The 72,089-nt window shown below is 36.7% G+C and overlaps 3 protein-coding genes across 6 annotated transcripts; 1 reads left to right on the top strand and 2 right to left on the bottom strand.

The window, feature by feature from the left end:
- Positions 1–1,787: 1,787 nt before the first annotated feature.
- On the bottom strand, positions 1,788–20,500 carry LOC113226501 (serine/arginine repetitive matrix protein 1). 4 transcript variants are annotated; one of them, XM_026459148.1, is made up of 17 exons: positions 19,901–20,110; positions 15,735–15,832; positions 15,493–15,513; positions 15,228–15,348; positions 11,514–11,606; positions 11,163–11,312; positions 10,799–10,946; positions 9,930–10,036; positions 8,943–8,981; positions 6,817–6,934; positions 6,443–6,666; positions 5,607–5,759; positions 4,877–5,004; positions 4,259–4,368; positions 3,904–3,951; positions 3,806–3,859; positions 1,788–3,637 (listed from the first exon to the last, which is right to left on the bottom strand). In XM_026459148.1, the coding sequence occupies exons 2-15, from the start codon at positions 15,829–15,831 to the stop codon at positions 3,904–3,906; spliced, it is 1,557 nt and encodes a 518-aa protein (XP_026314933.1). In that variant the 5' UTR covers position 15,832; positions 19,901–20,110; the 3' UTR covers positions 1,788–3,637; positions 3,806–3,859. The 4 variants fall into 4 exon arrangements, with proteins under 4 accessions (XP_026314933.1, XP_026314950.1, XP_026314924.1 ...); XM_026459139.1 differs by lacking the exons at positions 3,806–3,859; positions 3,904–3,951 and adding an exon at positions 20,362–20,500 and having other exon boundaries at positions 1,793–2,710; positions 4,256–4,368; positions 19,901–20,024; XM_026459165.1 differs by lacking the exons at positions 3,806–3,859; positions 3,904–3,951; positions 8,943–8,981 and having other exon boundaries at positions 1,792–2,710; positions 4,256–4,368.
- A 12,149-nt stretch (positions 20,501–32,649) lies between these two features.
- LOC113228496 (phospholipid phosphatase 5-like) lies at positions 32,650–37,887 on the top strand. The gene is made up of 6 exons (XM_026461828.1): positions 32,650–32,829; positions 34,623–34,809; positions 35,431–35,500; positions 35,607–35,735; positions 37,063–37,230; positions 37,632–37,887. The coding sequence occupies exons 1-6, from the start codon at positions 32,753–32,755 to the stop codon at positions 37,820–37,822; spliced, it is 822 nt and encodes a 273-aa protein (XP_026317613.1). The 5' UTR covers positions 32,650–32,752; the 3' UTR covers positions 37,823–37,887.
- A 14,779-nt stretch (positions 37,888–52,666) lies between these two features.
- LOC113226604 (glycerol kinase-like) lies at positions 52,667–59,987 on the bottom strand. Its single transcript, XM_026459308.1, is given in 9 exon segments — positions 52,667–53,442; positions 53,445–53,703; positions 55,820–55,955; positions 56,599–56,768; positions 56,899–57,147; positions 57,406–57,557; positions 57,753–57,900; positions 58,039–58,212; positions 59,695–59,987. Coding segments are annotated over 9 exon segments (1,590 nt in total). The 5' UTR covers positions 59,938–59,987; the 3' UTR covers positions 52,667–53,383.
- Between the last annotated feature and the right edge of the window lie 12,102 nt (positions 59,988–72,089).

Raw genomic sequence — 72,089 nt, forward strand, 5'->3', positions numbered from 1 at the left:
CTTATCGAAAATCCATCAGCCGATTTTATGATCGACTGACGTCTAGTTAAGTAGAAAAAACATGATGAAGAATTTTTAACTAAGACATGCCTCCATGCCCTAGTGTATGTGGATTACGAAAAAGTCTTTGACACCCTAGAAATCTGGGCTGTTCTGGACTCCTTGCGGAGATATTAGATTGACTGCCGTTACAAAAGGATGTTTTACTATCCACACTGAAACAAGCTTATTCCGGCGGCACTATTCGCAAATCTCAAGAACCACAGCACGATTGGATTGCACTAAAAAAGTCGTGATTGTCGATATGTCAATTGTGTAAACGTACAAACTAGACAATAGCCAAAAACAGGTCGCGCGTCTTCCGGAGAATTCGCGCTCATTCTCGGGAATCCTGCAACGACTGTCGGCGACGAATCCGCTTCCGTACCATTCCGTTTCGCAGCAATATAAATTTGAGCCTTAAATATGAGAAAGTTCAGTTGTAAGGATATTTTTGGTATCGAAATTTATTACAGCGGCACTATTTGTTTGTCAATCTCGAGAACTCAGATCACACGTTCAATCTGATTGACGTCGGTTTTACTCGCAAAATTGTTGAGTTATTCGCTGTACGTTGTCCAAGATTGAAATAACTTCACTGATAGGTACCATATACAGAAACGTAGAAATCATATAACGAAAAATGTGTATGCGAGGCCAGCTTTCCAATTGTTTTTTGTGAGATCACTCAGGACTTCATACTCGCAAATATTATTTATGTTATCAGTAGAGCTCTTTGTGAAAGAATTTGTCCAGGGAAGTATTGCTACCTTACCTATTTCTGCCACCAAGTAGTAATGTCAACATTACTGTGTTTCCGGTTTTGAAGGGTAGGGGTGCTGGTGCATGGGACTTATCTACTTGTCTCAGGGTGACGGGCGCAGTAGCAGTACCCCTCAGATCTTTGCGATTTAAAGCTCTGAGTGGCACTGCAACTGTTATGGACGGGCGTGTAGCTTATCACCAGGCACACGTCATGCTCGTCCCGTCACTTGATATTATAAAAAAATTTAAAAAACATAATATTCCAGTGCGGACAATACGATATCATTGTAACTTTGACACGGCGAAGCGACTAAATATACTTTTAGAAGCACCACACTAGGGAAACCCTGTATCGCGGACACCGTAGACACACACATAGACAACCACAAACACACCACATTTAAAAAAAAAGACTAAGAAAAGTTCGTGAAATTATTGCACATCTATTTGCCTTGAAATCGGTTACCGGACAGCACGCGAAACCGTATTCATTCTCTAATTTACCCTTAGAGATGGAATATTTTCTACAAATTTAAAGGAACCAATAGTGAGGTACCCTCTTTCCAACAAAAAAAAGAATCATCAAAATCGGTTCACAAATGCCGGGAGTAATCACGGAACACACACAAAAAAAGTCAAATTGAGAATCTACTCCTTTTTTCAAGTCGGTTAATAAATGTGGGAAATACAAATATTTCTCCCGGCCTGGAAATCAAACCCGGGACCTCGGCGTGGCAGACCAGCATGGTAGTCGTTCGAACCACTGACAGACTAAATGACGACTTTGTACCAGACTACAAATTTTTTCACACATTCAAGTGCTCGATTATGGTCACGCAGGAATAAGCTACACAAATTAAAGCTAATAAAACAGAATTCTTGTCTATGATTGAATATTCATCATTCTCTCCATATATTTTTTTATTCAGCAGTAGAACTACAAGGGTAATGAACAATGAAAAAATATGATTTTCATAATAGATCATTTATTAATTTTCCACAAGACGACACATGATTAAAGGCCTGTTCAGATAAGCGATATTCGCTACTGCTGTGGGTTAGCGACAAATACCGCTCGGTATCTCGCCGGGCATTTATTTGTATGAAGTTCCGCGGCTAGAGCGAAACCGGAATATCGCGTCACACCGCCCAGGTAGGCGGTATCTTTTCGCTTTTGCTTTGCGAAACAGGTTTCGCCACACGCCACGGGGAGGCAAATTCATCCCTCTGCACAGCCCACAAATCAGTAGTTGACATAATAATAAATGGCATTGAATAAGGTTACGGCTTAGGTGTGAACTGTGGGAATACCGCGTACCCACTCGAGTATCGCTACTCACAACGGTAGCGAATAACGCGTAAATCTGACCAGGCCTTAAGATTTAAATTTACACAATTTTGTGCTTACTATCAAAATAAATAGGCTACGAGAATCGTGCAATATAAGTCTATAAGGAAATAATTTTAATTATGTATTTACAATGTACTTATTAACATTATATAGGTATATTATAAATAATTTTGATCAATATATTTGTTAGGTACGTCTATAATCAAGCACATGCAATTTCGGTGCGGAAAATAACTAGCGCTCCGCGAAGTACCTCCAGGGTACGGGAAGACGATAAAAAGAAGGTACGAAGTTGTAGTACTGACCTTTAGGTCACTATCACAACTTTGCACCTCTTATGCCTCTAAATTCTTGTTGAAGCGGACGAGTTTGCGTCCACATGAGAGGCCAATTTCCTGACATGCATGTTTTGCTCTGCAAGCGTATCTGTAGTGGAATATTCTATGGTATTTTTGCCAACAATCTATGTCACCCAACGGAACTCGTGTCCAATTATTAGGCAACATATTTAGATGCTCCTACGGAGTCGATACGCGTACAAAACAAAATGCGCGTCACACAAAAGAGGTGTTACTCTAACCGAATAAAGCGTACTCAGTGTACTCATTTACCTTACCGCTAAAAGTATACTTGCATTAATATTAAAATTCTACGTTAATTTAATGTATTTAAAGATATCAATTGCTAAATAATTTATCGGATACACTTTAACAAGTGTTCTCTCGGAAAAGCGAAATCCTATTTGCATTTATGCCTTAGAGTCTAAGGCTTGCAAACAGACAAATGTTTTATCAACCAACAAAAACCAAACAAGTTTGTGCCAATATCGTTTGTGCTCTCGTATTGATTATTTTAATATTTATAACAATTAAATACTCTATGGTATCTGCGATTTATTTTACTGTAATATCAATCTATTTTCTATGCAATGACAACTGTAATTTATACACAATTAAGATCTATTTCAAAACTGACAACTTAATACGGACCCCTCACCAATTTGCGGAATATTTTGCTGTATCTTCTACGGACATGTTCTCTGACTATAAATATCATTCAAATTAAGTCAAAATCTGTCACTAGCGCCTCCATTGTAGATTCCACATTGAACTAGTCAGCTTAAATACACAAGATGTAACAAAGATATATGCGCTACAAAAGGGTCTGCCAAAGAATTATTATTATGTTTACTTCACAAAAAAAATTTCCTACTTTCTAATCAAATAAATACAATAAATAGCTGCTATGCTTGCATATATACGTATTCGAAAAAATTGTTAGTGTCTTAGACACTTTCACATCACAAACTACTACATCATTCTGTTATAATTATAACCTTTATAAATTACAATGGTAATATATACGTTAAACATGCGTTTTAAAATTAGACACTGAACATAATTGTTAATTAGACAATGCGCATACAATAAATGTCTTTATCATCCGATTGACGTTTGAATATCTGGACTCCAATGCCAAAACCTGAAAAGAAAGAGAAAATATGGAAACATGAAAAAACAGGCAAATGTCGTCAAGGACGTGAACGATTTTCGAAGTGGTGGACTCAAGATGGCGGCCAATGTTGCTCCGATCATGAGCTCACAATGTACGTATGTGTCACTGAGATGTAAAATAATAACACCTACTTACAGTGCACAAACGCGTCGGTGCTTGGGTGCCACGACTTACAGACGTGGCGCCCCCGCGGCAAGGTCCACAGCCAGGACCGCCGCGGGGGCGGCGCCCCCTCAGCTACGTCTGTGGCGGCCTCCACGGCGACGACGCTCGCGCCTTACCTGGGAGGACGTTGAAAAACAAATCAAAGAAAGTGAAACAATCACACACAATCCCTAGCCTGAAACTTGTACACGTTTACTTGAATTTGTTTTCACGTCTAAATGCTCATGTAGCCTTCCGCCTACATGAGCATTATCTTCTTATAATGCTATGCAGTTATCTATACCACAGCAAACGTTGAAGGATCATAGTACAGCCTTTACAAAGAACTAATACAATAAATAGATGTATATAATTCATAAACAAAATTTGATCATTATTTTGATCATTATTTTGATCATAATAAAGTATTTAATAAATAGTTACGGAGCTCTGGTCAGCATCAGCCCATCTCTCATAGGCACGCTCACGCTTTAGCCACTCCTGGTACTTGTACCACCACTCTTCCCATTTCACGTAATCGCCTAAGGTTAAACCTGCAAACGGATGAGATTGAACACTTATTGCAAAAGGATATTCGATTCTACAATGTAGTGTAAGTGTATTAACAAGATTCGATATGGTCATCACACACGGAAGGTTTTTTTTTGTGTTAGTGAATCTATACAGTCGCAACAGTACTGTCGTTGAGCGGTGTGACTGAGGAACGCCTTGTCCCACTTGCACACATAAATCAGATTATGGTAAAAAATAGTTGATGGGATTTGTTTACATAAAATAATGTGTATGGATGTTTTATAAATGTTTACTCACACCATGCTTAATAGATGGCTATCAAATTCCCGTAACAAAACTCATGGTCTACAACTCTACAGTCACTCACTCAAAACAAATTTAGTGGGACATATGTATGCAGAATCTCCCATAATATACTGGACCTTGGATTGCAACCTGTGCTAATTCAATAGCCATTTTCCGTTAATGCAAGGCGACCCAAAGAAGTTCGCCAAGTTAAGACAGCGAACTTGAGACATTAAATCTTACCTCTTAGATACCCCCTCTTTTTATAATAGTCGTATCTGACTCTAACATCATCCCAAGACGGTAATCCGCCCGGTGCTACAGCCAGTAGTTCTTCTGGGTAACTGCCGACAGGTGCTGCTTCCAAACCGCTAGAACAAAACAAATGTTGTGTAGTTGACACTTAAAACAAAATAAGCTAATTACTAAAAATGTACTGCGTCCTGAAAACTACTTTAACAATGAATATCTAAACACTGGAACTTTTTTAAGTACAAGAGACTTATAATATATTTTCTTGTTGGGGTAGGTTTAAATTACTTGTGTATTCCCTAATATACAATAAAAATAATGGTATAACGTCTACACACCGAATATCAAGACAATAGTTGCATAAAGATTTAAAAAATACAAAGACAGAAATGCATTACTAAAAGTTTCTAAGAAAACCTTACGTTTTTTGGTTTGCGTACATATCTGGTGAATGCGCCTGTTTGCGAAAGGCGCAACAGGCGAACTTGACATCGTGGTGCCATTTGTTGGCGATACATATAGTAGCATGTATTTAACTGCACGCATGCAGCGCGTGTGCAGCGCACAAGCAGCACGTTCACGGCGCACTCGCCAGATCTGTACGCACCCTAAGCAGGAGTCGCAATCTATACATTACTAGATAATTATTACTTCATAGTAAAAAAATCTGAGTGTGGTCCGTTGGGTCATCGTACCAAATAGACTATAAAAAGCCACTCACGGGTACTCCATAGTCGGTGGCGATTCCCTCTCATTGCTGTCGATGTGTACATGCAGCGTCGCGTCACGTCGCGTTATGCGCATGTTCTCCAGACGGGCTGACCGGTCAGCTGACCACTGGGCCATCTTACCGAAGCGTTCGGAAAGGGTTAACCTGAGAACAAAGTAATTAAATATACAGGCTGTATATTTGAAAGTGGGACATACTTATAGAGTGCGTTATATTCCTGGTTTTGAACCCAAACAAACGTGTTGCGTGAGAGGATTATCTCAGCATTTTATACTGTGAGACAAAATGTGTTTGTGTTATACAAATTAAAACAAAATTTACTATGCCGTACTAGACTATGCATTGTGGAAAACGGTGGACATTTTGAACACTTGTTCCGTAACACGTAAGTGTAAATAAACTGTAGTGTTCTTATTAAATGATAACTACTTACTAAACCATACACTTATCTTTTTTAGTACGTAAAACATTTCGATGATAGTTCAACTAAAAATAATTAACATAAGCTAAAACGTAAGTGTGAAATCATTGTTATTGTTGCTGTCTCACTCGGCACTCGCTTGGTAGTATTCCCATTGCACTCGAAATCAAGCGTAAAGGGAAACGGTTTATTCCTATGTACACTTCAAAACACGTTTGTTGATTTATTTTTTGTTCTATCCCATATCCTAATTTTATTTTAGTTTATGTTAAGTTGTAACATGATTTACTATGACATGTATGAATATGTCTCACTTTCAAATATACAGCCTGTATAATCAGCAGTAAATCAGTGTTTTTTAAAATAAATGTCTAGATTCATTAAAAAAAAGTGTATCAACACTAACCTTTGTGGTGCCGGTTCTGAGCTCGTATCACTCTCACTATCACTGCCGCTATCGTTCAACGCCGCAGCAATGGCTCCAGGGGAGACACCCCTCTCCTCCCTGCGAGGCCTTGGAGGAGCAGATTGAGCGGGACGGCGCTCGCCCTCTCGTTTGATGTTGGTTGTAGGTATCGGTGCCGCGGGAGCACGGTTTGCAGCTATTTGGGAGCGTTGCCATTCCAAGACCTAGGTAAAAATTACTTTGTATTGCAAATATCTATCTACTTCAAGCGAAATTAATTGACCATCATTTGCACCATACGCAAATACTGGAGGTTTCAAACTAGCTCATGTGCAAACTTAAATGAAATCTATTCCTTAACATGAAAACCCTACCTTCTCTTCCCGTGACCGTTTGCTAGCTTCCCTGGCCTTCAATAACTCCCTTGTAGGTTGAACAGCACGCGTAGATGAAGGAGGCGGGAGGCGCTTGCTCGGCGCTACTGCTGGCGCTCTAATTAAAAAAAATGTTTCAAACGATATTCTAGTCCATAATTTCCCAAAATGATCCCTACCTGGGTGGCCCCAGTGGGCGCTAAAGACTCCTGTGGTGGCGGTAGGAGCCATTGCAGGAAGCAAAGATGCTGTCGTGAGGATGCTACCGCATTTGAAATAAAACCTGATTTAACTATATACTACACTAACCATATACAATTTTTTTCTTATTTTTATTATATTGCCTAATTGTGTGGTGAACCAAAAAGTTTGGTAACCTATGTTCTAGTCCATTGTCTAAGAACGGGGGATTTTGTACGTAATAAACAATAATTTAACTATTGCTTTATGATTTTTGGTTATTTATTAATCGTACTCCACACATAATACTAAGCAATATTAATTGAAAATCGTAAAAATGCAGGTCGCATAGCAAGTCGAGTGAACACCTGTCGTTTTATGAAACATTGAACAATTAAATAATATGTATATATATGTGGCTTACACTTCGAAGAATGGATGTATATTAAAAATATATTTATAAAAAACAATGCCTTTCCCGTTTTAAAACTATTCATCCGAATGCGAATACAACGGCAGGCGGCGTAAATATTTTTAAAGTGTTTAAGTTTTGTGAAAGGCGTTAAAGACAAGATCACAAGTATTCAGACGTGCATCTATCAAAACCTATTTCAAGCCCGAAGATTTCTCAATTTCTGAGACCCGTAAGCCTATAAGGGGAGGAAGCAGGAGCAGGAGCAGGAGTAGGAGCTATAAACTTGATCGCGAGTACCTCAATAGCAGGCGAAACGAAGCATTTCTACCCGCGTCAAAGATCACATAGCTAATGTCAAGCACCATCGCGTAAAAAAGTCAACAGTCTGCGAAGACGTTTTGGATAAACCTACACATTCAATTAAGTTAGACAAGCCCTAGGTTTTTGCGAAAGAAGTCCGTTTTCTAATCAGAACGCTGCGAAAGATCATTGAAATTAAAATAACATACTAATTTCTACAGGTAAGATAGTTTCTCCGTAGCACCAACTAGGGATCCAATATTTATTCTGATGTAAAATCTCAAGCAAACTGCAGTACTACTCAAGAATGTCTTTTTATTTCTAATTTTCTTTTAACTAATTAACTAATTTAATTTAGCAAAAGATTGTTTTTTTTTTAAATATTTTGAAACATGTAGTGTAAAGCGGAATGTTCAATTAAAGATAAGTTATTTAATAATAACTTTTGTAACTATAATTCAGAATAGAATGGTTTACATCAATATTAAACTGGTGATGACTTTACCATCTAAGTCAGTCGTGACCGTGGGGCCTGTTAAGAGCACGAAACGTGGCTTCCTTTGACAAAACAATTAATTATACGCGCCGAAAAAATTATTTACATTTTCAGTGTGGAGCAATCGCGAAAACCAAAAAATCGGATAATTTGATATTATACCAAACAAAACTACACCCTACTCGCAAACACTATAATTATAAAAATTCAGACACTCCAATTTTACAGTATTAATAATATTGGTTTGTTATGAAAACTGCACTAAAGGAAATTCGTTAAGACTTAGTCAAATAAGCGCAGTTCTATCGAACCTTCAAGTAAATGTCATAACCAATTAAAAGAAGAAAGAAATGCATGCATGCACAAGCAGCAAAATTCAAAATTGGTAGATAAATGTATTCAAATGTTTTTAAGGTTCTTCTGATAAAAAGAATAGTTAAAATATACGTTTGATATTAGTAGTTTATTTATGTTATCATACATACTACATGTTTCATACAGAAATAGGTACGAAATACATACCTCATGTTTTATACAGATACTCATTGTATTTTAATCAGTCGTTTTTTAAAATACCTTAATTCTCTCTTTTAACTCAGTAGAAATTTGTTTTTCTGATCACGGATATGTGTGTAACTCAATTTTCATAAAAATGTTAGTTGTGCCCTTTTTCGTTCCATGGGCAGAATAGGAATGTGTGTGTGCGTAGAGACATAAGTAATAGAAGTTGCTCACCCGGGTTTATTTGGTTTCGGCGGCGCAGGTGCCTTGGTACTGTTAGATAAGCATAAAAAGCATTTAGATTTATAGTTTACAACAAACAGTTTACTATATTTACAATGGAAGAATGGTTGCTTTCCAATTGTGAAGTTGACAGTTCGAATCCTATGCCTATGCGGCAGGCACCTCGGACTTTCATTTGCGAGTTACGTGCATTTGTGAATAGTTAGTAGGTAATACCTCTCACTAATGGAGAAGAAAAACATTTTGATGAAACCTGCATGTCGAAGGTTCCTGGGAAAACGTGTAAGTCCCCAACCCGCAATGGGCCTGGGTGACTATGATTTACACCATCTCCTAGAAGATCCGTGACCCGATTTAACGTGATGATGACAATATGTTAGTACAGGCACACTAACAACTTCAATAGTTTGTACTGTTTTGGTGAAATTACAGGCACATGGGACTTGAACTTATGTCTCAGGGTGACGGGCGCAGTGGCAGTGCCCCTCAAATCTTTGCGATTTAAAGCTCTAAGTGGCACTGCAACTGTTATGGACAAGCGTGTAGCTTACCTTCAGGCGCACGACTTGTTCGTCCCGTCACTTGATATTATAAAAAAGAAAAAATGCCTCTGCCTATTTCAGCCGCCAAGTAGTAATGTCAGCATTACTGTGTTCAGGTTTTGAAGGGTAAGGGAGCTGGTGAAGTTACAGTCGTAGGACTTGTCAATTTAGTCGTCTCAGGGTGCTGAGTGGTAGTGCCCCTCAGATCTTTGCGATTTAAAGCTCTGTTGTTATGAACAGACGTGTAGCTTACCATCAATAGCACGACTTGTTCATCCGGACACTTCATAAAATACTTATGGTCGAAATTTTATCGGAACAATCATAACAATATGGCCTGACGCCTGAACACCAGCTTTGGTATGACATAATTAACTTTACATATGTATCCAACAATGTAAAAGCAACCCCAATGCAAATGTTACAATGTACTCACCCCGGTTTCGGCTTGGGAGGCGGACGCGAAGGTTTCTTGTTCTTGGCAGAGCATACTGAGCATGACTCATCCGAACAACTGCTCAAAGAAGATCCGGTCGGCGACGACTGTCCAAGATCACAATATATAGTTTATAGGTTATAGTTTGTATTGTACTTGGTACTTGGTATTGTAATATAATATGGCATAATATAATTTAATGTACTCAATACAAATAGAATAAATAATGTAATAATAATATTGAAAATTCGATAATTTTGGCTACACTGTTGTATTAGGTTAGTCCTTAACTGCTAGCTTGTGTACGTAAAACACACGACTATAGTCCATTTTACAGAGGATGGGTACTGTGACATTTCAAATTATTATTTTATTTTATTTTTAACTAATCTCTCAACCAGCTTACAAAAAAAATTAGTAAATTTGTTATAATATATCAAAAACAAACAATATTTGTAGGAGTTGTAATTTTTATTATTATTTATGTTTATTCCCAATAGTTACATGTACTCAGTTCCATGTGGAACAATTGTAATCTTAACATGTCATAATTATTATCATTAGTTCCATGTAATTTTAAACTATTTTTACATATGACTTTTCTTTTAAGTAATAATTACAGAATATTAAGGGGATAGAAACAGAAATATTAAAAATAAAAATAAATTACCCGAACTCCTTGATCCGTTAAACGGAATATTTTTCCATAGATGTTGAGACCATAGGATCGATGAAACGAATCAACTATTCTTTATATATTCGTTAAGTGAGCGTCACCTCGCCACAATTTTATATTAAGAAGCGTTCGACACTACAAAAGTTTATCCCAACAGCTAAGACACTGTTCTGAGTACCTTGAATGACGTTACCTTCCTAGTAGGTGGCGAGGGAGGCCTGTTCGGCCTGGATGGCGGCGGCGGACGAGGGCGAACCCTAGCGCGTGGCGATTCGCGACGCGGGGGAGGAGAACGGGGCCGCGATGACCGACGCTGTACACTGCGTCCAACAGGACTGCGCCTGGAAGATATTGTTACATGTAACCCTAGGGAGCATTTCCTATTTCTAGTACTCTTTATGTCCACTTGCAACTTAAGTACATCCCAAACCAATGCTTAAATTGATGAAACACTCTTAACACAATGTATTAACAGCATCTCTTGCATTGCAAGCATTGGTTTAGGACGTAATTAAGAGTAGTGAAAGCAGACATCAGTCTTATAAATAAATACTAACCTAGGTGGGCTACGTCTAGGTCCCCCTTTATCCACACGACGTAGTGAGCGACTGCGAGAACGACGTAATACAGGAGAACGCGACCGACGGCCTATTGGTGACCGTGATCGACGACCGACAGGAGACCGAGACCGACGTGCAATTGGTGACCTATAATAAAAGAATAATGCTGGGTTAAAATTAATATAGTACGAAAAATAAACAATGACTTAAAATATTAACCCAAAGATGTAAATTGTATTTTTTTTTAATCCTGACAAAAACTGCTTGTCATGTACGAGAAATTAGGTTTTTTGGCTAAAAATATGACTTGAATGTTAATCTTGGGTATCAAATAAGATGCACTCATACCTGGATCGTCTTTGAGGCGGCGAGCGTGATCGCCGTGGTGATGCCGATCCTGCGCCGTCTACGTATAACTGCTTGTAGCCTGTGTGACGCCACCTGCAAAATGTTTATGAATTTAACTGACATAAGATGGGTCCTCATTGACGCCCGGATTTGCAGTAAGTGAGCGGGTGTATATATACGCCATTGGAACTTAGGGGGCCTTCAAATTAGTCGCTTGTAGAAGCGCTGCTGCTGCATTAAAAATCAACGAAAAAAAAACAAACTTCACGATCGTATCTAAGACCCTAGTAGCGAATGTACTATTATTATACATAGGGCGTACTATAAGTTTCCGGAACTGGCCACTTACATAAACAATATTTAAAAAGTAATTACAACATTTGAAAATGGAACTCTGGCTGTAGAATACAGTTTGTTTCATTTGACTGTCACTTGTTTTTACGTTGTGGCGTCATTTTAGGTATTGGTTGTCTATATCACCATGAACTTAATTTGTGAAAATTTTCGTAGTATGCTTTTCTACGACTTTAAGGGTCGTATTCTAGAACTCTGCTCCATGCTCAAGTCAGGATTTGAGTATGATTTAAAGCACTCGAAATCATACTCAAGTCCCTGCCATTAGAGTCGTATTTCCAGTGCCTGTGTGTGTGTTTCCAGTGCAATCCTGACTTGAGCATTGAGTAGAGTTCTAGAATACGACCCTAAGTGTAATTTAACAACTCAGCGGGGCTTCGCTCGGCTTTTAACTGCTTTTGGCGATGAAGCACCATACAAGACGACTATTTATAGCAGGTTTGCAGAATTCAAACGCGGTATCTCAGTGATGGTCGATCGTCCACTGCTGTGAACAAGAAAAACATCGATGCTGTGCGTCGTATGATTAAAACAGACAGGCATGTGACATACCATGAGATTCTGGCATCTTTAGGCATAGGCATGAGTCAAATACAATCAATTCTACACATTGGGTGTGAAAAAACTGTGCTCTCAGTGGATCCCACACAAATAGACTGAGGCTCAAAAAACGGATCGCTTCACTTAGTGCAATGCCATGTTTACCAGATTCAACGAAGGGGCATCAAATTTGGTGTGGGACAGTAACAGGTGACGAAACATGGATTTATAGTTACGATCCCGAAGCAGCAATCGAGCGTATGGGTCTTTCGAGATGAGCCGAAATCAACCAAAGTGGCGCGCGTGCAATGTGCCTCTAAACGAATGACTGCTTCTTTTTTAAATAAAACTGGACACGTTGGTACTGTTGCTTTGGGGAATCGTTGTACCGTGAATAGTGATTGGTACACGACCATTTGATTGCCGGAAGTTATTGACAAACTCCGTAAAAATAACCCTAAACGCCGTATCATCTTGCACCACGATAATGGCAGTTCTCACACGGCCAGACAGACAAATGAATTTTTGAAGGTACAACTTTGACCTTATGAGCCATCCTGACCTGGCACCTTGTGACTTTTATTTATTTAAGAACCAGTTACGCGGTCAACGATTTTCAGCACCTGAAGAGACTGTCGAAGAGTATGAAAAATATGTTGCAGAGATTGTCACGGAGGAGTGGCATGTTTTCAAAATTGGTTCTTTCTTATGAAAAAGTGCATTAACGCTAACGGAGAATATTTTGAGAAACAATAAATTCATTTCTGACCATTTATAGCATTTTTTTCTTATTCATTCCGTAAACTTATAGTGCGCCCCACGTATATACCGCGGTAGCTACGTAAATGAACACTGGAATAGCGCACAAGAAGTTCGTATTCGCATTGAACAGGCACGAAGTGCCTTCATGACAATGAAATAGATTTTGTGTTGTAGAAGGTTCAACCTTAAACTCTGCATGCGTCCGCTGTTATGTCTTCAGTATCATGCTGTTTCGTATGGAGCGCATTATGCTCAAAACTGGACTCCTTTGAGATGTGGTCCAGACGTATGCTTGGCATACCGTGGGTAAAAAAGAACACCAACGTTGAGATTCTTCGTCGAATGAGAAAAAAGTTGGAAATACTCAGAATTGTAAAGGAAAGGAAGCTGCAGTATTTTGGCCACGTACCTAATAAGGGGCAATAGATACCGGATTCTTCAACTAATAATGCAGAGAAATGTACAAAGAAAGCTTAGTCGAGGTAGCAGGAAAACTCTTGGTTGAAGAGACTGAGAGACTAGTTCCACCTTAGCACCCCTTCCCTCCTTCGTGCGGAAGCTTCAAAAATGAGAATAACCATAATGGTCGCCAGCCTTCGTAGAGAAGCGGTACACTATACTACAAATTTTCTTGGATGATCCCTGTGACACTTCACAAAATTCTACATAATATAACCTTGTAACGACGTCTACTAATTTACGTATTTTATAGACTATTTTTATAAGTCTCGTCTTAAGTGAATAACTTTTGTCTAAGCAAATACATAAAATTAAAGTAAAAGTAACACCATATTAGTGAGAAATGAGAAGAGAAACATTTTTTTTTTTCAAATATTTATTTATTTTTACGGCAACGTACAAAGGTTACTTCATTAGACTGCATTTACTAGAGATGAGGTATATCGATAAAAAGTTTTCGATAATTTAACGAATATATATATACAAAAGTCAGGGATAGTGAAAATCCGCGTATGTAGTATTGTAAAAGGCGCGTATATGTGCACCAAACCAAATTTCATAGGAGAGGAATTTAACGTTATTACTTTGTTATTTCAATGGCTCTGACTTTTATTTTTGCATAGTAAGCATTAATTTATGTTGTCTGTGGACTGATTACAATAGATTCCCCTAAATCACGCTAATTTGGTTGCTGATTATTGATTGTTCACCTATCGCTGGCGATGGCTATTGAATCGTAAACAGAGTGCATTTACATTTAATTTATTTCTTCTCCGGTACCTACTCCATAGAAATGTCGGATCGGATGTCAAAAATAAAATAAATATTATTTATATACAATTCATGGGAGTTCATTATTTTAAAAACACAATTGTTATGTTTTTTAAATCCGTAATATTATACAAGGTTGTATAAGAGAGAACCTTTGCTTCAAAAATCTATATATCGACTTTACCTCATCCCGATGAAAACGTCAAATGAAGTGTCACAGGGATCATCCTATAAAATTTATAGTATAAGAAGAAGAAGAGAAGCGCTGCAGTGGCGCGACTGTGGCGTCGCAACTGCGTTTCTAAATATTGCATGAAAATTACTAGTGGCGCTGCTGGAGCATCATTGTGGCACTTCTACAAGCGTCTAATTTGAGGGCGCACTTACTCCTGTGCTTTTTTATGATACTAACACTTTGCAGTTGGTCGATAATGGCCTTGACCCGTTTAAAAATTTAAGTAGCTGGCCTGAGGGCGTCCAAGTGGGCCTGGACCTCTGCTCAGGACGCTACTGGAGACTTAGCCAGAAGGGCGTGCTATAGGAGTGAGAAACTGCGCGAGTACACGCTGCACCTGTAAGTTGGTGGCTCTCGATAACCCTATTATAAGTGACGTACTACTACTACTTTTAGGCAGTGTGATGGGTACCTACCCGGGCAGACTTTGTTTTACTTCTATATAAAAAAGTTTCTCATCGTAATCTTTCAGACAAATATATTCTAATACACAGTAACCACTATGACCCCAGGGGATAGACCACCGAAGGCCCTGCTATCAGTAAAATAATTTGTAGTTGCAACAAGAAGTGATTAGTAAACAATATTTTTACCTGTTAGGATCCTTCTCTTCAACCTCTAACAGCTTCCTATCCCAGCTGCCTGGTGAGGCTTGACGAGCACGCTTCATTACATTATCGAGTTCTTTACGACGACCTGCTGGATTTGACGGATCTGAGAACAAAACTCAATTGTTAAAAGGTTATAATCTGACCAAGTGTAATAAAGTAAATTTTTAAAACTCATTATGTTCTGAGATTGTTCTACAAAAAATATGATGATACCAACATAGGAAAGTCAAGCCAGGAAAATACTTACTAGGACGTCTGATTTTGCCATCTGTAAAAGGAAATTCATTTCTAAACATTGTGTCTCATTTTTGTATGTAATTGCTTCAATAACACTAAACATTAGTATTGTCTCTAGCAATACTCTTAGAAAATATAAACCTATCAATCAGACTGCTCTTGCAAACTACTGAAGAGATATGGAGCATACTGTTACACAAAAGAGAAGTCACAACAACTTTGTGACAACTCTGTTTTGGCAACTATACTTACCAGTGATCCTAGAGTGCTGTGGATTTCGATCCATATGTAATCGATTTTTGGAGGCTGTCTCCGCAGCACGAGACACAGAACCGTTGCGACGCGACATCCTGTAAATATAATTAATAACATTTATTTATACAATATTAGCAAAGCGGAGATAAGAAATTTAGCTGAACAAAATCTACAAAAGCCATAACAGAACTACATTATGTTACATTGCTATGATACATTGTGACGATATGTAAAACTTAGTCATTTACAGATTAGAAAATGAAAATGTATAACGAAATATGTCTATGAGTACTAGTTAGTACTCATAGACACATCTTTAGATGTTTTTCTGGGCTATAAATTGAGAGGCTATTGGATTTTACCCGTTTTTGCTATCAAACGAGGAAAAAAATTGTTATCAATTGTCAAAATAAAACTTGTAGATTTCACAAATTAAACTGAGAAAAGTAAATTTTTTTTTGTTAAGAAACCATAATCAATGGAACAGACAAGTAAACAACTAAAATCACAAATTGTAGGAGCTTTAATTGAAACCAACTTTTCAAGCATCCAATCAGCACTAAAATGCTTAAGCAACAGAACAGAACAATAAGAATGACAAATGACACCCTATGGGCAGTGGTAGCGAAAGGGTGCTCTCAAAGAGGGGTACTATTTCCCTGAGCTGGTAACAGGCAACTATGGCAATACACTCTGCGACATTACACAAGTTGCACTCCAGATTGCGGAAAGATGGCGCAGAGCATATGAACTATCGGTAAACTCAACAAAGACACTAGTAATGTTTGCAAATAAAAGAATACCTAGAATACTTCCCAAGCTCTTCAGCACAGTCAGTTATCAGTCACCTTTTGGCAGTGTCATAGAATAGTATCTCTCACTCCAAACAACCCTATGGCTCAACACAACAATGGTAAGTCAGTTATAGTGCGAAATTATGGTTTATTTATATAAAATAGAAATATGTGTTTCACCTCAGCAGTCCGTCTCTGATAGAAAGTGACGATAACGTATACGATGGAGCAATGTGTGTGTGAATATCCACTCTCGCCTTGACAAGGGCCAAGTTGTAGCGTAATGCTACATGCGAATCCTTGGAATATCACACAACATATGAGTGGAACCCAAGCCTAGTTTCCTGGTGATAGAAAGGGGAAGGCGAAGTAAAATCATGCAATTCCATCGCACACTCTCTGTGAAATATCCTGCAGAATACAGATAAGTAGGTAACTTTACGGCAGTATTCAAGGCTGTGCAGATTTGCCTCTACTCAATCTGAGTCACCCATAAGCCTCTTGACACACTTTTGAACTGAATCCAAGATGATCAGTAGACTAGGTACTTAGTAGAACCATTCCATAAGCGGCAGCAGCACTCAATAAATGACTATACTAGTGCTTGGTACAGCTGACGCAATTGTACTGGTGTGTCGTAACACCTCATGTTGGAAAGGATATCAAATTTCTCAGCTGCATTTTTGGCCATGCATTCTATGTGTCTGCCGAAGTTCAAACTATATGATAGGTCCATTTCAAGTAGCTAGTCACGGTCAGGTATTGGTATGTATATATCACGAAAAGCTAGAGTCAGTCAGTTAAATTTCAAAAGATTTGCATTGCCCCAATCAAGGACTGCCCTAAGTGTTAAATTCTTCTCCACTGACCCTTGCATTTGTCAAGTTCCTATCTACAACTGTCCTGTCATCAGCATACCCTAAGGTACCTGGAATTAAAATATTCTTCATATACAGCAAATAGAGAGCTGTGGAGTGTACGGAACCCTGAGGAACTCTATCCAATCTTACGCCCAATGTTCAAATAGTAGCCATCTAAGACTACTCAAATGGAACACTCAATCAATAAATCTGGGATCCAATTGCAAAAGACACTGGAAAGAGGAGGAAAGAAGAAGAAAAGAAAAAGTGAAAAACAAGAGGGAAACTTGTTTAACAGGCTTGCATGCTGGACCCTATCAAAGGTTTTAAAAATGCCCAAAGACACAAATAGCGCTTTGCCTTGCTCTTCTATAGCCTTGCTCCTTATGTGAGAGCCATACGCAAGAAGATTATATTAGTATAGAATCTTCTTGCATATTATAATAAATAAATAAATAACGCACACACTCTACATAGCCCCACATTAGGGAAACCCTGGGTCGCGGGTGCCATGGACACACACATAGACAACCACAAATTACACCCAAACTCACGAGAAAAATAAATGAAGGCTATACAAATATTTCTCCTGGCCCGGGAATCAAACCCAGGACCTCTACATGGCTGTCGGCTACAGAGGTAGTTTATATATTACTATATATTATAATACAAAGTGGCAATCATTGAGAAGGTTATTGAGACGGTAGTTAAGTACACATTCCATAGTCTACTAAGGGTCGTATTCTAGAACTCTACTCAATGGTCAAGTCAGGATTTCAGTATGGTTTAAGTACTCGAAATCATACTCAAGTCCTTGCCATTAGCGCCGTATTTCCAGTGCTTGAAATCATACTCAAGTCTGCTCAAATCCTAACATGAGCATTGAGTAGAGTTCTGGAATACGACCCTAAGTACAGAAGTGACTGGTATAGGTTCTCAGCAGTTTCCTTTTTTTAGCACAGGTTACACATTTAAGCTTACACAACCTGGGCACTACACCAGTCTCAAGTGAAAGGCGATATAAGGGTGTGAAAACAGAATACAAATCTGCAGGAATTCCATCTGACCCGCCACCTAACTCACAGACAAACCAAGACAACAAATCAACTTACAAACCAAGTTAATTAGTAAGTATAAGTATTCAGACACAAAAGTAATAAAACACTATAGTACATTGAAGTAAATGTTACCCATGAAAAAGATAAAATATATGACTTGATAGACTTAGCATTCTTTAACACAAAAACTTGAACCATCAAGTTTAACATTAAACTAGCCAACCTAGTTGTAGATATAGCCATAGAAAAACTTAACATAAAGGAGATATAAATAGTTGTATAGAACTATTTGCAGATTACTTCTTGGTCATGGACGTTTCAATGAACACCTGCATAGAATGTACATGACCTCCCCATTGTGCGCTTACTGTAACTACTCCAACCAATCCTTGCACCATATATTTTTCAATTGTCCACATTTTTCTATCACTAGAGTAATCCTCCTCGATAACCTTCTTGATCTATACAAAACCTCTGAAAACATCCCGCTATCTTTACAAGATCTATTTCGTAAGAAGCACTATCGAAGACATTTAATTCTTGTAATGGAATACAAGAAAGAGACTGACTACTCTCAGTCTTGGCTGTAAGGTGCATTAGTGCCTTTACCTTTTGCAATGGAAAAAACAGTACCAAAATGAGGATTTAATCAAAATTACACCAATTATGCTAACATCCACCGGAGCCATAATACAAATATGTATATGTCAGTTTTCAACTCTTGGAACAATTACGGTCAAAAATGTACATCACCAAATAAAAAGCAGTCATACTAAATACATGAAGATTTACAGTCAGAAACATACATCACCTAACAAAAAGCAATTGTACATGCAGGGTACTCAAAAGTTTGACCTAGTTCCACATGAGCTCCTGTGATTGGAGAACACTCATGATATTGTATCCCTTTCAGAAGAAACTAAAGTGTAACAATTAATAAACAATGTCACAACAATAAAATATATTTATATATATGTATACAATGTTCTGATAATTGCTTCTTGCTGAATAATTTCTTGTTGTGCATTAAACCAAGATGGTAATCCTTTTATGTGTTGTACTTTAACATTTTATTGTTGCAAAGCAAAATCAATTCCTGTAAGCAATATATTGACTTTACTGAAAGTAAAAACCTTCGTAATGACATTTTACATACAATGAAATAATTAATCAGCACACACACACATAAATAATCCCCAAAATTCAAAATAGGTCAACCAAAAATAACCAGGTGGCTGTCGATCATCAAAACATTACATCAAACCTCTGGTTTTAATGTTCTGCTCAGTGTAATCAGGGCAAAGGCGATACTGATGCTTAATAATTATAGTGATACACAAAATTAGTGAAAATTCATTCTACATCTAAAAATACACTTACACAAAATGGCTGCCAATGCATTGATTATTTACCTGAGACTCACCTAGGAGGAAAACTATAGCAGAACTTACCTCTAGAGTTCCGAAACCAGACCGAACGGAGCTAGGGCTCCGTATCGCGCGCGAGACGGCTCTGCAACGGGAACGCGGCCCCGACGCGAACGGCACGGATTCGGCGCGATGCCCAGCGGCGCCGCTGTAAGACAACCGATTTATATCATCACGGTAGCGGCGCGCGAGCACGTGTACGACGAATATACGAATGCCAGGCGAAAGGCAAAACGCGAAACGGAAATTGCCCACGAAAATCGATCATGCAGCTTCGATAAGCCGCGCGCGAACCCGAAGGCCTCACGGGACAGGCCAAACGCGACTGTCGAACACCACTTCTACTCCCAAAACTCCTTGAAACATGAGAAATCCACTGATGAAACCAATGCAGGTCTTCAAATCCAGAAGCAACTGAGAGTATGTTACATGAACATCAAACATTATTACATCACCTTAATTAATCACAAAACAAAGTTACGAACCAGCAGTTAAACACCACAACTTTTCACTGATGTTCTAAGGCGATGATGATTTCGATATAATTCGTGACAATCCTAAAGATTATAACAAATAAAAGATATAATCCATTCTTTCACATTATACCCTAGCAGCCTCGGCCATCCATTTTGTTTTGCCCACAGACTACAATGAACTACGTTGTTTTACCCTTAGACTATCCATCCTCTAAGGTTTTACCTAAGAATGCCATAGACAATGACAAAATCATTTTTTTTTTCTTTTAAATTTGTGACCTGGCTACAGAGAATTCAAAACTCTTTGATATAAATTATGTGAGGGGTATAAAAGCAAAAACGCTTCAGTCACAAAACATGTAAATTGAGATATTTAAAGTTTTCTGCTGTGAGTTAAAAATTATAGTATTAATTAAAGTTTCTGTTACTGTTTTGTGTACAGGAACTTGAAATTAATATAAATATAACTAAACTCAATCAAATTTTCACTAGTTCCACAAAAAATCTGAAATATTCTAGGACTAAGGTGTCTTTGCATTTTAACTTCGGACTTAAGCAGGTTTGCTTTTAATAGACTTGGATCGAAGCGAGTATGCATCTCACTATTTCATTTGACAACTGTCAAAATATAACAATGGTGTTGGGTACTGATGGCAAATAAAATAAGGTTTTCAAAAAATATGAATTTATTAAAATACAACTATGCTTAATTTACTTTTATACTATGTTATAATTTTAAATTGTAATATTGGAATCAGCTGGTGGTGGATCACAAGAAGCGTCATCTTCTTGGACTACGTCATCATTTGAGTTTAAAACATTTTTATAATATTCTAGTTCACGATTACTTTCCCACTGCGATCCATAATGTTTCTCTAATAACTTTCTCACATCATCGATTTTTTCTTTTTTAATCATGACATTGTTTTTTGGCACCGGCAGTGGAAAAACATCTTTAAAAGATTTACCTCTTTTCAATACAGATTTATATTGTGTAAAGTCTGATGTGTAGTGGAGTTCTCCTTTGACTTTGATCTTATTACCAAATCATTTGATAAAAAAACGCTTACTTTGTGCAAATTGAAAGTGCCATTGACCAGGCGGCTTAACAATATCATGTAAAGCACCTTTCCAGTCATAATCCATTTCCATTTTTACAACTGTTCCATAGTTACTAAAAATATCATGATACTCTTTTGGTTGTACAATGACTTCCTTTCGTTTCAACTCCCTTTCAATGTTTCCAAACACTCTATCGGCTGGTAAAAATGAATGTCCGGGTACTGGGAACACAAGTTCAATGTTTTTTATATGACCTGGAGCATTGTATAACCACACACAGCACATTCCAATAAAAATAGAATTTTTGTTTTGTGCTCCGCACCCATCAGCCACAAGTCGCAAAGTTTCAATTCCATTCAAATCTAATGCATTCAAACGATGATAAACGGAAGAAGCAATTTCATTAGCTCCTTTCTTGTATTCATTTTCATTCCAAGTATACAAATTGACCGTATCTCTATTCAGTTTCTTTCCTTCTACTGCTAAAACTACTGCAAAATTATAGATATAGAGTTGTCTACTGTAGTATGTAATTTGGTCTGGTATTTTAGGGAGAACTTGATTTTTCTGGCAGTCAAATGATAATGTTAACATACCATCTTGTCTTTCATTTAATAGTTCGTAAAACTTTTTAGCTTTGCGTTTGTGAATGGTCTTTTCAATCATATATTTGGATTTATCGGATTGTCTTTTTTCATTTTTAATTTGTTCATTCAATTCTGTACACTTTGAACACACATCTGTCCTTGGATTGCCAAACCCAATATTGTATTGAGTGTTAAAAATTCTTCGAAAATAGCACTGCTTGACTGGATTCTCAGCTTGTTCATTAAACATTCGCCACATTTTTTTAACATTTAATGCCGAATCCAGATATTTTCTTTCCGTACTAGATCGACAGTAGTGAGATTCTATGCACTTAAAAGACTCTATAAAAGCTTTAACTTCTTGCAGTTTGTGAACATTTTTATGAGATGTGTGATCGCCACCTCTATTCTCTTTCACAAGACCTCCAGTTTTTCTGAACACTTCTGCAACTCTACGGATTCTATTACGCGGTATTTGCAGTATGTCCAAAAACGATGCTTGACAAACGTGCAGCAAAGCAGTGGAAGTCCGTTTTTTTATGAATAGTTTAGTTGAATAATTTGCGTGGCGTCCACCTTGTGATCCTGTTCCTGGTCGACGACGTTGAACATCAGTAATATGACAGAATTTTAGTAGAAAAGCATCTTGAGCATGTTTAGTTTTGTTAGCATAGAAGGCGTCATGAAATCTTTTAGCATCAGCCAGCGTTACATTTTTGCACTCGTAAATAGCTTTTTTATTGTGTTGGCATGCAGGTAATTGTGGAAGATTCTTAGCAGAATACCTTAAGCAAAAAAAAAACCGTTACCAAGAGCCAAATTGAAAACAAAGTATAATAACATGTTTTTTTTTTCAAAATAAATTACATTGACCTTTATAGCAAAAGAAGAAATTTAAAACATTATTGAAAATAAATTTTAATGATGCAATTAATAAAAATAGCATTAAACTCATTGTTGAATATTGCTGCACACCATACCAAAACGTGCGAAATATTAGTGAACTTTATAATACCTTTCTGCCTTTTCCTGTACACGCCGCCATCGACTTTCATTTCTAACACGTTTTCTAGCTTGTCCTGGACGGGCAGGTTGAATGTTTTCTTCCATAATAATAAAATACAACAACAAAAACACAAAAATATCGGACACTGTTCACACGCAACTTACTATGAAAAGTAACAGATTCGCCATCTTAGAAATTTTGAAATGGTGGGTTCTGATTGGTCGAATTTGATCGAGGCGGATTTGCTTTGAACACATTTTGGATCGAAGCTGTTTTGCACGCGATTGGTACTTTTGAAGTGCTTTTTGTATTATATTGAGGCGAATTTGCACTTTCACGTTTAAATAAGAAAACTCTGGCTTTTGAGCTCTACAATTTAGTGTGACTAGTTTAAAAAATGAAAATATTGGACTGAAGCGGCTTTGCTTTTATACCCCTCATGTAATTGTCGTCTGCGATTTCATCTTATATCTCCCTAGAATAAGACGAGAACCATACGGGAGCTTAGACCATACAACCAACGGGAGACGCTTTATCCACTTGTACGCTCAGGCGCGAGCTTACGTCGTTACGCCACGTTCACCATTTTTTTGTTGTTTACATTAGGAGCCGCGTTATGGCGCGTGTAATATAAACTCTTGAAACTCGAGAACCAATTAAGCTACGGCAAAAAAATAACATGAGCGATAAGAGCACATAGGTAGCTTTTATTTAGACTACAGTTATGATTGTAATACGACGACTTTATTTGCTAACTTCCGAGTACTCTGAATACTTCTGAGAAATTTTCATAGTGTTTTACGATTTAATGCTTAACCACTATGAATATTCATTTTATCTATAAAACAAAACATATTTAGAGGTGACGAGCATTTAAATACCTATCGATTAACACTAGAATCATATGAAAATACTTTTTTACTATTTTTAAAACGAATTAAAAACAATCGCGGGTAGTGGCGGTATTCGCGGAAAATTTGCGAAAATGGTGTGAATAAACTACAGGTTGCGAGGAAGAAAATCTTAGAGTAGGTATGGAATTTTTTTTTCCATCCTTTAAGTAGAAAATTTACGAATCCTATCAAAATTCAGAATGTAACGACCTAAAAAAGGTTTTATTAATACAACCTATACTGAATAAAGTTAAGTGTTTGAGCATTGACTTTTTATTTGTAAGTGTTTGAGTGATATTTTACACGAAAGTCTTATATAAATGAATAAGTATTTTTTTCTAAAAAACAATCACAAGGTGTAATGACCTTCACTTTGATGATCTTTTTTTCCAATAAGATTGTGATTCCAATATGATATCAAAAGTTAAAGTTTTAACACCTTCAGAAAAAGCACATCCTGACGATCATTTTGATAGGTAATAATTGCAAAAATAAATAGTAATGGCATTCATTACAGTCGAAATCTTCAGCTAACACCTTATAGGATGGAAAAAAATAATCTAAGGCTAACACTCAACGCTTATAGGATAGTCTATGGGTCGTATTCCAGAACTGTACTCAATGCTCAAGTTAGGATTTGAGCAGACTAGAGTACGATTTCAAGCACTGGAAATACGATCCTAATGGCCAGGACTTGAGTATGATTTCTAGTGCTTTGAACCATACTTTTTATTTTTTATTATTTCAAGGGGAGTTTTTATTCCAGTACATTACTCAAGCGTAGTCTGTAATCGGTGTTCACCTGAGTAATGTCAGAGGAAGTGACAGCTTGCGTCTAAATTTTAGAACAATGCTTGAGATTCGTTTCAGTTTTACTGTTTCCTAAACAGTACTCAACTGTAAAATCTTGTCTTGAGTGTTGTCAAAATCTGTATTTACTTGAGTCAAGTCCGTGAGTAAATAATAATCGGCGAAAAAATTACAAGATTACGATGAATCCATTTGAGAGTTTTAATCTTTATCAAAATATATCAATGACAAATACCATACTCAATTGCTTCAGATGTTGAAAGACCTACAAGATCCGTACGACATGGAAGATTTGGTAAACAAATTAATTTAATCTATCATAGCAGATGAGTGAAATCAGACAGCAGTGGTTACCCAATCGCACCTGAAACACAGATTCTGGTTTGCCTATATTTGTATGTACTGGATCATGAAAGTTAACGATTCTTTTATGGGGAACTGTAGGTATATGATTTTATTATAATATGAATCCGGAGTATATGTTAAGATTATCATTTCCTAAGTATAAAACTTACATTCAAAGTAACTTGTAAAATGGCGTTTTCAAGTGTAATATTTTACCAATGGAATAAATGATTATTTGACTTTGACCTACTAGAATGTTACAATTTAAACTTCTAAGTTAAAATCAAGGTAGTTTCAATAATACAAGCTTTGTTTTGTTGATAGGCATATAGATAATAACAACTTTTCTTAAGTACTGCTTAAGTTTAAAAATTTCCAATAGTATTATCATAGTAATTTAGGAATTATAGCGATCATCGCCGCCAGTGTAAGTTTTTCATATCCCTTCCGATCAGCGTAATAAATAATTTTCATTTCCAATAGTGAATTTCAGCGTAACGTATTTGATTTTGACAATGTTAAAATTCTTCCTATAATGAAAGGCAAAGAGAACTGAGGCAATACAATCAAGTATTAATAGACAAATACGAATGAATGAAAGAAAATCGCATAAAACAATGGATAATCCCAACTCAAACTTGAGTTAAAACTTGAGTGTAGTTCAGCTGAGTACAGCACTGGGCAAGAATAAACGAAATGCTTAAGATTTGAATCAATGCTCAAGCAATGCTTCATTGATTGATGATCACGGCGATACTTGAGTCACGTTCGGACCTTATGGGCCGTTTTTCAGAACTCGAGTTAATAAACTCTAATTTCATGCACTGGAAATACGACCCTAAAGGCAAAGACTTGAGTATGATTTCAAGCACTGGAAATACGACCCTATTGGCAAGGACTTGAATATTATTTCTAGTGCTTTAAATCATACTCAAGTCCTGACTTGAGCAATGAGTAGAGTTTTGGAATACGACCTTATGATTCAACGTCAACAATCGCGCCACAAGTTGAAATTTTGACATTTATTTTCTATTTTTATCTGTGCTTGGTAGGGATGTCCGTTAATTTCATGTGATTACCTGTTATATTGAGAAATACTAGCAAAAATTTGGAGGCGATTCGAGGTACGCACTAGAATAAAGTGCACTCTACATTCTCGTCAAGACATCCCGGTCTCGGGTCTCGCCGAGACAGAACAAGACCGAAAGTGGCTCTCCACATTCTCGCCGCACAGTTGTCCGTTCGGTAGTCATACAAGATGGACGTGTTAGATATGTCTGTTGCTGCAGCACTATGTGCTATAGCACATTACAATTTTTTGTTAATTCGAGAAAAAAAGCTTATTAAGAGACGTTGGATTAGACACAGGTGGTGGATGACATCAATTCATCGCAACAGAACACTGCGGTTACTGCCGGCGGACTGCCATGACGGGAATGTGGAGGAAAGGGTCTCGCGCAAATACAAAACTACACGAGAGTCCTTAGATTCGTATCCGAAATACCGACACGAAGTGGAGACCACACGAACATAGGCGAGATTTAACGAATATGATCACTACACTCTCGTATTTGGCTGTTCTCGTGAAGAATTTGTCAAGAATATGGAGCGGGCTTAAGCAGAAAAAAGTGGACAGAGGCAATATTGTTTTTCTTTGGCAACCATAGTTGCTAATAATGTTGGGTGCAACAACGTCATTGGCAGCTATAGTTACCAATAACAGTTCAGTTGCATTAATTCTCAAACAAAACTTTCTGCCATTTTTTGAGGGCCGGGAGAGCACACGCCAGCAGTCAAATCAAATGCAGTTGATGTGGCCAAGATAGTGGCACAACTTGACCACTATCTTGGCCACTTCGAGTGTATTCTCGATGCTTGGCCACTATGATCTCTCACAAACAAAATTCGACAACACTAGCTTAATTTTACAAATGCACAGATAAAATAAAACACACATTCTTATCGTTCTTATCATGTCCGTACACATAATACGCCAATAAAAAAATATTTTATATAACAATATTAAAAATATTTTTTTAGCGAGTGCCTTTGAGTGCCAGCGCGTCTCTATGAGTGCCTGCGAGTGACATTTTACTTCAACGCACTCAAAATTACTCAAAGGCACTCGCGGACACTCAAAGGCAATCGCGGGTACTCAAACACATTCAACACTCGCGGGCACTAAAAGACTCAAAGGCACCCGAAGACACTCAAAGACACTCAAGGGCACTCAAGACGCTCAAAGGCATTAAACGCACTCAAAGACACTCAAAGGCACTCGCGAGCGCTAAAAGAATCCGATTTTTGTCACTGAACATCTTTCCCCTGCAAACAAAGATCTACATGCAGCTGCTCGGCAGGTTAAGAAGGCAAAGAAGTACCAATTCCTTTGGGTTAGAAATGGGAAAATCTTTATGCGCAAAAATGAAACTTCTACCTATATACTTGTTAAAGATAAGCAGACTTTAGATAATCTGGAGTAACATTGTATTATTCTTTTATAAATATTATTTTGGCATGTAATGGAATTAATAAGCCTAAAATTCGCTAGTCTTAACATATATTATCAGAATGTTGGTGGTATGAAAACTAAAACTCATTCTTTCTACCGTAATGTCTGCTGTTCAAAATTCGACATAATAATTATCTCTGAAACCTGGCTGCGTGACGATTATTTTGACTCTGAGCTTTTTAGTGATGATTATACAGTGTACAGACGGGATAGGGGGACTACTGTGCACAGAAATAGGGATGACGGTGGTGGTGTCATGATAGCGGTGTCTAACAGATACCGCTCAAGGCTTGTTGTTTCGGACTATAATTTGACTGAAGATCTATGGATATCCATTGATTTAGACGCGTCAAGTTCCACTGGTATAAAACAATTAGTCATTTGTGCGGTGTACATTGGACCCCCTACCACCAAAATTACTCTTGATGATTTCCTTAAAAATTGTAATATGTTTTTTGATAAATGGGATTCCCCCATATTTATTGTTGGTGATTTTAACTTGAGAAAAATAACATGGTCTGAGCTTTATCAGAAGGGTAAAGTTACTGGAATTACATCTTTGGAGCAGTCACTACTAAATTTTATAAATTTGAACAATCTGAAGCAACACAATCTTATAGTGAATAGCTACGGTAAGATTTTGGATCTCGTTTTGTCAAATGCATCCTGTACGGTTGATAAATCTTGTGAAGTTTTGTTGAACGCGCATTCGTTTCATCCTCCTCTTCACATCGTTCTTCCTCTGGTAGGTAAGGAGCAACTTATTTACAATGACCATCCTAGATTTAACTTTTATAACGCTGATTATACTTCGTTAAATAAATATTTAGCTAATTTTGACTGGGAGGAATTATTTGCATCATGTAAAGATGTTAACGAGATGATCTCTAATTTTTATACTTTCATTAATGAAACTATCCGTGATTTTGTTCCTATTACCAAACCTAAGAAAAAAAATTTTCCTTTCTGGTTTAGTAGACCACTGATCAGAATTCTTGCCGAAAAGGAAAATGTGCGCAGGCGATTCAAAAAATATAGAAATCCTAGAGATGAACTAGAGCTTAAATGTTTGAGTATGCGAAGCGAGAGGGTGGCTCGATTGAATTATAATGAGTACATCAGGTTCTTAGAAACAAATATCACTAGAAATTGCAAATATTTTTGGTCTTACTATAAGCAAAAGAGGGGAGGTAAAAGTAATTATCCTGCTGCTATGAGTGATGGAAACACGTGTAGTTCGGATGGTGAAGAAATCTGCAACATGTTTGCTAGCCACTTTACATCAGTGTATGAAGATGAATCTTCAATAGTCCACGGTAATGTTCAGAACCTTAGTACTGCTGATATTTTTGCAAAAACCATGACTCTTTTACAAGGATTTTTATTAACGAATCTGAAGTCATAAAGTTTTTCAAGTCATTAGATAAATCTAAAGGTGCCGGTCCTGATGGGATTCCCCCGGTTTTTATCTCAAATTGCGCCGAGACTCTAGCTTTTCCTTTAACTCGAATTTATAATGTCTCACTTAGCACCGGAATTTTCCCAACAGAATGGAAAATGGCCAAGGTAGTTCCAATCCATAAATCCGGGGACGCTGAACTAGTAGGAAATTATAGACCAATCTCAATTCTGTCGTCGTTTGCTAAGCTTTTGGAAGCCCTTGTTTGTCCATATATTCAAAATTATTTTAAAAAATACTTGTCCGATCACCAACATGGTTTCACTAAGGGCCGATCCACTTCTACTAACTTGGCGACCTTTGTAGATGTAATTATTGGCAAGGTTGACTCGAGTGCGCAAGTTGATGTCATTTACACTGACTTCAGCAAGGCTTTCTATAAGGTTTCACATAGTGTTCTTGTAGAGAAGTTGACTATGTACGGTTTTGGTGGCACCATGTTGCAGTGGCTTGCATCTTACCTGAGAAATAGATATTTCTACGTGGTAGTAAATGGATTTGCTTCTGCAATATATAACATTACGTCTGGAGTCCCTCAAGGCTCTCATCTTGGTCCTATTCTCTTTAATGTATTTATAAACGATTTGCCAGGAGTTTTTAAATTTTCAACACCATTTTTGTATGCCGATGATCTTAAATTGGTTAAGGTAATCAATTCAATGACGGATTATAAATTATTACAAAATGACCTTAACAGTCCCAGATTTCGCATATGGTGCAAATCTAATGGCATGTTTCTGAACACTGGCAAATGTTCATTTATTAAATTTACTCGTAGAATACATGTGTTTCCAGCAGTGTATACTTTAGAGGGCACCGTTCTTGCAGAGATGGACTGTGTAAAGGACCTGGGCGTCATATTTGACAAAAAACTAACTTTTAAACCGCATATTGAGTCAACTATTAACAAAGCGTCCAGGATGCTAGGTTTTGTCTTGAGAAACGGAAAAATCTTTCGCAGTGCTAAGGTGAAAATACTTTTATACAACAGTTTAGTTAGGAGTGTACTCGAATATTGCAGTGTGGTATGGCGACCCCATTATGCTGTTAATTCATTGCACCTAGAACGTGTTCAAAAGCGCTTTTTATGGCATTTGTCTTTCTCTGCTGGGTTGTCAAAAAAAATAAAATCATACGACAAAAGACTTAAACATTTTAAAATTACTCCTCTTTCAAAGCGCAGAGAATTATTAGATATAGTTTTTCTTTATAAGCTCATTCACAATATGGTTGACTGCCCACAACTACTTGGTAATTTAAATTTTAGAATTCCCCCTAAACGTCCCAGATTTCGCATTAAGCCTTTTCACCCGCCACGTCGTAGAACAGTACTGGGTTCGTACTCCCCCGTGCCTCGAATGTCTAGTTTGTATAATGACTGCTCCAAACATGTGGATATTTTCTATGATTCACTCCCAGGGTTAAAAAACTCAATTGTACACTTTCTTAATAATAGATAGAAAAAATATTTTTTGTTATTTAGGTAACTAACTTAAAAAGTAATATGTTTTGGTATTCATTGTTTTTATATTCTATATTGAGCATATGTTACACATTTAATTTTTTCGCATGTGGTGCTCACCTGTAATTGGTTAAGCAATTAGATTAAGCTTTTTCTCGATGTTGTCTAATGAATGAAATATTGTTGTAACTGTTGGTGTGCCTATTAATAAAAAAAAATGGCACTCAAGACACTCAAAGACGCTCAAACACACTCAAGACACTTCAACGCACTCACTGGCACTCAAAGGCACTCGCGGTCTCTCGCGGGCACTCGTGGGCTCTCGCGGGCACTCGTGGGCTCTCGCGGGCACTCCTGGCTCCCGCGGGCACTTGTGAGCTCTCAAAGGCACTACGCACGCCTTGCTACCTCGCATTTCTCTGCTGGAATCGCATTCTAATCCAATCTTAGATGTTACATTGCAGGCGAATGCTCGTCGGTGAAGGAGGTACTTTGTAATGCTCGCAAACGAATCTTGAATGTTACATTACAGGCGAAGGTTCTCAGTGAGGGAGCGTCCTTATTCTATATACTAAGCTAAACAGATGTAAATAAAACAAATGAACAAATACGGACCAACTTAATAACAATTTCTTTTAACAAACTACGCATTTAAATAATAATAAGGTTCACGCAAAAACACAAGGATTTAGGGTAATTAAAAGGATTCTTGTTATCACTGCGTATAGAAAAAAGGTATAACAAGCAATATGCTACATGTACATGCTACTAAATTATATCAATGTTTACAATTAAGCTTAAAAATATACGTTGTTTTACTAAATATAAATAATAAACCACGATTCAAAATACTTATCCACTCTTTTGGATAAATATCGAGTAAAAATGGATAAACATGGATATTTATCCATGTTTATCTTTCTACTGAGTATTTATCACACTGATATTTATCCATGATCCATCTCTATTCGTGTCAAATTCCCCTGAGAAGAATGTGCAAGAAATAGGTGTTGCCCTTTGTAAATATTTACATTTACAAATGTTTAGGATGTATATGTATACATTTGAATGCATTTATCATTACAATATTTTAATTTAAACATCCTAGATCGAGACTACCTGCAAAAGCTAAACGGGTCACTACCGCGGATTTTTGTTATCCAAGTACATACGTAAAAACTGCATAATATAACTTTTAGTGTAAAGTTTTTGCTTCACTACAGTTTTAAACTGATCTGAATTCTTTCTGAACCGCAGTCAATTCATTAATTCTTTGAAGAAAAGCACACACACACACACACACATGTATAACATAACAAAAGCAAGGACACTCGCTCACACTACTCTTTAGTAGCAGTGGAGCTCCTATAAAATACACAATAATAATGTTTATTTACTTAATGTAAAGTTACATGAATGTAATTTAACTGATAACGTGTAATTATTAAGAAAATCATAACAATTATAATTTTTTCTGTCTCCTGTACGTATATACACATGTGTACGTCGGCATTCAGTACTAATGTGGTACCAATTCTAGTAACACTTATGACTCTAGATCAACATATTATTCGTTGCATTATTGATGAATATGTATGAGACCCATATAAATTTGTCTGCTCAATGGGCACAGCTCGTTTTATCCTCGTAAGTTTCATATTTCATTCTTTATTGCTTTTTTCAAACAAATGTTATAGGTTAAAAAGTTAGGACTCTGGCAAATTATACTTAAACTTGACGCTAGATATTATTATATTAAACGTTAAACAACTGAAACACTTGCATTAGAATTTGTTAGAGCCGAAATAATTTACTTTATATAATATTACGCAATGGGATTTCGACTTAATGTTAGACAGGAGTGTGAGTCGCTGACGGTATCTCAGTTGGTTACTTAAAAACACTACCTGTAGAATTAGGTAGCAGCTACTCGAGACTCGTGACTCGCGGTTGCGACTTATCGACCAATAGAATTTTAGTGTCAGGGTCAAGAGCACATCCATCTTTACACTTAATATTAAAATTATTAAACTTTATGATGCTTACGATAAAAACAATCCTATTCCATTATGATCCAACGAGTATTATTATAATTATGTAAATTCAAGCTGTATCTGATGACCTTTAAAAACATTGTGTGACGTAATGACAATTCGGTTTCCGAACGATCATCATTTTGACAAAACTTCTAAATCTTACGTCTAATAACGCCTCAAAAGAAAATAATTACATTATATTTCAATTTACACGGTTTAGTGTTCAAAATGCCGTTTATACGTTCGACGAACTTAAATTTATTTATTGAAATATTTCTTCGTGTCGCACTATTCACTGCATTTTGGTAAGATCCCTCCTTACGGTACACGTATTAAGTTTTTACAAATTTCGTATTTTATAACTGAAATGTTTAAAAAAAAATGTTTTCTGATCTCTGTATAGCAGTACCAGTTATCGCTTTACGTGTTTTATATAGCACATCCTATTTTTTACCTACAATTAATATGTTATTTATTGCCTAAATTTTTTTTACGCGGGTCATGCGTATGAAAAATTTCCCATTATTGCAATTTCATGTTAACAATTCCGAGCCGTAACATTTCGATTTCAAGGTCCGATATGTGTCAAGTACTTAACAATATTTCACGAAATATATTTGATAAAAGTTTTACTGAAGAATCTGAAATTTGATATTTTTAATACTATTATATTACCACACGCAAAATAGGCGCTTTGTCGTCGAGTTGCGGAAACCAGCCCGTTGCACCAAGTACCATGTACTATAATATTATATTTGTGGTACCGTCGGGTTTCCGATTTCCATAACACAAGTGCTTTCGTTACTTACTTACTTTCTTACTATTATAATATCAACACATATACTTATCTTTTAGGTAATATCGCAATAATAGTAATAAATAATAGTAATATATAAATGGTTATTTATTTTAATTGCTATTTATAATTCAACATAGAAATTATAGATCAATTATGTGGTTCATTGCAAAACAAGAACAGTCACATACTCAATTAGCTTTGCACATTGTGTTATGATTTTACCTGGTATATTGTATGTTTAAATTTGATAATATTACAAGTTCAGTTAAAATAAGATTTTGAGGTCTCATGAACGATATTAAGAATATTTTTCTTATTAGGTGTTTATTTTTTTGTTTAATTTCCTATTTGAAAGCTCTATTATCTCCAAATTTAATAGTTGTTTTGCACCTGTAGATTGACATAAAATATGTTCTTTGGACTTTGAGGTATTATCCTCAACCACTGTCATATTTTTGAGTATTAGTTTTCATTTCTCATTTTTGGGCGCAAAATTAAAAAAGTTGATTGACATCATTTTATTGAAAATCACCAATATTTTTAAGGATTTTCAGTCATAAATTATTTTTTAACTTTATTTATTTATTATCATATAAAACAAGTTGATAAGATAGATTAGGGTTTATTGTAGTTTTAGTTATCTCTATATTTGCTAATAGTATAAAATAATTGTACCAAAATATATCAATACCAATTTGGTGGGACTCTACAAATAGTAATTTTTGTGATGTCATACCTAAAATAGAATAAAAAAAGCTTATCTAATGGCGCTTAAGATTGTGGTTTTGTAATGATTAATTTAAACTACTGTTTAATTAGTGGATATGATAAACTAATGGCTTTGAAGCATATTTGTACCAAGTTTCAGGTTTAGAAATCTCAAGAATATGGTTTATGATACTAACTTGTATCCTATATTTCATACCCTTAAGATACATTTTTCAAAGAAACCATTGAAACTATACATTTATTTTAATAGTTTCAATCAGAATTTTAATGTCCTATCATCATAACCTTAGTGGTGTACAAATAACTGTTTTGAAGCATTTCGAACCTCTGAGCGGAATTTTCTAAATTTGTTCTTCAATTAAAAAAGTCCTTTACAGAATTCAAACATGTTTGTGTGGAACTTGATTGTGCAAACACCCTTAACCAAAATTAATAAGCAAGTATTTAATTTGTGCTGTAGAATCACCAGCTGAATTGCAGTGGAATCTTCTGATATACTAATTGAATATAGTGAGTGTAAAATTATTCTGTACATTGATTACATATTTATTTATTAATTGCGTTTTACAGCTACATGGAAACTATGCACCCGTTTATCCGTGTGATTCACCAGTCAGAAATGGAGACGTCATACAAGTATCCGCGTCGCGATTCTCTGGTGCCCGCTGGGGTGCTTTGGGCTATCGTAATTGCCGCTCCGGGGATACTGTCGTTGCTCGCTTGGGCGGCTTGCAATGACTGTGTGGATGCATTAGAAGTAGGTTAACAAATGACTAATATCCACTTGCACTAAACTTAAGTATGTCTTAAACCAGGCTTAAACTGATAACACACTCTTAACGCAATGCATTGAGAGTGTCTTTTGCTGGCAAGCATTGGTTTAAGACATACTTAAGTTTGAGCAAGTGGGGTTTCAAATTGGTCCTGTCAGATGCAGTTCAGTCCAGATGATATGATTGTGTATTATTAGTGCTATGGCCATGGGTGGGCTGTAATTAAGCATTTAAGCACAAACTATTGGTCTGATTTGAGTGAACTCAAAATTTTGTGTCTAATTAGATTTGTAATTGATATAACAGTATTGAGGTCGGTTTGTCTGAATATTTATTTAGTTTACATTTAAATAAATCTAATATGGCCTTTGTAATTCATCAAGATAGTATTAGTAAATATAGTATATTTGGAAAACTTTTCAATAAAATATTTAAATAATAATAATTATAGTTCTTCTTTTAAATGCTATTCCATCGAAATAATCAATGATATAATTATAGTTAAATTGCATTAATAAACATTTTAAGTATCTTGAATGCATTAATAATCATTTTAACTATCTCGAATAATTTTCAAAAACAATCGCCATTCGTATTTGTTTTAGATACTATTGGCATGGTCGCTCGCAATCGGTATCAATGGAGTTGTAACTGATGCTATCAAATTAATAGCAGGTGAGATGTTAATTTAGGCAGTCTTACTTTTATATGTTAATAAGAAAATAGAAGCACGTCAGGGAACAAAATGTTATAGTTTAAATAAAAGTGAATAATTTTTTAGGCCGACCCCGTCCAGACTTCTTTTACCGCTGCTTCCCTGATGGTATAGAGACTGTGGACTTGCAGTGTACGGGAGATCCAGATCTAATCATGGAGGGACGGAAGTCTTTCCCCAGCGGACATAGCAGTTGTAAGTATTTGTTTTTATTTTTAATTGTATGTATTTTACTTGCCTTCAGTCTTCACTACGCGCTGTGTTTAGGATATACGTGTTATATGCCAATCTTACCATCAGTATGTTGTCAGTACACCTGGATCTTGCTGCTTGGTACTTGGTACTTGGTGTAATGAGCTGGTGTCCGCAACTCGATGTCGAGGCGCCTATTTTGCGTGTGCTGGGTGCATGGTTATACTCGTGCCACCGAAGCTCCTCCAAGAATCTCAGCAGCCTCGTCGGTTTGCTGAAGACTTCGGGGAGCGACCTTGGCACTCCAAGGTACTTCACCCTGTAGTTGGCCACGCCGGATCACTGTAGTAGGATGTGCACAGCCGTTTCCTCTAGATGGCTGTCTGTGATACCTAAATTGAAAAGGTGTTTGTTGTATGGACCACGACCCGTTAAGGCGGCAGTTAGAGTGCGAAGCTCTTGCCTTTTGAGTTTAATTAATATTCGTGATAGACTGGCATTGAGCGTTGGGAGTGCTTCTCTCGCCTGTCTACAAACCGTAAGGGTGGACCATGTATTATTATGTGAAGATTTTGTACCTTTGTGTATAGTTGTTCTGGACTATTGGTAGGGGAGGGACACTATAGCGTCCGTCTCCGACCCTTTTCTGACTAATTTTATCTGCTGCGTCATTGCCACGTGAGCCGCTGTGTCCTTTAATCCACTGTAGAGTTACGTGGTTTTGTATACATATCTCCATGAGTGCTTGATGGCACTCATAAATGAGCCCTGAGTTTATGTCATAGCTGTTCAGTGCTTGAAGTACTGACATACTGTCAGAGAGTATTCGAATGGAGTGATTCTTTACTCTTCTCGCTATGATTGCTTCTGCCGCCAACTTGATGCCCGTGCATTCAGCCTGGAATACTGTGTTGTGGTCACCAAGCGATGTTGATATCCTTGATATTGAGGTCTTCTGAGAATACCCCAGTACCTGTTCCTGAATTTGTTTTAGATCCATCAGTGAAGACGCGGACCTCCCTGGGGTTCAATTCTTCATTGGGATCTTCAAACAATTGTAACTTGTATTTTTTGTTAAAGATATATGTAGATGTTTTGGGATCCTATCCACAGCTGCCTCCAGTAGCGGTTCCTCATTGACAGTCTTATAAAGGATTTCTGTGTGTGGGGTTCTCATGTGCTTCCAAAGGCCGATTCTGTTTAGACGCACTGCTGTTGACGCCGCTTCCTGTCTGATGAACAGTGGGAGGGGTCGCAGGTCCAAAATCGCTTCGAGGGCCGCAGTTGGAGTTATCCTCATGCAGCCGACTACACCTGGATTTTGTTACAGTGTCCTTCTGCTCTCTGGGTATGGCGTCAGCGTGGCTATGCGGGCGACTGGGGGTACTGTCGCGACGTCGAGGCAGTGGACTTAGAGTGGTGACGTCATTTGCGCCGCTGGTTGCCGCTGCCTGTATTGCTATGTCACGGAGCTGTGACTATCATCATCATTGGCAGGGTATGTATTAAATAGGAATTTACATAAAACACTGCCGAAAAAGTCTCACACACGATCTTAACTAAGGGCCATCAGACACGATACGTTTGAGCGCCGTCGTCGCTACTCTATCTCGTTTTAAGTAGAGACCCAGTTGGGAACTTATCATGTTAACTTCATAATGTGCAGGTATGTTCACGATGTTACGCTGTAAAAAAAGTGGTACAATCATATACTGCAAAGTAGCAGTGGCTCGAAACCCAGTGCTTAAAAATCGTACGACATTTGGTCATCACTCACTCATCAAACACACAATACCTGACACATAAGTCATACTACCAATTTCATTGCAAATTTGCTATATTTGTGTAAATTCGAATTACGTCTGTTTTACTGACTTTTTTTTCGGTTTTCCCCTTCAGATATCCTGGTGGGCTCAGTATTAGGCTACACCAGCGCTATATTCTGTTATCGACAATATTATCACCCTTTATCGTCTGATTTAGCCGGAATACCGTACGCATCTGTTAAACCAGGCCGTCCAGACAGCCCATCAAAAGATATAAAAGAAGAGACACCATTACTGCCAAGGAAAGAGGATAAATGGATATAAAGATTAAAGGATAAAAGGAAGTGAATAAAAAATGTGAAAATTAAAACGGAAACGAAATGTTTTGAGATATAAATGTATTTTATCGATGGGTACTATATTAATAGTATGTAAATGAATTTGTTGCATGTTACATAGTTTGAAGAGTTTTTTGGGTATAAACTATTTTTTTAAAGATACCTTTAAAATACATATGAAATTTATTGGCAACAAAAATGTACAAAAATGCGCTTCTATAAAGTGAAGTTGTAAAACTTCAGGTGCTCATATATCGTCTCATCAAAAATAAACTCTAGGCACTGTGTACTTACATTAATTTGTATAAAATATAGTGTGATTATTTTACAAGATGATAAAGTTTATGAATGTATCTGGTTAAGTCAACTTTATCTGTTTTCAAGTTGTCGCCATAACATTGGAATTTTAATATTGTGAATATTTCGGCACAGTTAAGACTGATACCAGAAAATTCATACTTTTGCAGGGAACTCTTGTCTGCAGCGCTATTCACTATCAACATTTGTAAAAATACCGTCTCCCCAATCATGCAGTGCGCAAAGCATTGCGTGATTCGGGAGGCACTTAAGGGTATTACAATATGACACTTTTTTGACAAAAATGTAATAAAACAGTCAATTTATATGAGAAACAAAATGACACGACGACGTTATTGTTTCACTCATCAGCTTAAAACTGATATAATGAAAAGAGATTAAAATTATGTTACAAAATGATTCCAAAGATATCATAAATTTTAAATTATAGGCTCAAAATTATCTGAACGCTCAAAGTAAGCAAAAATATCTACGCATACTTTTTTTTATGATATTAAGTGACAGGAATGGTGGTAAGCGACACAGTAGCAGTGCCACTTAGGGCTTTAAATCACATAGATCTGAGGGGCACTGTCACTACGACATAAGTTGACGAGTCTCAAGTGCCTGTAGTTTCACCTGCACTCTTACCATTGAAAACCGGAGCGGAGTAATGCTCATATTGCCGTTTGGCAGCAGAAATTCCGTGGAGGAACTCTTTCACTAGGAGCTCTACTACTAGAAAATATATAAAAATGTCTGTGCGTTAAAAGTGCTTAAATTATCGGCATAGTGCACAAAACTTTGAAACTGAACATAATTTAAGACTACTTAGTAGGCATTCCAAACAACATTGAACAACAAAGTCTTGCTTTGGATACACAGGATATTTTTGGTTAATTTGACCGTCGCGTCGTAGTCAATCTGACGCTGTATGACTTATGAAAACATGAGTTGATTAAATAAAATAGGAAAGTAATTCTTCCAAAATAGGATATTTTGTTCATAATAATTATTTTATTTATTTAAACTAGTACTTACGTACGTTATTATGTTCCAAATATAAATACCTAATTTGCATTTAGAAGCAACACTATTAATAATATAAAAATAATTTATTTTTGTGATTTAAAACAGTTACCATTTTTATATTGTTATGTTTTTTTTTTTTGGGTTACTAAAGGTTATACTAACATAATAATGTAGACAATGAGACTATAATACCTACATCCAATGGAACGAGAATTTTTCCCAAGTGTCTGCTTGTAGAACTCTAAGAAAAATGTAATCTGTCTCATTTGCTGCGAAAATCAGTCACGAACTAAGTATTACGAAACTAAGGGAACTAAGTATTAAAAACGTTCCTCTAAAGATGTCGAATATTCTCTTGGTCCATTTTATTCTATTTTATGACACTATGACAAAATCATAAAAATATATTTAAAAAAGTATTTTATTATTTAACATTGTTTTGCGAGAGTAGTAATTTATTCATATCGAGTTTTAAGGTTTTTGCGATTGTTACACATAGGAAATGAAACTAATTTTTTTTATTAAATCGCGTTTATTTGTTTTTTCAAACGAACCAACGTTTCAGGGCCTTTGCAAGTCCCGTCGTCACCATAGATATAGAAAAAAAGGGGAGATATGTCATGAGGGTATGTAAGATCGGGTACCGATGTCGCCCCTTTTTAGCTTGTGTGCAATTCAAACTTTACGCTCTATTATCTACTACCATAATTTAACGGTTTTGATTGGTTAGAGCTTAAAACATGAAAACGACGTAATACAATTTTCAATTTGAACAAAATTAAACTTACAGTCACTTCAGTAAGATTTATATTGCAACATTTCAGTTTTTTTTTCATCCTGGTTCAGCCATTCATCATCAGGTGGCGTTTTAGTAAAAATACTACTAGTATATAATAGCTAACTATTGTGCGTTACGTGGCGCTGAAACTCATTTCTCGTTACACTACGAACTCACGGAGCGGTTCTCATCCGCGTCCGCCGGCCGCGCCCACCGTTGAAAGTAATAGTTAAGCATGTAAAATTTTGTAGCACATTTCACGATGCGTTTTACGCCCGTAGTGGCGACTCGGCAGCCGCCGTCACCCGCGCACTTTGGCGGTCGGTTCAAGCGCAATGTGGTGCAGGCGCGGGGGTGTGAGTTCCCTATTAACCGCGCGACTTGCGATCATCTCCCACTAAGTTTCCAGTCCGTTCCGCAATCTCAGCGGCTACGTGCCCGCACAAACTTGCCGTGTCGTGAGTATTGAAATAAAACCCCTGTTCCGCAGCCGCAGCGGGCGTGAGTGGAAATCGCTCCGCGAATGGTTAGACTTATTATTCTTAGTCTGGCGCTACTCAACTAGGGTTGTGGTCCTACCTAATCGATAGTTAAACACCTGTGGCTGTCTTTAATAGTCAAAAACCCTTCATAACCACACTGGCACTTGTATTAGCAGGTTCATGTCAAACTTTGGGCTGTCACTGTCAAGAGTAACTCGAACCCTTAACAAATTAAATTAAATAAATTGTTGTCTTTATGTATTTCTGCAAAAATTCTCTAATTTTCTTTTAGAAAATTATATAAATTTTTCATCGTTGTTTGTAATTTATTTTGCATGCACATGTAAAATAAAGCCTTTTTATTTTGCATTTGCTCCACAAAAAGAGATGTTGTTTAGTAGCTGGTTATGAAAAACAGTTATGTAAAGTTTCGAAAGGCTCATTTTCACATGAATGCTTTCGCTTCGGCATATAACACACTTTAATCATAAAAATTACACCAAAAAAAACAAATTTTTTGATAAAAATATCGATAGTCGATGAACATCGTCAACGAACATCACTACGTTCGTGTCTAGAAATTTCTATGTAAAAAATTGAAATTCGAATAAAAATAGAAATATTGATTAAACATGTAACTAACCGGTGGTACGTTATCCCGCTAATTTTGAAATTATTGTTTTGACTCCGATTTTTACAGAGTTTTACGCTACAAACTGTCATTTTCAAGTTTTACGGGAGTTCTTATGCGCATAACGATCGCCGCGCCACTGTGACGACGTTTGAACGCGTGTCACCAAGATATGGTCATTTTGACCATATCGAGGCGACACGAACCACGCCCCCATACCAAATGTACCCTTTTTTTCTATATCTATGGTCGTCACGTGTGACTGAGATGGTAACGTCATCAACCATGCCTGTTATTAATGCAAACTATCGTATTTTTCACTATTGTTACAAAAGTTAATTAAACACTGTAGTTTTAATTTTTTTCCAAGGAACATTCCACTTTACGCTACATGTTTTACAAATTATTTATTTTAACTTTTTTTTTCATTTTTAATATAATTTAGATCCGGAAACAATAGTTTCATTTCCTACAGTAATTTGTTTTTAATATAATAAATGTTGTTATTTATATATAGTTATTCTATAAAATAATCTATATTTACTTCTTATTTAATCAATATGCTTTTAACAGAATTATTGATGTGCTAGATTTACCAAATGATGTGGTGATTAAGATATTCAAAAATGTTTCCATGGCCCCAAATTTACATTGCGGCGGAACCCGCGGGTAGTAGCGCGGTCAAGCATCTTTGAAATAAGTTGTGTAGGATTCAAGAAAAGTTGATCTATTTGGTGTAAAAATATGACTGTTTGTACAATGTAAAAGCTAGATATTTTAGTGGCAAAATTTTTATGAATAATGCGAGTGGAAAAGTCATAAGTCTAAGTAGGATATATAGAAATATATAAATAATTTCAAAATGTTTCATATTGTCCAAAAAGTTATCGACAAATCATGAACCCTAATATATTTTCTCCTTTTACAGTTCTTTTCTCTTCTTCTACTTCACAAATAAGCGAAATGAAAAAATATCCACGCCCACCATCCTCGTCTTGTAAAGATCTCTAGACTGAACAACTGTGCAACTACTATAGACTGAAGGCGAAAGAAATTATCACGGCAGCGAGTCGAATTTCGCTTTCTTTCCGCCGCAATGTAAAATTAAGCCATTTCCTTATATATTATGTTTTTCCTTATTCTCAGGTTTTTCCATTATCTAATTACGAAGATTTAAGATGTCGCCGAGGAAATGTCGTCATTAGCTTGGCGATAACTTCGTAGTTATTACTCCTTTTTATAGCTAGTAAAACGCCAAAGAGTTTGTATAATGTAACATACTTACGTCTATTAGTATTATATGGGTATTATACAAAGACTACTTACACGTTATGTAGACAATGTCAATGAGATGTGTCTGTTCAAAGTAAAAGTATCTGAACGATTGATAAAAATATCATTATCTCCATTGACCTACCAATACAAAGGTCAATGGTTACCTCAGTGGCTTTAAGGTGCACTTTCAATTCTTTTTAGACGAATTGTAGTGTATATCAAAATGCCAAAATAAACGGTAAATTCAGTTATAGTTTTCTAGTGTTTTGACGTTCACGTCAATTTTTTAAAACAGTTCACATACTTTAAAATCGAAACGTACGTATTTCGATTGAAATTTGAACCGTAATGTGATGAAGGACCGCAACGAATGAGAGCGTTCAATGGTAACGTTTCACGTTTATCGTTCGCCCGATACAATCCGATTTATTTGTTACTTATTCAACGTGCTGTGTTAGAAATTATAAGTGTGAAAATATTTAAAATATATAACCTGTATATTTTGATTATATCCAAATTATATTTAAAAATGAAGTATTTTACAAACTGATTTTTCTTTCCGGGTACTTACTACATTAGGGCCTAGTATTTGTATAGACCACCCTTATACGATCTAAGTAGAAAAAAAAGTAGGTAAAATAATAATTTTCAATTAAACATCAGAATATTCCGGACAATTCAAGAAGAGGTCAAGCCGAGTCATAATGTTGCTTTGTGCGGAAGAAATAATGAAAATAAGTATGAGCTACTTTAAATATAATCATCAAAACTAACAATTAGTTCTATTTTAAACATATTAAAGACAGTAGACATGTTACTAAACATTGCTTCTCATTTGACATAAATAAAAAACAAAAGAATTTGCTTTGGCAACTTGGGCCCTATTGAAAATTTACCATAGTAAAAAATGAATCTAAAAAGGAAATATCGACAAATTATCTGGTCTCAGCCTTAAGATTCCTTGTACCTATATTCATTACCAAAGTAACACGTGTGTGGACTACCTAGAGCACCATTTTTTATTATTTCATAATACCTAGTGACGGGACGAACAAGTCGTGCGCCTGATGGTAAGCTGGCCTGTCCATTACAATTGCAGTTTCAATCGCAAAGATTTGAGGGGCACTGTCACTGCGCCCGTTACCCATAGACGTAAGGCGATTAACACACTGCACCGCGCCCCGCGACGGAATGACGGATCTGCGTCAATGCGCGGTTTAAACAGCGCGGGGGCAGCGGTCTAGCGGCCCCGCGTCACTTAAAGTACTCACTTCGCAGTTGATCACCGTAGGGATTGTATATGTAGCCGAGATCCTACTGTGACAAGAATGGTTAACCTTCCAGTGGTCGCACCCGTGTACCGAACATAAGCAGTTGCGTGCGGTCTGTGAAACCGCAACTTTACGCGTTCAGTTTGAGAAGACAAACGAATATTTTCATGACGTTGTGTAGCACATAATAAAGAAAATCTTTTATCTATATAAATGAAAATAAAAAAACATTATTAACTTATTATTTTTGTAAATTTGTGCTTATTAGTTGAATAGTCTATAAAAATTGAAAATTTTACTCATATGACACCAACAACGTTAAAAATCAACAAAATAACAAAATAAGATGAACTTTTCTGTCTTAATCGTTCATAAGCACACTATAATAGATTATAATCGAGATCAATCAATATTGTCATCAATTGCACATTATTATAGGATCTCTAAAATCATAAATATTTTTGAATGCTTTTTTTCATGATGTTCTACGTGCTATCTCTATTCTTATAAAATAAAAAGGAAAACAAAATAAAAAACTTCTAACTTTTTTTAGGAGCACGTAGTACGATAACCTACTCGTTATCAGTAGCAATGGTTTGACATCTTGAAATTCATCTTCTGTTTCCGCCTCCTCTGCAAGCCGTTCTGATTCTTCGTAACTCATGTTGTGTCTACAACAAATAGTGAAATAATAAATAATTTAATATATATTACATACAATAATGTGATTTTGTTCGTACTATAGTACAAATAACATGAAATACTTACCCAGGTTTCAATTTCATTCCATGAATTTTTCTGGAACACGATCGGTCGCGCGCGGAATCTGAGACCCCAAACACAAAGACACATGTGCGCTTGCGACGAATGTCACAGGGCTACTAAGGGGAAGTACTTCACCCCCTCGAGGACATCAAGGTCGCGCAACTGTTTATTGTTTATAGTTTTTGTAAAATGGCTAAAATAAGGTCGCTGCGGTCTCTGAGACCGCTGGAACGTAAATAATACAGAACTTTTTTTTTTATGACGATATTTTGCAGTTGGCCGCTGATGGCCTTTACTGCGCCACCGGAGAAAAAGGGCGAGCTGAAGGCTCATAACCCCTAAAATAAACTTAAAGCTAAGCAGCGGGCCTGAGGGCGCCCAAGTGGGCACGGAGCTCGGCTCAGGGCGCTACTGGAGACTTCCGCCGCCAGAAGGGCGTGCTGTAGGAGAGAATGAATACAGAACTCATTCAGGACGCTGCAATTATACTGTCTATTTGTTTTTTTTACTCAAATAGAAAGACACCGAAGATATTGGATACATCCATTTTTACGAACCAGATCGATAAATGGATAATTTCAACTTCATTACAAAGATTTAAGAAAATATGAAGATAAATTTGGTCGATTTTCAACAGCAAATATAGATTTACTGACGTCGAGATCTATTGTAGAAAACTGAACATGTCCTTAAGCTTAAAAATCTACGCGGTAGCGTGGAGCACAGTGTGCCTTACCCAGCGGATCACCTGCCGACCCCTCCGCGCGTGTTAATAAAGATGTATGGAAAGACGACATGGCTCCAGATTCCGCACAAATTTGATTCAAAATGTATTCCATAGCATTTAAGTTTATTTGAAAAAAGTAATCCCTAGAGTTTCTTGCTCGTTCTTCTCAGGGAAGTCAGCGCAGTGAACAAACAGTAGTTTAAAAGTGACGTTTTCAAGTGTAGGTACATTTATTTTACCTATGGAATAAATGATTCTTTGACTTGATTTTGACTACTCGATATCTTCGGACTCGCTCGCTTTACACGGACCGCGCAAGAGACGGGGGCGGGGCTTCACTAGCCATCCGTCAGTCTGTCGAGCGTGCTAACATTGTGATGTTAGCACGATGTGTGACATGGCTCTGCACTTAACTTCACGCCGACCAAATAAACGTCTATATGACGGTGAGGGGCTAACTTGGCTACTTGGTTAATAGTTATGAAAGGGAATTAATGGATATCCTCCAGTACAATAGATACCAACTTTAGATAGATCCCATAGCGATATATAGGTGCATATTTTGAAACTATGCGGGGATTGGCCGGTACTAAACATATCGCCGGTATTTCGTAGAAAGAGCGACATTTCGTATATTTATCTGGGGAGCATGTGTTTGGTTTTAATGACCATTTTAAAATATTTATTGACTGTTATAAATTACATTTTAAAACTTAATTAGAACCAAAATTTAATTTTAAAACAGAGCATAAATATTTTGTAACAGTCGTTAAAACCTAAAACATGCACCCTGAAAAAGCTACGAAATGCCGCTTACGTCTTTTCTACATAACACCGAGGATATTATAGATGATTTCGATACCTCAATGGTTTGCACTGTGCTGGATGAGGAGGTCCCGGGTTCAATTCTTGGTAGGATCAATTTAGAAAATGAAATTTTCTAAGTTAGTTTTGGTTTGGGTTTTGTGTTGTAACCGGAGTGAATTCCGTTGCTCGTAGTACCAACAGGTAACTCCCTAGTGTGGCACCAGATAACTGGTCTGGCATATTATTAAAATAAACGGATAACCTGAGTAAAACTGTCCTGTCGGTAGAATTGTTAAAACTTATAGTTTTATGGGCTATGTGATTCGGAAATTTTAAAGATTCCCAACTCAGGTTCAAAACTAAATTAAAAAGATTCATGTTTACCAAAAATAAAAATAAAATTAAAATAAAGTTATATTAGTGTGTAACCTATTGCTTTGAAAGTGTAAACCTTATGTACAGTGGCGGTCATAGAATTAAGAACGCTTCATAATGCGGCACCATTTTGATATACAATGTTCATAATAAACATAACCCTTACTGGAAAATATTGACTATAGTGCTAGCTAGTACACATTCGGGGCTAACAAAATCTAAAATTAAATAAAAAAATAATATTTAAAAATACTGTTAAAATTAGAATAATTTTAATTTTATTTAAACTGAAATAGGGTGGAGGCTGGACAAACAATTAAGAACGAGGTAGGAACGAGAGACTTATAATATAATAATAATAACACACACACTCAACATAGCCCCGCACTAGGGAAACCCTGTGTCGCGGGTGCCATGGACACACATATAGACAACCACAAATTACACCCAAACTCACGAGAGAAACAAATGTAGGTCATACAAATATTTCTCCCGGCCCGGGAATCGAACCTGGAACCTCTGCGTGGCAGTCCGGCATGGTAACCGCTCGGCCACAGAGGCAGTTCGGCCACAGAGGCAGACAGGCAGGCAGACTTGATTGTAGTATTCACAATATTTCAATAATTTGAGAAGTGGTGTATTTTAATTAATTTAACCAAATGATAAATAAAAAAAGGAATTTAATATTTAGTAGCCTGTCCTCGACTTTGGAAACGGTATAGCAGCGGCGCGGCATCGACCTTTTCGCAGTTTTCAAGTGCAATAGAGTTCTATTCTTCTAAAAACGAATCGTACAATTCGTTCACGTTGCTACACCGTCAGTTTGCCAATTTCTTTTTACCAACAACGACAAAACCAGCTTGTCACTACTGCATACTGTGGTAGCCTGTAAGTGCGATATGTATAACGCTTTTATATTTAGTTTGTACCTTTTTAGCTATACTGCCCTCGGAACGAAAAAAGGCGCAAATGTCGTATAAAATATGCATAGTTATGCTTTTTTTCGTTACGTGTATGTATTTTGTTGGTTATGCAGTCTAAATTAGTAATTAAATAAAATAAAAACGAGCCATAACAAGCAGAGTTACCACTATTCAACCGCATAATTTCGATGCTTCCTATTTTAGACCCCCGACGCATAAGCTTCTATCGGTATATCTGTATGTCGGTCTGTGGCATCGTAGCTGCCAAACGGATGGACTGATCTCAAAGTTTTTATTTGGAAACAAATTTAATCGGGATGGTCTTGAGGTATACTTGATGAATATCTTTTTTTGTAGCCCCGTGGACACACGTATTTTTCCCGTACGACAAACGGGTCCCTCAAAATGTCCCTAAGGCCATTTTAATAACATTCGATAGGTACATCAACAAAATTATCTTATGAACGAAATTTGAAATCGGACATTTCGTCGTTATTAAACGTCTCGTTAGTAAATGTTATGAAATGTCTCATATAACATTTCAAATTTCCTCTGTCGATAGCGATAGCGAATACAACTCATCCCGAGTTGTATTTTTTTCGAGTTACTCGAGTTGACGTGATAGCTGGCTCGAGTTGCAACTCGAATATACTCGCAATAGCGAGTCACGAGTAGCAAGAGCGATGCGGCGTATATTCATATGAACTCGAACTGACGATTCACCAAATTGGCCACGATTGGCCGGCCGCGCCTGAGCGGGCTCCGAAAGTCGCCGAACCGGCCAAGTGGCAACAAGTAGAACATGCGCTGTGCAAAGAAGTATTCGGCTCGGCAGGGCGGCACTGAATCGAGTTAGCTCGAGTTCATAAAAAAGTAGCTCGAGTTGATTCGTTGTGAGAGTAACTCGAGTAAATTGAGTTATATGACTCGGACTCGCCCATCGCTACACACATATACACAACCACAAATTACACCCAAACTTACGAGAGAAATAAATGTAGGCTAATTTGTCCTAGCTCGGGAATCGAACCCGGGACCTCTGCGTGGCAGTTCAGCATGGTAACCGTTCGGCTAACGAGGCGGTTAATCTGTGTGAAGGTAACAAAATATGACGATCAAAAACACAATTACTTAAAATTACATTTATTTATGTAGTATATGCTTATTTGTATTTTCAGATTTAATTTTCGTCGGTGTAGTGGCACCACCTGCCTAAAACCTTTGTAATAATGTGCTCATACCCAGTATTTACTAAACTGTTATGAAATGAGCGCATATAAATAGCTGCCATGTATTAAGTAATTTCCTGTCATAAATATTGTGTATTGGCAACTTAAAGAATTTTGGTGACATTTTTATATCGGATATTATGCATATAATTTTCAAAATATACATAATTATTTAAGTATATTCGTAATAAAAAAAATTAACACTTGTTTTGTTAATAGTAATGTTGCAATAATGCATATTATTTTTCCATTAACTTATACATATTTTTGAACGCGACTGTACCTAGTTACATGTTTTATAATATTGTTACTTGCATACATTAATGAACACTTATTTCTCAATTTTATCAATTAGTCTAATTCACCAAGTTCCTAGTCCATTCATGTTTTTACTATTGATAGTTTGGTTGAGTAACATCGACACTAGAGGTGAGATAGGAACGGAATCGATATCGATTTCGATTTCGTTCCCATTATAAATGTTTTGAGGTAATTTAATTTTGTATGGAAACAAATTGCTTTTTTGTATATAAAACAGACTTAAAAAATAGAGGAGTTATATCCTACACCTTACTTGAGAACACCTGCACCCGTAGCATGGCTACGCATGATAGTCGCGACGCGCGCGATAAAATTGTAATAAGCACGCGCTATTGGCTGTCTCAATCAGATCAAATTTAGATAGCCAATAGCGCGCGCCCATTTCTATTTTATCGTGTCGCGACTATCATGCGTAGCCATGCTACGGGGGCTGGTGGACACTAATAATAATATAATTGTCTTTTGGTAACCTAAACTAAACAATGTGTTGTAATATCTAACAGTTATCGATATATGAATCGATACTGAAATCGATGCTTAAGTAGTCACGACTTTAATTTATTTAAAGTTCTAATTTTTTGTGAATTAGCCTAAAAAAATGTTTCCCATATTTATGTCAGTTTAAAATTTTATAACAGAAGTTCGTGGGGACTAATGGTTAACTTTTGTGCCTGTTTCAGTTGAAAGTATATTCAGCTACCCATTAAGATATGCAAACTGTAACTTTTATCAACTGCAAATTGCTTTTTATAAGTGACGTGCAATTTTATGTAATGAATTTTGACAGTTTGTACATCTTTCGCTGTGAGTGGCAAATAGTACTACATCGATGCCGGTAATAAAAGCTCCAAAAATTTGCGATAGCGTTCGGAGGCGAGTGTACAAAAGCTATTGTATAAAATGAGGATCGTGACAGCTATTTTAATTTTTATCAACGTTAAAATTTGTAAACAGCCTATAACATCGTATTTTATATCATTCACAGCCCTCAATCGTTGTAGTATAACAATAAAGAAGTTTACTCTGAAAGTACTAAACACTTATACAAATAGCTTTGCTTTGATAAAGGCATAGTATATTAAGACAAGTAGTGTAACTCCCGCTGGTTCGCCTCGTCAACGCCTCCACGCTCGGAGCATAGGGTTGTCATGTCATTATTTTAGTTGTATTTATAGAATGAAAAACACAATTAGTAGGGCAAACACGACATAAAGCGCGAGATACTGCTATTCTTGCATAGAAAACGTTTTATGTCGCTCTCGCGCAAGTCGCGCTCTATCGTGCTAGCCCTTCTGAAAGAATTAATGTATTCCTTATTAATAACATTTCGTCGGGGATAGTGCAAATCCGCGTATGTGGTATTGGTAAAAAGCGCGTATCTACACCAAACCCAATTTTACAGAAGATTTAACTTTATTACTTTGTTATTTCAATGGCTACGACTTTCATTTTTGCACAGAAAGCACTAATTTATGTTGTCCACAGACTTATAACAATAGATTTACGTTTCCATTTACATTAATTTTTTTTAGATTTACACTTACGCGAATTTCATTTGGCTAACTTACCGAAATGGAAACTGAAAATCCAGTGATAGTTACGCGTAATAGCACTATCCCGGACTATTTATCAAATGCAGTCATTGACATGCAATAATTATATTATTACATTTTTACACTAAGATGTGATTATGAGAGTATGATAGTGAAATAGAAATATACATAATGTTAAATTTGTAAATAAAAAAATATAAATTTATTAAACAACGAATGGCGCGTGCTACCTGCGCCGTACAACGCGATTGCACCGCGAATGTGTGCGTCAGTATACGGTGCGCGGCGGGTTGTACACATACAAGCCGAGGTGCTACATTTGTAGTGAGTTAGACTTCTCTTATTATACTATGGTAAAGGTAAGTATTATAGTTAAAAGACGTGTCTGCAACTAGCTGATTATTATTGTGCAATGGCACTGCTGGTTGGTGTTGTTATTTACTGGCGATTCTTTAAAATGTATCTTGAATAAATACTGAAGCCGAACGCCTGCACTGTTACTCCGAAACATTTACGCCTTTTATATTTCTATACCTTCTGATCGATGCTTCTGACCTTCTGTACCTGAATAATAATATTCTGTAGTTAAATAATAGTGAGTCAGAATGGTGGGATTCGTTAAGACGCACACGGCACTCTGAAACCTCAACATATTTTGTATTATTTCTCAGAAACTAACCAGCACCTCGAGCTGGAGTTTCCTTTACTTCCGAGTACTATTAAGATACAAATTTTTGGAATAAGAAGTTTTTATAATTGTTAAATAGTGATAAATCGTGGTACATCCGCCATATTGACAGTTAATACGGCGGCTGTACCTTTAATATTGCTATAACTTCGTTCTGATGGAGGTACAAACTTTTTAAACAGAGATACTAAATAGTACAAATTAGGTACAATTTTTTGATACCAAATTTGTCAGGAACCGTTAAGGTACACCGCCATTCTGACTCTCACAAATAATAACAGTAGCAGAAGACCTCCTTATGAAAGAGATCGTCCAGGGAAGTTGTTGTAATGTTAGCATTACTGCGTTCCGGTTTTGAACAGTAAGGATACTGGTGAAATTACAGGCACATGGGACTTGTCTACTTACGTATCATGATGAGTGCGTGCATAAAAAAAATACGACACATTTTACATGAGTGTCCATTATAATTTTTTTTTTTTTTTGTTGTATTATATGACAAATAATGTTGACCTAAGAACTCGATAAATAATTTAGATTTTGACTTTTGATTGTTAGTATGCAAATATATTTTTGTCAGTGCTAGCAGTAAAGGCGAGGCTAACTAGTACAGACACACGAGTTGCATTTTGATGCAACTGTAAAATAGTTTCAATGCAATTGTGCCTACTGTATACATACAGCTAGCTGTCTTCTTTTATCTACACATATATCATAAACTCTCTATGATGTGTTCAAAAACTACGATCAGCATGAAGATTTTGTTAGAACAAAGTTCTTATCTGTGAAAATGTTATTATTGCACATCGAATTCTATTTTATTATTACATACAAATTTCGAACATCTCTGAAAAACAAAATAATTTGATTCGACCTCAATTGTTATATGAGTCGAGACGAAGTTTTATTTATTCGAAATGAAATGTCAATAGCAAACAATTTTGACACATTTCACACGTTACTTGATATCGAACGTTATCTATTATATACTCTAAGTAGTTTGTTTATGTATTAAATAAAAACTACGGTTGTGTGACATGCGTGAGAAAAGTTTTTATTTGCCGCCATTTCGCCAGTCGTAACATGCAGTTCCTGAACACATCACAGAGAGCTTAAAATATGTGTAATAAAGCAGTGTATGTAACTGTATATAATTAGGATTTAAAACACTCGTGTGATGTTTTTGTGAAACTCGCCTGTCGGCCCGTTTTATAAACCCACACTCGTCTTTTAATGCCTTTCATTATGTAACTGTCACATAAACTATTATTATACTATGTCATCTGCATTAATATAATATAAAAAGCATAGTTGCGACGGAGTAACATAGCAAGAATTCGCGCCTCGTGAGGTTTCACTCTTAGGCTCAACTCACACTGACGCAGAGTCGAAGCGTCGCGAAGTGTTATGTTTTTCGCCTATAGCATATTCATCTCTATTTTCCCATTATTAAGGTACAAATTTGTGTTATGCAAATATGTCGACGCTTGTTTGCAGTCGAGCGGCTTCGCGTGTCGACACGCGAACCTTGAGCGCAGTGAGGCGTCAGGCGCCGACCACAGTGATCCGGGCGCGCTAATGCGATGGTCGTCGCGCGTCGCCAGGCGTTGGAGTTGAAAAAGAGGACGCGACGCGACGCTTCGACTCTGCGCCAGTGTGAGTTGAGCCTTAGCGGCATGAGCACATATAAAAGGAGTAACACAATTGGGGCTAAAATCTTTCGCGGGTCTTTGTCGTGCAGAATATCTATCTACCTTCAGAATATAAAAATTCGCATAAGCAAAGACAAAACAAAATTACGTCACAGTTTGGTTTAAGTAATCAAGAAATCAAAACATGAGCATTATTCTAAACAAAAGATATTGTTTTTTGGATTGAGCTTGATTCTTTACAGTACAGTGTCAAAAACAAAATAATATTACTAACAACAATAGCAAAAAATGTCGCCGAAAGTTCGCATAGAAAAATAATCATAACTCGCAGCGTCATACAGTTAAATGAAAGTTATTATAATACCTAAACCTCTATATTATAACTAACTAACCTCTATATATACTTGGGAATTATAGAAATCTAATTAAAAAAGTTAAAAGTATGTATAGATAACAAATCTAAAAACAATAATATCAAACAACCGTATGGAAAACCTAACAAACAACGAGACATTTACCATAGTAAAATAAGAGAAGTATGATACCTCTATACAAACTAACAGCGCGGCTTGCATGTGTGCACAACCGTCTCACGCCGTGTTCAAATGCATACTTTTACATAATAATAAACGTGTGTTGGGATGAACAGTGTTATGCAACGCAAGTGCATCTTGAGATTATGCGTTACCATACTTGTCTTATTATACTATGCATTTACTAAAGAACAAAATTATGCACGTTTTATATAACTAAACTGGCGGCTGGAGCGGCAACATTCTCATTTGTTTTCAGTTTTGGTCCCAGCCCAATGATCTTTCAACGGCCATTTTCCATTGTTTATATCTCATGTCTCTTTCATCGTCACTGATACGTGGTACATAAGTAATACCACTACCAACAGGGATAGTGACTCCCTGCTGAGTACTGTCGATACTCCAATAAGCCACCAACGCTGCGCCTAGCGCTGTGCTCTCTGTGAATTCCGCTCGAATAACATTTATACCGGTTAAGTCTGCTTGCATTTGCATGACGAGACTATTCGACGTCATACCCCCGTCCACCTGTAATAAAATATTTCATTTCTTACTTCAAGTCCTAACATTATATTTTTAATCGACTTCAAAAAAGGAGGAGGTTTTCAATTCGACTGTATTTTTTCTTTTTTTTCGTATGTACGTTACGCGATAATTCCAGCATTTGTGAACCGATTTTGATGATTCTTTTTTTGTTGTAAAAAGGGTACCTCATTAATGGTCACATTTAAGTTTGAAGAAAATATTCCACCTCTAAGGGTATGAATCCGGTTTCGCACTCCTTTCCGGTAACTGATTTCAAGGGTCGGTTTTTGAGTACTCTATACTGAGATTATTTATTAATTTGACTAATGTGACTCCGCTTTAAGTAAGTGTTGACTGCCTACATCTCTCCTTAGATATGATGGGAGTCCAGTAGTGGGACCACGCTTGTCTGCATAATGCTGTACCAGTTTATCAGCTTGGCGTTTAGTAATGGGTCTATGCACAGACATATATCTAGATAGATGCCGCAAGTGTACGTACTTCGCGTGCCCAAAGTAAGTGAAATTCACTTAGTTGCCGCTGCTACATTTCAGAACGCGCTCGACCGTTATCGTAGATAAACACCAGTAGAAAACGCGGAAAATGCATAATTGTGCCATTATAAACTCCAAAAGCACCATAACTGTGTGAAAACGGGTAAACAGGGACGTCTCCTTCCTCAGGCAAGTAATTTTGTAATCAGAAGATGCATAATCTATTTTAAAAACAATTATTTTGGTTTTGAATTTCGAGAAAACAAATATGCAACCGAGTGTATGCCTCATGATTTGTAATACATTGCAGCTTTTACTTGGTGCGATATATTTGTGATCCTTTGTTAATACGCTATGAATATCAAACGAACGCACTTTTGTATAATGCATTCAGTTTCGTGGTACGGTCGCTTGTACATTTCTTTGGCCAAATTTAACATTTAGTGATGTATAGGTTAGGTAAATTGTTCTCGATTGTGATCGATTATGAAAACAAAGGAACGAAAATTATTATGACAATATTATAAAAATATTCTATTACTCTTTTGTTATAACGTTTAAACGTTCCGTTTTATTTTTTCAGTTTTGTAGTATCTATTATCAGTAGTATCTGTAATTTCGATAATTTTTGCAGCACGTTGCCTCGAAAGTCCGAATATAGTGTATGTAGTACGATTAATACAAAAAAGTATATAATGCAAAGAATTAACAGTGCGTTGTCTTTATAAAACCTGGGGTTAGTCATACGTATGAGTTCGTTGCTTTCGAGGACGAAGATGGTCTAGTTTATCCTACTTAAGATGCTATCCAAATATGCAGAGATAGAAATCCGAGAAATAATAAACAAATCACAAAAATTTCACACGAGGCCGTCATTAAGTAAACCTCTTCTGATTAATAAGATATTTACCATATTTTGTCAGCAGTAACATTTTCATTTGTCTTAATATTCATCAATTTGATCAATTACTAACGCAAAACCATCTAGTAAAATTAATTAAGGCAGTCGCAAGTTCATATATTGACGTGCGTTTTCATTATTTTAGTTAATCGATAAGATCTTCTATTACAAAAAGATGTTATATAATAAGCTCATTTTATTGGAGGGACAATAATTTTAATATTTCAAGTCGGTTAAACATTAAAGTCAAACTTTTTTTAGATAATCAACATTTTTTTAAAACAAGTAAAATAAAAGACTTAACTATTTTATTCTAGTATTTTTCTACTATATTAATATTACGACTACTTGTAATCAACAAATACTTGAACAAAAATTATTCTATTTAGAATCGATTAATTGAATGGAATAGGTACGCGTGTTTACGCGTGCACCGTTCAATCAATTGATTTAGAGTGAGCGGAAGGAGGTTTCCATCACTAAATAGTTCTTGTGACGTCATAGTGGGTACAAAAAGTGTAGTACGCTTGGTTTTCGTACAAATTGCTGCACTTGCGGCGTCTAACTAGATATATGTCTATGGGACTATGCATGTTTGTATAATGCTGTATCAGTTTATCAATTTGGTGTCCAGTGATGGGACTATGCTTGCCAGGATAACCCTGTACCAGTTTATCAACTTGGTGTTTACAGTACTACATGTTAGTGCGTGTGTGTTTTATACCTTTAAAAGCTGAAGTGGAATTCCACAGTCCTCGTTCATTGCATCGAGTATGTCTCGTACTTGATAACATACAGCTTCGAGTGCTGCTTTCACAATATGCGAATAATTTGTGTCTTCTGTAATTCCACAAATAACACTGGAAATAAATAAAGACAAATATATACATTAAATGGATTACTTTATACTTCTTTTGCAGGTATAAAGTTGAGCAAAAGCCATAAGTTTACTTCAAGGCCTCACAACCATTATATAGATAATCAAATTGATTTTTAAAATAATTTCAGGGTTTGTGATTTTTTAAAAGAAATTGTATTGTTTGCTTCTAATAAAAACATAATAAACATATTTAGAATTATATATAAAAGGAACGTTCTGAAAAAGATCGACATAAATTTCATCAATTAATACCAGATTTACCAGCATTTATACTGGGATTACCCCATGTAAAAGTAGATAGCGATGAAGACTTATTCAAACAAGGATAAAAATAATTACAGTAGATAAAGCATAAACGTTAACAACGCACTTTAATTCTTAACTTCCTTGTGATAAGGTTTTTTTATGACCCTGCACTATAAACTCGACAGCAGAAATTTATATAATTATAATAGTAATAACCGAAACATAAACATGGTTTCCCTTAACAACTTGTAAAATATTTGAAGTTGTGTCAAAACTGTGGCATGAAAATAAGATTTCTGTCTCTGAAAACAAGACATACTATAACATTAAGTCAATGGTAGCCCAACCATTTATCAGGGTCCCAAAATGATACCCACCCTCTAGCATCTTGTCGCCAATATGGAGCATATAAACCACTGAAAGCTGGTACAAAAACTACACTCCCATTTTCAGTGGCCTTCTCAGCAATTTCTTGGGAATCCTTAGCATTTTCCATTAAGCCAACATTGTCCTTTAGCCAACCGAGTGCTGCTCCAGCAATTGCTACCTACAAAATTAACAGGTCTTGCTTTATCTCAAGTAAGCAAGTTTCACAAAATTTCTCCTGGGCCATGTGAAATCAACAATTCGCATTTTTCAAGAGACCTAATACTCTAGTACCTTCACTACCAACTTACCGAGCCTTCTAATGCATACTGTGGTGGACTCTTACTCCCTAACTGATAAGCTACAGTAGTAAGCAATCCTCTACTAGAAGTAACGCGAATATCACCAGTATTGTACAATACGAAACATCCAGTCCCGTACGTCGCTTTAGCTTGACCCTTTTGAAGACACATTTGACCAACCAGGGCAGCTTGTTGGTCTCCTAGGCAACCAGAGAGAGGAATGTCTTTAAGAGGGCCTTCAGCAATGTAACCGTAAATCTGCAATCACAATAACTCAATATATTGTATTATCTGATTTAGAGGTTACCAAGTTGGAGTAGTTATTTCCGATTAGGTAACTAAGTAACCAATTTACCTTTAATTAACATTTAAGAATATTGCTTGTTTTTGGGTGTTTTGGCTTCTGTTCCATTGAGGACAATATTTCTGCCAATGTCAGGATTGAAAAAGTATATTGATAGTTAATTTTATAAAAAGAAACAAGTACAAACATAGACAAAACTGATTTTCATTTACCTCTGAACTAGATCTGATTTCTGGGAGCACTGATGTAGGTATTTCAAAGAATTTTAATAGAAGAGGGTCCCAATTTAAATTTTCAATGTTCATCAACATTGTTCTCGACGCATTTGTGACATCAGTTACATGCTTTCCTCCATTAGGACCACCTGACAAAAGCAATTAATTAAATGAACAATGAACTATTAATGACATAGCAATACAAAGTATAATTTGCACCAAGTTTTCAACATTAAACAATACCCAGTGGAATATTGCTTATGAAAGTATGATTAGCCATGTAATTGACTTCTCTAAATCTGATGTTTTTTGTCTTTCTTGTAAATGAAAAAAATGTAACATACCTGTAAGGTTCCATATGATCCACGTATCAACAGTGCCAAAGCAACAAGTACCTTTCTTTGTAGCTTTTTTTACTATTTCTACATTATCAATTAACCAACGTAGTTTCACAGCACTGAAGTATGGCGATAACGGTAAACCACATAAAGGCTGTAAAAGGTTAAGAAGGTAGTCTTTATATTTGTTTTCCAAAATAATTATTATATTATTGAATGCTGGGGAAATTATATATATTTGCAAAGTACATAATTTTCCTCAATGATTAAGAGCGATAAAACAAAAATTTACCTTTAAATAATTCTTATTCCTAGTCTTGTTTGGAACAGTATCCAGCAGTTTATCAATTGTGGAAGATGTTCTCATATCCAGCCAGACTATTGCATTATGTAATGGCTTGCCAGTGTCTTTATCCCATACAATAGTGGTTTCTCTCTGATTTGTCACACCAATTGCAACTATGTCCTGAAATAAAATGGTAACAATTATCATTTCGCAGGCCCTATTATAATATATTATAATGTTTAGTAACTTATCAACTACATACCCTAAGGTCTTGACAATGTCAATCAGACGTCCATGACCTTGGGACCTGTTAACCCTGTTGTGTGTCCTCATACAATCATTATAGAGGCACAGAGTCCCTAACAATTATGCAACTGTACAACGTCCTAGACCCACACAGTATCTCAAATGTGCAGCTGTGTTTTATATACAGTAGTAGCAGCAGCAGAGGTCCTTGTGAAAGAGTTCATAGAACACATAGGACTCGCATATACATATCTCAGGGTGACAGTCGCAATGGTAGTGCCCTTCAGATCTTTGCGATTTAAAGCTCTGAGTGGCACTGCATCTCTTATCAACATGTATATTTTTAAAATCGTTAGGGACCCTGAGCATAACAATATAGAAGCTTGAAATCTTGGTTTGCTTAAAAGAAATAATGCAATTTAGATCTGGAAAAAATAGTGTCCTTTCTAATATATAACAAATGCGAGACATAAGAACTCAATATACCCCTTAATATATGTGCCCTTTTGCAGGGTTATTGGTAAAACACTAAGCGCAACAAGTTCCATACTGGGTAGGCACATGCCACACCCAGAGGACATAAAAATTGTTGGAGCCAGAAAAGTCCTTCAGTTCCTTAATGCTGTTTTTGGCTCCAAACTGTAATTAGTGGTGATCACAATAGATCAGTTAATGATTGCAGTGATGAAGCCACCCTAATAATAATAATAAAATACTAACCTCACACGATTATATTAATATCATCATAAACAACAATGCTTGTTCCATGACATTTTACGAAACATACTAACTTTACTAAAAATAAACTTTTAGGTTTTTACTGTACTATCTGACACTTTTTATTTCTGTTTAAGCAAGCCAGGTAAATGATAGTAAGTTGAAATGTGCAACCTTCTTTCTCGACAAAGACCCCACCCGCATTCCTGTGATTGCACACAGTTATCACCGTTTAGAGCAATCTATTTCAATATTTTTATTTCTGTACGAAAGTAAAATTGGATGAATTATTGAGTCATAGAGCAAAAGTTGTTGTGTTTATGATGTTAGGATCACAGACCTGTGAGATTAATAGAAATTTACAAATAACCTTGCATAATAATGCACTTTATATCCATGCTACTTGTTGCTAAAATACAACTCTTCCCCAGTTTGGTAGGGCCTTATATTATGTAGTAATAGTTAAGCAGGTTCATATTGCATATAACTATGTAGCACACTGGAATATGCAGATTGTTTTGTATTCTCTTCAATTAAAATCAATCGTTCTATTAGAATATAATATTTTTCCCGCACTTTTAAAAGATACACACGCTATCATGTCTTTTAGGAAGAGTTATAACACTGGTAAGTAGCCGTTGCATATAGTCTAAACAATCAAGTATTTTTAGTGGATATAGTAAGATAGTACATACTGACCTTGGGTTTCCCGCCCAACGAAACCAATTTTTCTACTGCCTTTTCAATGCATGTCTTAACAACTTCTAAGATATCAATTGGATCCTGTTCCACCCATCCTTCTTGTGGAAAATGTTGCTTGAGCTCTTTTTGGTGATAAGCCACAACCTCGCTCGAATTAGCTTTAAAAATTATAAAACGAGCACTTGATGTGCCTTCATCAATGGCACCTACCAAGGGGCCGAATATTCCGTATCCTGTCATGGTTACTCAATCCAGTAATACACGAAACGGTTTCAATATAACTCTGTTACGGGTACTTACAAAAGTGCACTTTGATCAGTGCACAGACTACTTGAACTATCAGTGAATCACTGATTATGATTATCAACATTGAGCAATAAAAGAGGAAAACAACACCAACACTAGACCAACACATGAACACACACACACAATTACAACTTTGACATTGACGTCTGAGTTTTTTTTGGCTTTTCGCGATCAGTGTTGATAGTTGAAGCGGTCGAGTGTCTGGCTCCTGTCAGTATACACGTGTCGAAATTTAAATTGGTACTTTCCGAGTGAAATTGGTTGCCTTTTTTGTATACTTTGTGGTGCTGTTGTTGTGTTTGTGAACGTAAATTTAGATATTAACTGGTGATGGACGACGATAATCCCCTGATAGGGGAGGCGGCTTCTCTACTGGCGGTTTCTTGAACCCGGATTCTCAAATGGATTTCGACCATTATCCCACCCAAAATGTTAATTCCAGGCCTAAAAAACGTGCCAGTGATGAAGCATCTTCCTCCCAAACTACATCGGAGCAACCTCCGAAACGTTCTTCAAACGCTCCTCCAAATGCATCTGCCCAACAAACCTACAGCTTACCCGAATTTGCTGACGGTATGAAATTTAAATATAGTGAATCTGATAAGGGTCCAGTTATAGTTCACGTATCGAGAGAAGAGTCCAACCCCTCATCTGGTCTTACAAGCAAATTATTGACGTTTGCCCAGTTCCTAAGTAAGAATGGTATACATGGGATTGCAAAAGATGGTATCAAAGCTACAGGGCGCAATCGGGTTGTAGTTACTTTTGTTAGTGCAATATCCGCAAACAAATTTATTGAAAATTCTCTCCTCACCACGAATTCTTACAAAGCAATTATCCCCACATTCCACTTGATAAGAAATGGTATTGTTAGATACATTCCGATAGAGTGGACTATGGAAGAACTGGTCAAATCAATTGATTGCACTAATGGCTCCCAAGCCATTAAGGCCAGACGTCTAAACAGGAAAGAATATATTGATAACAAACCACATTGGATCCCCTCCCAAACAGTAATGGTCTCTTTCCTTGGCAAAGAGCTACCTGAAAGAGTCCTGTGTTATCATACATCCCTTCCGGTAGAGATCTATACTCTACCATCTATACACTTCAAGTTGTTATCCCTATTCTTAAACCAGGTAAGGATCCAAGGGATCCTGTCTCATATAGACCCATCGCGCTGTCATCAGTATTATGGAAAACATTGGAACACCTCATCAAAAATAGATTAGAGTGGATATTGGAGAACAAAGGACTTCTATCCAGGTCGCAGTTCGGATTCCGTAAGGGTATGGGCACTCTTGACAGCCTCAGTACCTTTTCTACTGAGATCAGACTCGCACTCACCAGAGGATTGTACTTTGTTGGTGTCTTCCTGGACGTGACAGCCGCTTATGACAATGTTCATCTCCCGCTACTCAGGCAAAAAATGCATCAGCTGAGTCTACCAGTGAGGATGATTAACATCATTTATAACATGCTAATGTCTCGCTCCATCTCAGTACGTATCAATGATTCTCTTCTCCCCCCCAGAATGATATGGAAGTGACTCCCACAAGGTTCTGTCTTGAGCCCCATCCTTTATAGTCTATACACTGCTGACCTTGATAAATCTGTTGAGTGCTTCTGTGATAGTGATAATCTATAGTATGCAGACGATTTAGCACTCTATTATTCCTCAGAGTCTCTTGATGAATGCACTATCCAACTAAATACTGCCATTAGATACTTGCAAGATTGGCTCACTAATCACTTCCTTCTCCTATCACCCAGTAAAAGCTCAATAGTAGTATTCACAAGAAAAAGACGTGTCCCACATATACAAATTTTCCTAAATGATGAACTGATCCCTGTACACGACAAGGTTAAGTTTCTAGGCTTCTTTTTGATTCCCACATGACTGGAATCCCTCACCTAAATTATATTAAAAATAAATGTGAAAAAGGTATAAATATTATTAGAGCTCTGTGTGGAGTATGGTGGGGAGCCCACCCTTATACCCAAAAATTGATCTACAATGCTTTAATAAGGAATCATTTTGATTACGCTTCATTTTTATGAGAACCTTGTAACAAATCCGCTGTTAACTATTGAGATAATATACAGGCTAGATGTCTTCGTTTATATTAGGAGCGATGAAATCATCTCCAATCAATGCCATGCAGGTTGAGAGCTTAGATTCTCCGTTATGTTTCCGTCGTCAGTACTTATGCGACCGTTTCTTTTTCAAAATCTGCCCACCCCTTACTTGCCCCTTGACTCAACTAGCGAACCTTGTTACAACTTCTAAATACTGGGAACATAAGAGCCCTCCATGCCTTTTAAAAAGCTTTAACAAATCTCTCATCGGCCCCCCTATCAATCAATACTCTGGTAATCTATTGTTTTTAATTGATTTTGATGCACTAATTTTTAAACCCAACATTGTTACCAATTTAGGAATTGTCAAAGATGACCCTAACCCTGGAATACATTTTAATAAAATCGTTAATGAGAAATGGAACGGTTGGCTCAATATCTTTACAGATGCTTCCAAATCCACCACAGATGATTTTGTTGGCTCTGCCGTCTGGATCCCTACATTTAATATCTCCTTAACTTTTAAATCTCCCTCTAAAGCGTCCGTATATTCGGGTGAGGTGATCGCTGTTTTTGGGGCAGTTTCATATGTTGAATCCCACAAATTAGACAAATCTGTAATTTTTACAGACTCTCGTAGCTGCCTGGACGATCTGTTAACATTCCCCTTTCGTAGCAAAGATGAAAGATGACCCAATCAACCTTAAAACAAAAGAGCTCCTTTATAATTGCTCTAAGCTTGGCATACAAATTGTTCTTGTTTGGGTTCCTGGACACTCTGGCATTCCTGGGAACGAACAAGCGGATAGATGGGCTAAACGGGCGATTCATTCTGGTACCATTATATATGATAAATGTTTTTCTCAAGACTTACGCTCCCAGGCTAAGATTGATTTACACAATAACTGGAAGACTTTCTGGTCGTCTTCTCGCAGACAAAAAGGCAAATATTATGCTGGTCTTCAACCAGTAATACCCAAGAAACCTTGGTTTTTCGAGTTCCGCGAGGCCAGTAAAAGAACAACTTCAACTATCATCCGATTGCGCCTAGGACATAACTGCAGACCCACTTTTCTTGCTAAGCTCAGGATAAGGGATCACTCCCTTTGTGAGTGCGGTCTTGAAGAAGGAACTCTTGAGCATATATTTTTTAACTGTGCATTATATCCCGTCTCTTTATACGATCTTCTTCCAGATTGTATCCCTCGTCCATTGACTTACAATTATATGGACGTCGGGTCCGCGCTAAAAAGTGTCCGCACTTGTAAGGCGCTAAAATCGTATACAGAGCGCGACACTCCGCTTTAGTCTTCATTTGTTCTACGGACAGCGCGATACTGCGATGACATAACAATTTAAATTTCGAATAGGTTGACTTGGGACATTTTTTTCGTGATTTTTGTATTAGACCCGTCGTCCATTTATTTGTAAGTCAATGCCCTCGTCCCACAAATTTTTATAATATCCTTTCTCCCCTAAAATCTCAAATAACATACGGTTATAACTTTTACTATGTGCACAGCATGTGTATACGCTTTTCATCCAAAGTAGCTAGTCAAATAACCCCGTGTTTTGTCTTTGTCCATAGGATGGTGCAACCAATCATCGTCGTTTGAGTGAATCTTGATAAATATACCGTGTATCTTTCAAACCGGACATTGGCAGAATTGTCCTCAGAGTGACAGAAGCCAAATACCCAAAAAAAAAAAAAATAGTTGAAGCCAATGACAAAAACAAGGAAACCTTTTCGTATAAGGAATTTCGGATACGGATTTAGGAAAAACAACGGATCGGGAGAGGAATTTGATGTTAGGAATGTATATAAAATAATAATGATATTCATTGACCTACCAATAAATGGACATCGGGTTCGCTCTAAAAAGTGTTCACACCTATATGGCGTTAAAATCGCATACAGAGCGTCAATCGCGCAACAGACGTTGTTTGTTCGACTGACAGCACGGTTGTCAATCATGCAGTATCAATATAATAATGAGTTGTAAAAATTATACAGCAGTAAAATGCAAAAACAGGATTTTGTATCATATTTTCACTAAATAAATATATGGTTATCATAGTTCTCATTTAAAAGTGTTATTTATTTTGTACAGTTTTATAGTATTTAATTTTTAATTTATTTTTATTTATATTTATATGAATCGTAAATATAAATTACAAAAGCACACAAAATAATCAAATAGCTAACTGTCCTTTTTCCACACACTGCATGCGCAAAAGATGGAAAGAGACCCATTACGTCAATTTCAAGAAGCAAAAATAAACTTCTTGGTTATTTTCAATTGTTCGAACCACAAGCGATTGAAACATTTAGAACAATGAAATTATAGAGTCGCTTTGATTTTAATCTTATTTTTAAAATGATTTTTTATTAAACGTTTTAGGGCTTGAGATTACCTATCAGAAGTCAGAAAATACATTTGTCCGAAATAACGTTAGCTCGAGTTTTATTATAGATCGGTTTTCGTAATTACGGATAGGTATTTGAGTTTACGTTTAGTTGGAATATCAGTACATTTCTTATAGTACACGCTTATTTTCACATGTGTAGTAATATTTGTATGCACGTATTTGCCAAACTCTTTATTATTTCTTTAAGTGAATTTGTACAAAATTTGATTGTGTTCAAGTAATTTTCAATCGAAGCTAAATATGGTGCATTTTGTTAAATTTCCAGTAGAAGCTGAATATGGTGTTTTTGGGCCCTTCCAAGCAAAATTAGGCAGCACTGCAATGACGTTACAATTTAAATTAAATATTTTAGTTTTTTATATTTCGTTACATGTCACTACGTTTGTATAGGTTAACTTCGGACATTTTTTTCGTGGTTTTTATATTAGACCCGACGTCGTTTTTTTTGACGACATGTTGGTAGGTTAACAATAATATTATTATTAAATTACTTTTCCTTTTGTTATATTACTTTTACTTTATACAATAAAATTTCTTAAATACTTACAATACGTAAATCGAAATATACGTAGGAAGAGATCTTAGAGGATGGGAAAAAATATAGTCTAAAGAAGAGATAGAGATAGAATGTAGGTACCTGGTGGGATAAAGTTTTGGAAAAGTAAGGAATAATCATTATATAGGGCAGTTTGAAAATATGTGGTCCAAATGTCCAACTTGATCACATTCATATAAAGTAAATTAATTCAAAAGTAACACAAAGGCATTGACAAGTTAAGCTATGAGTGAGATCCATAATAAACAACTCAAAACTGGATATTGGCGACGTTCGTCATAATCTTTTATGTATTATTTTCACAAACTTGGCCGCTGATGGCTTTGACTGCGACACCGGCAGAAAAGGGCGAGCAGAAGGCTCGTAACCCGCAACATAAACTACAAACTAAACTTAAAACTAAGTAGCGGGCCTGAGGGCGCCCAAGTGGGCACGGACCTCGGCTCAGGGCGCTACTGGAGACTTCCGCTAGAAGGGCGTGCTATAGGAGGAATCTACCACTGAAAATCTACTACGTGCTGAAGTGAGGGGCTCTGCGACCTCGCCGGCGAGGACGGTTGGTGCGTGAGAGACGGGACTGACTAGCGATCTGGTTGGCCTTCAAAGTGGCGAGAGTGATAAGGTCGTCAGGTTCGTTGAGGACTTCCCTTGGCCGACGGGTCCCACGTACGCGGTGGGGGTGTTCCGTGAGGGGGTCGTAGTTGGATGCAGCCACCACGAGGGAGTTGGGGTGGTGAGGAGCAGAGTCGAAGTATTTCCTCGATGCCTGTTTTCAAACTCAAACTTAAACTCAAAATAATCTTTATTTCATAGGTAAGCATTATTACACTTGAAATCGTCACAATGGTTAAACTCTACCGCTCATTCGTAAGGCAGATTCCCCTGAGAAGAATGAGCAAGAAACTCTAGGGGTTGCTCTTTGTAAATAGCATTTACAATATTTTTTTATTTTTATTTGAAACATCAGAGATCGAGACTACCTCCATGAGCTAAACGGGTTACTACCACGGATTTTTGTCATCCAAGTACGCAGAAGTTGTATAATAACCTTTAGTATAAAGTTTTTGTTTCACTATAGTTTTAAACCTCGTGAAAGGCAAATTTTGTATATCAACCGGAATCTTGTTATAGAAGCGTATACATTGCCCCTTAAATGATTTTTTGACTTTGTGAAGACGACTATCAAGAAAAGCTAGTTTATTTCTATTCCTCGTATTAATGTTATGTCTGTCACTATTTTTCATAAATAAATTACTATTCCTTTTAACATAAATTACATTTTCATAAATGTACTGTGAGGCTAGTGTAAGAATGTTAATTTCCTTAAACTTATCTCTCAAAGATACTTTGGGGCCCAGATTGTAAATTGCCCTAACTGCACGTTTCTGCAGGACAAAGATTCTATTGATATCGGCGGCATTACCCCAAAGCAAAATGCCGTATGTCATTAGACTGTGAAAGTAACTGAAGTAAACCAATCTAGCGGTTTCGACGTCTGAAAGTTTCCTTATTTTTTTAATCGCGTACACTGCAGAGCCGAGCCGTTTTGATAACTTATATGGGGACCCCATTGCAATTTAGCATCTAACGTTATACCTAGAAATACAACTGTATCCACAAGATTCAATTTTTCATTTCTAACTACAATGTTTGTAACCGTCTCTCTAACATTGGGTAATGTAAATTTCACACAATTTGTTTTTTTCTCATTAAGAAGTAGGTTATTAACAGCAAACCAATCAATTACTTTAGATATAGCATTGTTCACATCGTCATAGGAACATTGGTGCCTTTTAACTTTAAATAATAAGGAAGTATCATCAGCAAACAATACTATTTCATGTTTTATACTCTCCATAAGGCTAGGTAAGTCATTAATATAAACTAAAAATAAAAATGGGCCTAGAATTGAACCTTGAGGGACACCCATGCTAATTGCAGATCCTGACGATCTCGTACCGTTAACATCGACCCTCTGTACCCTACCACGCAAATACGATTTAAGAAGGTCGAGATCACGTCCCGCCACACCATAATGGCGAAGTTTCCTGACCAGTGTATCATGGTGCACACAATCAAAAGCTTTGGAAAGGTCACAGAATACACCAATAGCATCATGTGAAACTTCCCATGCATCAAATATATGATTAATCAACTCGACACCAGCATCGGTTGTAGAGCGACCCCGAGTGAAACCAAATTGCTTAGGAGACATTAAGTTATTACTATAAAAATGTGCACACATCTGATTTAGAATAATTTTTTCAAATATTTTACTGAGAGTTGGTAGTATTGATATAGGTCTGAAATTGGTGGGGTCAGAAATACTACCAGATTTGAAAAGTGGAATAACTTTACTTTGCTTCATGAGGTCAGGAAAGACACCATCATCAACACATTTATTAAAGACACAGGCCAAATAAGGCGCAATACACTCAACTATAGAACTAATAACTCTGACTGAAAGACCATCAAGATCAGCTGTATTTTTTATGTTTATAGACTTAAAGGCTTTAACAATATCGTTTGGAAATACATGACGGAACTTTAAATTAGTGATACTAACTGCATTATTTTCTTTTAGTAAGGATTCAGCGGCGGTGGGAGATGAATTTAACAACTTAGTAGTCAAAATTGGAATGTCAGTAAAAAAAAATTCAAATATTTTAGCAACTTCTGCGTCTGTGTTTACAATTTTGTCATTAAATCTTAGTTGAAAATCTAAGTTACGAGGTTTGACCCTTCCAGTTTCGCTGTTTATAATATTCCAAGTCGTTTTTACTACATTCGCGCTGCTTTTTATTTTATTATTTATAAACATTGCTTTGGCTGCAGCACAAACACGTTTAAACATTTTCGAATATTTCCTAACAAAATCATTAAAACTGTTACTAGTGTTATAAGTCCGTTCATCGTAAAGATCACATAGTCTTTGTCTACTTTTGTGAATTCCCACAGTCGCCCAATCACTAAATTTCAATGAATTATTAATAGTTATGATTTTGGACCTAAAAACGTTATCACGTTCACTTTTGACTATGTTGAAAACTGAATTATACAATTTATTGGGATCGTTAACGTACGGAAGTTCAGTTAGTTTAAGCATTACATTATTTCTATAAGCTTTAAGTCGACCATTATTTATCGGAACACATGTGATATCCTTTTTTGGCATTTTGTCAACAGTTATATTAAAAGTGGCCAATTGACCGCAGTGATCAGAAGTTAATTTATTTATAATAGATTTATTACTAGGTACGGCGTTAGTATAAATATTGTCTAAACAAGTGGCAGTAGTAGAAGTTATTCTAGTAGGCACCAAGAAAAGATTCACAAGATTATAACATTGGAAAAATGATATGAGCCTACTGCTAGCACTGGAATCTTCTAATAAGTTAACATTGAAGTCACCACAAACAGCAATATATTTATTTGGATTATTTAATTTGCCTAAAACTTCATCTAATCTTTTTTCAAATAGTTCGTAAGATGAATGAGGGGGTCTGTACACGCTTAATATAACAAGCCGTTCAAGCTCTATGCAGGATATCTCTATAGTCCGCTCAATAGATAGGCTCACAATATCTGTACGTTCTTTAAATTTTAAATGATTTTTAATAAGAATCAAAGAGCCGCCATGAATAGCTTTTTCTCTGCTGTTTCATGAATTGGGCTATTGTGGGGAGTCGTAAATCTATATGGAGGCTAGCGTTGCGTAGTTACCACGGGGCACACGTCGCGTTGCGCATGAATCTATTTTGGAGAGCCTGCAGGCGGTGTATAAGCGCGGGATTTGCCTGATCGAATGCGACACTGGCGTACGTCATGATTGAGCGGATGCAGGTCGTGTACAATCTCACCTTATTTGGAAAGGAGAGTTTGCTATGCTTGTATAACAAAGTGGGCGCGATCGCGGACGGTTTTCACGTGTGCCTTCACGCTGGCGAAACCCTATAAAATGTGGAGGGTTAGTGTAACTAGTGCAGTGTTATTAGTGATCTAAAATCATTGTCTGGCCGCCATATTATTAAGTATATTTTAAATATATTTTGCTCAAGTTTCAATGTAAAGCTTCTTTATGCTGCTGACAGATTGACTGCATGTTTGCAGTTGACGTGTGAAGTCGTAATCAACTTCACGTATTAACTGCATGCAGTCGAAAGTGACTTCATGCAGCCGAGATGGACTGTATGCAGTTAATGTGGGAAGTAGGTTATCAATTTCAATCGAGGTCTCGGCTGCATGAAGTTGTTTACGACTTCACGTTTTAACTGAACATGCAGCCAATTTGTTAGTGAGCCTTAATGCGTCGCAATTATAGCATCAGCATTAAGGTGTGTTCACGATGCACAAATTCTGGCAATATATTGCCAGAGTTTGTGCATTATGAGTCTATATTTAGGCTATTTTCATATATTGTTTACTTAATAAAATATGCATAGAAAACTGAACACACTGACTGTCATTTTACCCATTAAAACTCATTACAAGTCAATAATTTACAGAAATATTATTGTCACAGATTAGAGACAACGATATCTATTACATTGAAACCTCGGGTTACAGGCATTGACCTAAAGTTACAGAGGTCAATTTTAAAACAGCCAAGTTCAATGATCAAGGTGGGAGTATAGTATTTTCAGTGTTTTGTCCACGGAACATGTAAATAAGGGTTTTTTATTTTGTCTGTTGAATTCCTATCTAGCCAATACGACTATTAAACAGTTACAATATATCTACGAGTAGCGTCGTACTGCCGTCACGACGACGATGTCAAGATTCGACAAGGTTATTATTGGTGGTTACAGGTACCCCACAAAATAGACCACTGAACCCATTGACTTACAAATAAACAATGACTGAACCATAGCTTTTTACTCTGAAAACCCTAATAAAAGGCGTCGATTTTATAAGCACTGGGTATGTGTACGTTTAACCGATTTAATGTAATGTTCAAAATATATTATATCGTTAGATGAAAATGACCTGAATTTTTTCCTTGTTTAGCATTTACTATTGTTTAAGATATTAGAGAAGTAAATATGTACCTAGAAATATACAAATTAATCAATACATTCAAACGAAAATAAGTACGTTGAACAATAAAATTTAATGCTTGCTATTTATTGCGTGCACTGTTTAAAATTCATAATCATAAACCATATAATGTTTAGTAAATGTGTGGTAAATGCTATAAGCTTAGTAATCATGTTGTTCATGGTCACCGAGTATTTAAACTCGACGTTCATGGTAGGTTGTTAGAGCTACCACCAGCGCCATCTAGTTAGTTTAATAAGAAGTACTAGGAAAATTTAAAACCAGATTTTCTCCAAGCGGCACCTGTTCATCTTGATTTCTATGCAACTTTATAGATGGCATGAAAATACTTACTATTTAGACTAAAAATAGATATTCTCAACAAACAGACATGACAGTAACTTTAGTCGAATAATTTTATATTAATTACCTATCAATATTATTTGTAGGTCAACCTCCAATCCAAACTCTATGATTCAACAAAGATTTTCCACTAACCAAATCATAAAAAAGATGCAGAGACTCAACACGGCAGATATCTACGTGCTCCACCTATTACGGGTCTTTTCAACATGTCTCTCGATTCCAGGATAATAGGTAAAGTAATAGGAGTGGGGAGAGTCTGACATAATACCCGCCCGTTGCACCAAGTACCAAGTCTGACATAATATTACTGTATGAAAAAGAGAACTCAGTCGATATATCCAACTATAGACCGATCAGCCTACAGCCAAATATGTACACACGCCAGCCCATCAAGCTACACATTGACGTATTTTGTTCCGTTGCAATGGAGGCTATTTTCGAACAAAAATGTGTAGTCTGATGTGCCGTTGTCCGTACAAGTTGTTTGCCTCTTGCGTGGTAGAACGGCTCATCAAATATACTGAAAAAAACCCATCTCCAGTACAAGCCAGCTTCAGAAGAACCTTCTATTCTACAGACCACATACACGCAATAGCTCAGATAATAGAGAATTATGAAGATCGAAAAAGACCGCTCTTCCTTGCATTTATCGATTATACAAAAGCTTCCAACTTCATTTCTCACAACAATATGTAGAAAGCTTTAGCACATTGTGGCGTCACAGATGAAATAAAAGAAATTATAAAATATATTTACCTATGGTAAAACTATCAGTAGAATAAAAATAGAAACAAAAGGTTCTGAAATAAACATTTGCAGAGGAGTCAGACAGGGAGACCCACTTTAACCAAAAATATTTATAATTATAACTATACTACAAAACGTAATGAAGAACCTAAGCTGGGAGACAAAAGACATTTATGTTGAAGGAGAATTTCTTAGTAATCTCAGGTTTGCCGATGACATAGTACTTTTTTCAGAAACACCAACTCAACTTGAAAAAAATGATCAATGAACTAGACACAGTAAAGGACTATTTACATTAGACCGTGCCGGGTACGTGCCGAGTCACGTACGAGGCTCGGATTGGAAATGCTGTGTACATTTTAAATGAAGTGATTCACATTACAACGTTCCGCGTCCGTGACACGGACGGGAGACGCCCGAGCTGCTTCCGAGCTTGTCCGAGTCTCGGATGCGGCCCGGCCCACCTTGGCTCGTTGTAATGTGAAAATTCTCCAGTGCGTCTTACGCGCCCCGTCCGAATGTGTGACTTTAAAGAGTGTGACTATGTTCTTTTTAAAAAAATGGACGATGAAGAATTCATTGGGTGCGTAAGAAATTACCCAGTGCTTTATAATATGATCAGGGCTGGGCAAAATACATGCTACATCTTAATTGAAATACAAATTGCAAAATACTTCCTTAAGGGCGCGTTCAAATTAGCCGCTGTTAGCCGCGTTGCAGCCGCGCGGCGGCCGCGCGATGGCCGCGCCATTGTCACTTTTCATACAATTTCTAGAAGCGCTGCAACCGCGCGGCGGCCGCGCGACTGTCGCGCTGCAGCCACCTTCGGTTGCATCACTGTTAGTGAGGTGTACATGTTAATTTTTCAAAT

The sequence above is a fragment of the Hyposmocoma kahamanoa genome, unplaced genomic scaffold (assembly GCF_003589595.1).
Source record: "Hyposmocoma kahamanoa isolate Upper Pololo Valley unplaced genomic scaffold, ASM358959v1 100021, whole genome shotgun sequence".
Classification (NCBI taxonomy): domain Eukaryota; kingdom Metazoa; phylum Arthropoda; class Insecta; order Lepidoptera; family Cosmopterigidae; genus Hyposmocoma; species Hyposmocoma kahamanoa.

Excerpts from the sequence above, each read along its gene's own strand:
- LOC113226501 (XM_026459139.1), bottom strand. The coding sequence starts at position 15,831 with ATGTCGCGTCGCAACGGTTCTGTGTCTCGTGCTGCGGAGACAGCCTCC. Across the intron at positions 11,607-15,227 it reads GAAGAGAAGGATCCTAACAG|GTGGCGTCACACAGGCTACA; the intron begins GTAAAAATATTG and ends AACATTTTGCAG. Across the intron at positions 10,037-10,798 it reads CCTCGCCACCTACTAGGAAG|TCGTCGCCGACCGGATCTTC; the intron begins GTAACGTCATTC and ends GATCTTGGACAG.
- LOC113228496 (XM_026461828.1), top strand. The coding sequence starts at position 32,753 with ATGCCGTTTATACGTTCGACGAACTTAAATTTATTTATTGAAATATTT. Across the intron at positions 34,810-35,430 it reads ACTGTGTGGATGCATTAGAA|ATACTATTGGCATGGTCGCT; the intron begins GTAGGTTAACAA and ends TATTTGTTTTAG. Across the intron at positions 37,231-37,631 it reads CTATCATCATCATTGGCAGG|ATATCCTGGTGGGCTCAGTA; the intron begins GTATGTATTAAA and ends TTTCCCCTTCAG.